Raw genomic sequence first — 72,089 nt, forward strand, 5'->3', positions numbered from 1 at the left:
GGTGAAAGTAAGCCAGTCTAGTCCGGCATACTGGCAAGAACCGGTATGCTGTGCCAGACTGGACTGGCTTCTCCAGTGGCGATTTAAAGGGCCCAGGGCTCCAGCCGCTGTGGGGAGCCCCGAGCCCCTTAAATCACAGCCGGAGCTCTGGCAACTGGGCTTGGGCGGGCATTTAAAGGACCCAGAGCTCCGCAGCAGCCGGCGCCCCAGGCCCTTTAATTTACCCCTGAGCCCCAGGGCTCTCAGATGCCTCTGCAGCTGGTAGCTCCAGGGGGATTTAAAGGCCCTGGGGCTCCCAGCTATAGCCAAAGCCCCAGGACCTTTCAATCTTGAAAGGCCCCGCCTCTTCTGGTTGAGGCCCCGCCCCCACTCAGGACTCCAACATAGGGGTAAGTCCTTTCAGTAACTTTCACCCCGGTATGAACACAGATCTCTGTTGATATTCACCCCTTTTTGTCAGCTGTTGGGAATGGGCCACATTGTTTATTTCCCCTTTGTCACTAACAACAGATGCAGCACCCTGAACCCGGCACCCCCAAGCTCTGCACCACAGGCAGTCACGTGCCTCACAGTCCCTAAATCCAGCCCTGCTCTTATGAATGGGTTCAGCTGGCACAGAGTCAGAGCTGGCTCTTCCTGACGCTGCCACCACGCCACAACCCTGCCCGAAACCATTCCACGTGGCGTGACGTGAGGCGAATTCTGTTCTATTTAATGCCATTAGATGCTCCCCCTAAGGCCACTGGCGCGGGACTCGCTTCCCCCACCCCCGCCGCCTCGGCGATGCACAGCGGGTCTCGGCGGGGTCCGGGTTACTATGGTAATGGGAGGCCTCCGGCCGCTAGGGGGCGCTGTGAGCCGCCACCGAGTGTGGGATGAAACTGAAAGTGAAGGGCTCAGGCTGCAGCAGCTGCCGTGAGGGAGGGAAGCGGCCCGCGGGAGCTGCCTCGGGCCCGGCTTCTCGCTCCCTCCCCTCTCTCCCATGAGCGCTTGAGCGACCCGGCTCGAGCATGTCGGATTGTTTCGACCGGGCTCCCGGTGCCGGCCGAGGCCAGGGCCGGGGCCGAGATGGCGGCGCCCTGCTGAGCGGATCCGGCGCCGCGGAGAGCGGGAGCGGCGGGGCCCGTCTCGGAGGCAGCGGCTTCCCCGGCTCGGGGCCCGCCGAACCGCAGCACAAGCCGGGCCTCCTGCAGCAGCAGGAGCCGCTTCGGCCGCCCAAGACAGCGCCGCCGGGCACCGGAAACGCAGGTACTGCCAGCCACCGGCAACGGAGCCCGGGGAAACCCTCCCCCCCCTCAGTTACTGGGCGCCGGGGCTCCCCTCCCGCAACTACAGGGCGCCACAGCCCCGGGGAATCCCCAGCTACCAGGCACCGGAGCCCCAGGGAACCCCGACCGGGCACCGGAGCCCGCTCCTTCGCCTACTGCCTACTTGCTGGGACACCGTCCTGCCTACCGCGCGATCTGCTCTTCTAGGGCCAGCACAGCAGAGGCCGCGAGACCTATGTCTCGTCCCACTGACGAGCTGCCCTGCGCCCCTCGCCCAGGGGCCCTGAGTGAGCAGCGACCTAACAGCCCATGATTCAACCTAGTCCCCGCACCCTCAACTGAAACAAGCAGAGCCAGGGCAGGCACCTGCCCAATCTCCCCAGGACGCTATAACCTCCTCGCTGACGCCTGTATCCAGGTTGTTAGATGTGATGTTGCGTTATATAGCGCCATAGGCTTCCCCTGACTATCCTCTTCTGTGTTTTCTATCTATCCACACGTCTCTTTTATTTGGCAGCAGATTGTGAGATTTGTATCTCAACCTTTCATAAATGGTTCCCTCCTCAGCTCTTTTCTAAAGCAATTTTTTTTTCTTTAAAAATAGTTTACTGAAGCAGATTCATAGACTCTAGGACTGGAAGGGACCTCGAGAGGTCATCGAGTCCAGTTCCCTGCCCTCATGGCAGGACCAAATACCGTCTAGACCATCCCTGATGGACATTTATCTAACCTATTCTTAAGAATCTCCAGAGATGGAGATTCCACAACCTCCCTAGGCAATTTATTCCAGTGTTTAACTACCCTGACAGTTATTAGGAAAAAGCTCCTATCCAACCTAAATCTCCCTTGCTGCAGTTTAAGCCAATTGCTTCCTGCTCTATCCTTAGAGGCTAAGGTGAACAAGTTTTCTCCCTCCTCCTGATGACACCCTTTTAGATACCTGAAAACTGCTATCATGTCCCCTCTCAGTCTTCTCTTTTCCAAACTAAATAAACCCAATTGTTTCAGCCTTCCTTCATGGGTCATGTTCTCAAGACCTTTAATCATTCTTGTTGCTTTTCTCTGGACCCTCTCCAATTTCTCCACATCTTTCTTGAAATGCGGTGCCCCCAGAACTGGACACAATACTCCAGTTGAGGCCTAACCAGCACAGAGTAGAGCGGAAGAATGACTTCTCGTGTCTTGTTTACAACACACCTGTTAATGCATCTCAGAATCACGTTTGCTTTTTTTTGCAACAGTATCACACTGTTGACTCCTATTTAGCTTGTGGTCCACTCTGACCCCTAGATCTCTTTCTGCCATACTCCTTCCTAGACAGTCTCTTCCCATTCTGTATGGGATAACAAAGAAACAATAAGTATTAAAATTTTTACTTCCACAGTTCAGCTAACTAAAGAGAACAAAGGTATAAAAATACATGTGAAAATGCAGATAACTTTTGAAAACAAGAAATATAACTTGATCAGTTTCTCATGCAATGACTTACAACAGGGTGCGTGGTCTGGTAAAATATACATTCAGCAATTTTCATAGTACTTGTCAATAAATGACAGTCTTAGACTTATTTTTAAAAAAGTTGAGAAATCCACAAGATTAGCCAAATGTTTCTTCAGACATCTGTGATTTAGAAATGATGATTTTTGTAGTTTCAGATTTTTTGTATAATTATCTTAAAGGGGACCTGCAAAAAACAGTGGGGGAATAAGCTTTTGCTTCTTTCCAATGTAGAAAAGGCCTGAAATGTGTTTTGTTAAAAACAGTCATGTATGTGGTATTGTGGTGTTTGGTTTTTACGGTTAGAAATTCAGATCCTGTCTACTCTGGAAATTTTTGTGCTGATTAGAGAACTGTTTAAGGCTCGGATCCTACAAACACTTACTGGATATGCTTTACTACCATGAGTAGGCCTGTTGTTGTAAATTAGCTTACTTATGGTAGTAAACTTAAGCAGGAGCGTAAGTGTTTTTATCAAAGCCTAAATTATGATATTATAAGAAACTAGAAATCTCTTCTCCTTTCAATCGCTCAATTTTCAGTCAGATTGTGTAGAAGTGTCTTGTTAAAATATTTGGGAGAAAATGTTTGCTAAAGATTCAGAGCCTTCTCCTGTTTTAGTTAAGGTACATGAACTCACAAAAATCTGAGATCCTTACAAGTTTTCTATCAAAACCAGTGCAGACCAGACTAAGGTGTAAATAGGCCTAAAATGTTTTTGAAGACTACAATACTAATTTTAAAAAGTTCTCTGCAGGTTGCTTTATGTGTGATTCCTGAAGTGATTTTGCTTTCTCTTCCATCCCCCAAGAATATGAATTCCATTGTATGGTTGTTTACATGCGTGAAATTGCAGATGTTAGATAAATTCTAGGATTGAGGTGTTAACGTAACATGATGGCTTTTAAAATCTTTACAGAACATATGCCGCAGACAAAAGTCCCCCCTGTATCCCAAGATAAAATTGCAGCTCACGATTGTGGATCAGCAATGGCTAAACCTCAGTTGGTTGTGGCGCCAGTGGCAACGTCAAAATTGTCAGTGAATGCACCTGAGTTTTATCCGTCGGGATATAATCCTAGTTTTACAGTAAGTGTTTAATATTCTGTCTTTGGTGTCTAGCTGGGTTCAAATTGTCAGCTTGTTTCTCATAATTTTTTGGTGTGAGATGTCAGAGGATTGAAAGCACTAGATTACCCCCACCAACTTCAGCCATTACAGAGGTCCACTTTCTGCAGCAATAAATTTGAATGTTAAGGGATCTGAATGAATACCACAGAATACATGCAAGTCTTTGTCGTGTGCTGATTTTCTGTCCCAGATAACTGCATTCCTTCCTGATTTCACCACACATTGATTTGACCAATATCCCAGCAGGCAGTCTCTTCCTGAGTCTGCAATGCTTCTTCATGACCATCTTATAAGTATAATGCAAGGTGGACCTATCTGACCATCTGTGCTATTGTCTTGAGTGTTACCTTTGTAATAATTCCAATCCTGGGGAGGCAGCTGAGAATTCCTGCAGTCTCCCTTTCCATTTATTCCATGATAATCACTCAGATCATTTAGCATTCCAATTATATTGTCTGAACAACCAACCCTCAAACTCTAATGCTGTTGTTTTATAAATGGTGGGACAACCACTTTTTATATAAAAACTGTGTTTTGAGAAACATAGATGGAGAAATAAAAGCTAACATGCTTTTGAACTGGCTAACAGTGTAAACACTTTTTGTACATGGATGTATCTAGATTTGAGTGACATCTGTGATTGGTAACTTCCAGTTTCTAATTTATATTGCCAATTTTAACATCAGCTTTATTAAAACATGGGGAAAGAGAACCTATTGGTAATTGGATTTAGAGTCTGCCACTTCTAAATCAGAAGCTTGTATTTGGACCAACTATTGCTGTCAGCTATTCCATCACCTAATAACCAGTAAGCTGAATACAAGGGGTAGCAAATGGTACCATTTGTCAGTTTCTGAAGACAAAGGAGTAGAGATGAGATTGAGCTAAACTTTCCCTGAAAGAAGTGGTCCCTCCAGAGCATGATGCAGGCACATAAACATTTCCGCCTTTGCTACAGTTTGTCATGTCGTACATATTGGTTAATATTTTTTGACTTGATGCTCCTGTTTAAAATGCTGGTACGCATTTTGCATGACTTAAGGACCAGGACAGAAGAATACATTGCTTTCTAAAGATATGTTAATTTGAAATATGTAAATGAAAAGATGCAGTACTTTAAAGCAGACAGCATAATTGGTGTAGGATAGAAAACTGCATATATCCTATTTTAATATGTGTGTGTTTCTCATAAATGAGAATCATGAAATGTCTTAAAATTATTATTTGATCAGATGACACTTACAACCAAAAGATTATTGATTTCAGTTCATTAAAGATCCCCTTAGTATTTTTTGCAAAAGTAAGCAGTTGAACTCTCTTATTAAGATCAAATTCAAATTGTGTAATTACTTTGTGCCTAAGAGTCTCCCAGTGCTTTTATTTACAGTATTAGTTCTGTAGTCTTATCTGCAGCATAGTGTTGCTGTGCACTGTTAAATAACTGCTGTAATTCAGAGACAACTGAAGTGATTCTGGCAGGGAAAGAGCAAGTCCTGTCCTTCCTCAGCCCAGCCCTATCCACACAGGTACCACCGGCCAGGGCATCCCCAGATCCTTCCCTTCGCCCCCGCTCACAGTGGTGATTTACCTCTCCACTGCCTGCTCCGGGAACCCAAAATCAGGTACCCACATTGCTGGGGAGGGGCACGTGACCCTGCTCTTGCATATTCCCTTTACTTCCCCATCAGGGAGTCACTTTTCTGCAGGGAAGCAGAGAAATATGCAGTGGACATGAATTCTGTGCATACGCAGCGGCTCAGAATTCCCCAGGAGTAGAACATGCAACAATAACATTACTGTAACTCCAGCAGAAGGCTAGAGTGTTTTCACCTCAGTAACTTTCAGAGTCAGGTAAACTTCTTTCCTTGCCTACCACAATTCATTGGCAGAGGGGATTGAGTTCAGTAGATGTTTCATAAGATTTACTCAAGTATAAAGCTACACACTGTTTCTACAGATGATTATGGAGAGGCACCAACCTCTCTCTGCTTAAGATTGCAATGAGGTTGCATTGTAAAGTCCTATAAGATTCAGCTGGTCCGTATATAATCTAAAGGCAGAGGAGTATGTTTCTAGAAAATCTAAAGAAAACTTAAAAAAAAAAAGATAAATTATAGGTAATTAAAACAATTATCTACAAATCTAGCCCAACATTTCAAGCTAGGGTATGTTGGGACAGTGCTTACTATTTTACTATACCACTTACTAGGGGTGGGACAGGCTTGCAGCCAAGGATTTGACACACAGCCTTTCAATCTGTTTCTCTGTCTCTCTCTAAAACAAACATTTGTTACTACCTCTTCAGTCTTTCTATATCATAACATCTTTAATATTCTGTGACAGACTCAGACCAGTGGGGTACAGGAGTCTCGTAGAGGGCAAATATACTGGCCACTGGATGAGTAGTTTTCTGTTCCCTGAGTGACCAGAGCAGGGGCTGCACTAAAGTAATCAGGAACCTGCTAGAACCAATTAAGACAGACAGACTGATTAGATCACCTGCAGCCAATCAAGGCAGGCTAATCAGGGCACCTGGGTTTAAAAAGGAGCTCACTCCAGTCAGGCTGGGTGGAGGAGCCAGAGGAGAGGAAGTGAGTGTGAGGAGCAAGAGGCACAAGGAGCTGAGAGTGAGAGGGTGTGCTGCTGGAGGATTAAGGAGTACAAGCGTTATCAGACACCAGGAGGAAGGTCCTGTGGTGAGGATAAAGAAGGCGTTTGGAGGAGGCCATGGGGAAGTAGCCCAGGGAGTTGCAGCTGTTACAAGAAGCACTATAGACAGCTGCAATCCACAGGGCCATGGGCTGGAACCCAGAGTAGAGGGTGGGCCCGGGTTCCCCCCAAACTTCCCAACTCTGATCAGACACAGGAGGAGTTGATCCAGACTGTGGGGAAGATCACTAAGGTGAGCAAAATCTGCCAATAAGTGCAGGACCCACCAAGGTAGAGGAGGAACTTTGTCACAATTCATACAATGGCTATGTTTGGGGAAAAGTAGATTTTTTTGCTATGGATCATTCAGATTCCAGTCTTGTCCTGCTGCTATTGACTTTATCTGAAGGATTGCATACTATGGGCCTAATACAGAGCTCTTTGAAATTAATGGGAATCTTCCAACAGATCTTAATGGCTTTGGATCAGACCCTAAATAAATTTGTGAGCATATTGTCTTTTTTATTAGCTGATTGCCACTTAGAAATAACCAGGATCACTCTGGAGTTCCTGGCTATAACAGAGACCTTCTTTTAGTTGAGATACTAGTGAAGACAGTGATACTTACCTCCTTTGTAAAGTGCTTTGAGATCCAATGAAAAGTGCTATATAAGAGCTAGGTATTATTTATTATTATTTTATTATTAGTGGCCTGAGGGTTTTTTAAGATTTAGTGCTAGATTTAAATTGGTCCTTTTGTGTATCAGGTGACACCAAGCTGGTCCTATATTGGTGGCAGTAGTAATATGTATAATGCATTTTTCCCTCCCATTTGGTACACAGTGTCCTCAAACATAATTCCTTCAAAACTATAGTACACTAGAGCTGTATATGATGGATGTGGTACAGAAGTTATCCATTAAACTACAGAGGGGGTGTGTTAATGCAGGGACATGTCTAAGCTAACTGAAGCTTGAGTCCACTCTCAAAAAATGAATTCAGTTTTATCCTCCTACTATTATCATCTTCCTCCCATCTCCAAGTCCTTCATCTTTTTGCCAAATGAGGGTGTCCAGTACATCCCAATAGCTGTTGCTTCTGACTATCAGCTGTTTCTTTTACTTGTTGCTGTGTCTGCACTCCACTCTGGCTGTAGAAGCAGATTTCAAGGATGCTGTTTGAACCTGCACCTGTTCTTCTGTACCTTGTAATGTGAATTGCGGTTGCTATGCAGTAACTCGGCAGTTATGGGAAAGAATAATTTTACTTTATTTTACAATGCTTAATTTTTTTCACATATTCACATGATAGTTTACTGAATTATTATAAAGACTACAATACTACTTAATGTAGAAATACAATATCTGGCAAGCTGAGAGGATTTGTTAATTAAGCATTGCATATAATAAAAATATGGATGTAAAATCATTGTCAAGTTTAGTGTTTCCCAGATATTATTTAAAGTTGACAATTATGTTTCAGTAATTTTTTGTTAACTCACTGTGGAAGGGATTTGTCATCTTATGGTCTGAAGAAGTCTTTACAAAGTCACAGTTCCCCAAAAGTACTCTTGGTTCAGTTTGTTCCCTTCAGTAGGGTCTATAACTTATCAAATATTTATCGGCTTAATTTAGATAATGTATAGTCCTGTTAAATTAAACCAGATAAATGTTTTAATTAAATTTTAAAACAAGTTAAGGGGAAAACATAAAATGTTGTGAAAATGTTTTTGGGAGACTGTTAAAAAATGTTGTTTGGAACTCATTGCTACAGGAAATCATTGAGGCCAAGAGCTTAGCAAGATTCAGAAAAGGACTGGAAATTTATATGGATAACAAGAATATCCAGAGTTATATATAATACTTAGTGCTAACAATTTTTGGAGGGGATATTAACCTTCATGCTTTGTGGTTTAAACCAATGTCTAACTATTAGAGATTAGGATGAGATTTCATGTTGCTGGGGGTGGGGGGAGGGAAATCATCCCACATCAGGATTCTTACACTTTCCTTGGACATATCTGGTGCTGGCCACTGTTAGTATGTTAGATTGCTTTTTAAGTAGCCTCTAACCATAGGTATATTTCTTCATTGCTCTAGGATTCCTCTTTTGAAGATGGATGTGATAGCTATCCAACTCTGACAGAATACGTACAGGATTTCTTAAATCACCTCACTGAACAACCAGGCTGTTTTGAAACTGAAATAGAGCATTTTGCAGAGACACTGAATGGGTGGGTCACTACAGATGAAGCATTACAAGAGCTTGTTGAACTCATCTATCGACAGGTAGCCTGTGTATTGTTCTGTTTATAACATTTTTCTGTTGCAGGATTTTGCTACAGAGCATGAATTTATTAAAATCACCAGGAATCCTAATTTTCCCTGATTTAAAAAAAAAAAAACCCAAAATTCTCAGATGGAAAAAAACATAATAATCAGTTTTTCTCCAAAATTGAAATGAAATCGGGTAGCAGGAGCCCCGCTGCCCAGGGCTGACAGCATCAATTTCCCATATTCCTTTGCATCTGCTGGTGGTACCGGGTTCTATTGTGGATGTTTTTATTTATTTTTGCTTTTGCCCTGGAAATTGAAAATAGTGACTGGAAGTGGGTTACTCTTCATAGCTGCAAGGAGGAGGATAAATATCACTTGTTTGTTTGCACTACCATTTCCAGCTGTATTCATTTCTCTCTTGCTCTCTGACAGTGCCTTGCAACTTAGGTGTAGATGTTATGTCTACACTCCCCCTCCCCACCCCCACTCCCAGAAAAAAGACAGTGGTGAGTCTCAGAGTCTGGGTCAATGGACTCAGGGTTGTGCTACAAGGCTAAAAATAGCAGTGTAAGAGCCCGGGTTCTGAAACCCTGCAAAAGGAGAGAGTCTTCAGGTTCTGACCTGTACCCAAATATCTCCGCTGTTTGTTTTTAGCGTCATAGGGCAAGTGCAGTGACCTGGGATCTGAGACTCATTGCTGCGGGTCTTCCCCCAGCGCAGATATATCCTTAGTATGAGATTCACTTATGTGGGACTGAAAAGGATACTTCTTGTCCTACTTCTGAGGCTCACTTTTTTAGTTTGTTTACCTGCCGTGTCCGCAGGTTCGGCTGATCGCGGCTCACAGTTCACTGCTCCGGGACAATGGGAGCGGCGGCTAGCACATCCCTCTCCCCGTGCTGTTTCCCGCTGCCCCCATTGGCCTCGGATGGCAAACCACGGCCAGTGGGAGTCACGATGGACCAAACCTGCGGATGCAGCAGGTAAACAAACTGGCCCGGCCTGCCAGGGTGTTTACCGTGGTGAGCCGCATGCCAAAGGCTGCCAATCCCTGATCTAGACCATCCTGACAGGTGTTTGTCCAACCTGCTCTTAAAAATCCCCAATGATGGAGATACCACAACCTCCTTAGGCAATTTATTCCAGTGCTTAACCACCTTGACAGTTAGGAAGCTTTTCCTAATGTCCAACCTAAACCACCCTTGCTGCAATTTAAACCCATTCCTTCTTGTCCTATCCTTAGAGGTTAAGAACAATTTTTCTTTGTGCTAATGAGCTAATATCAATTGTTCTTCCAGGGCTTTTGGCTTAATTTCATGCAACTTTTGTAATTACTGCTTGTTACAGAAAGTGAAAAATAACAAACGTTGTTTGAAATAGAATTTGAGAATGATCTTAAAATATTTCAGGAGAGTGTAAGTTTGTACATTGGTTTTGGTGTCTGATGTCTGACATAATTTGAAGAATATTGAGCTGAATGTGTGGTTGATCAGTCATATGGGAGCCTAGCCTGTATAAAGTTTCTCCTATTTTTCCAAAAAGACTGATTTCAGTTAAGCAAACAGTTCATCCAACTCTTCTTTCCTTCCTTTATCGGTGCTTCAATTGGCAGCATCACTGTTATTTCTCCAATTTTAATTCTCCATGGAGCACCATGAATAGAGAATCTAGTGTATGCAATTCAAGTTTATTGGGGCGGGAGGAAATAAGTAAAACTTATATAAAAATATGGAAGTAGCAAGGAGATTTCATCTAGAGTAAAATTGTCTGACAACTGTAATTTTTTTAACAATTAACCATCTTTTGCATTAGCCTGTTTTTTGAGTTGCTGTGATTTCTTCAAATGCGGAGAGGAACCAGTGGAAGTGGACCACCCAAAGTGGTACAATGTATAATGTATACAATATCACTCCATCTTAAACATAAGGCACTTATAGTATCCAAACTAAAAAGTTTGAAGTTCTGTATGTTAAACACAAGAATATAATATTTGAGTTCCCAATCTACTAATTAAGCATACAATTATTTTAGTATCTCCTAGATATTACAATTTTACAAGCTTAATTATTTTTTTCAGCATCTAACCTATTACAAAAATTTTAAACAAATCAATTCCAGTGTGTTATAAGCATTTGCTCAATTTGATGGTGTCCTAACTAGACAGAAATACAGATTTATTTTATTTTTTTTAAAACAGTCCGTTCTGAATTCAGCTGTTTTCTTTCATGATTTGACATCTACAACTTTTTACCAGTTTGATGCAACATTGTTGTCACACTATCCTTTGGAAACATGGAATTTGGGCTAGAAACCTGAATATTCAATTTTTAAACATTAGAGAAGGACAAAATGTAGGATTACACTGCATCAGCTACATTTTGGGTGTGAGGGTGGGAAGAGGCGGTTTTGTTTTGGATTCCACTTCTGACCTTGATTGGTTCAGTCATGTTGGCATTTTTATTCTTGTGTGATTCTAGATCTTCACTTATTTCAAATGAGATTCCAGCGAAACTGCAGCACTTTTCTTCAGCCTGTAATCTTTCAAATCCCTCTGAAACCTCTTTCAGTTATGTTTGTAATTTTAGTACCCTCTTCTATCAAATGGGTGCTGTTTTGATGGCCTACATAGTGCAAAATTATTTATATTATCACAGTTGGATAGACACACACTTTTCCTAAAATATCTAGAGTGTCTTAGGGAAGCTGAGGCATGATTTCTCCTTTTTCAACCAAGCATTAAGCCAGGTAGTGGGTTTTTTTTTTTGTAATTTCCAGTGTTGTTACTTTGTCAATGGCTTTTAAATAGTGTGCTGAATGCCCATACATCAGATGTTTTGGATGACCTTATTTTATTTTCATTAAGCAAATGGTAAAGGCCTCCATGGCAGTATTTTTTTCTCATCCTTCTTGAATGGCATCATTTGCATTTTGGATATAAAGCTGTGTGGTTTTAATTTCAGATGTAGAATTAATAATTAAGTAGGAAAGCATTTTTCCTCTCTGGAGTGTAGCCATTGTTTGATTATCCCGTTTGACAAACCAATTTACATTGTCGGTGTTGGTTCTTCATTTTTTCCTATCTTTCTCCATTTGCTGTCTCTAGCAGTGGAGTCACAAGTGTAAGTTTGTCTGGTGGAGTATATATATTGAGAGAAGTGCTTTAGTTACTTATTCTAATTTATTCATTTTGTGCTACATTGAAGGTGATTACCATAAAGTAATTTTGTATCTTACCTATCAAGTTCAAGTCTGACATAATCGCAGAATTTGCCATTTTTTGGATGTTGCAGACAAGCAGGCTTCTTCTGAAAGAAACTGAAATTGAAGAGTTATTAGAAGTCTTGACTATGATGCCTGTATTGAGAATGTATTGCTTCCAGCAGTATCAAACTAATCAATTTTCTGCTATTTCATTTCAATAGAAAAAATTTCAATGACATGTTTTCTTTTGAAGAGTCAGAAGAAAATGGTTTCCTAGAAGAGCATGAATCCATTATCCATGCCTGAAGAACTCTTGATGACTGGACTATAATAATTAAAACAAATGTTATTTGTTTTGTACCACTTCCTTCCTTCAGTTTTAGGCATGTTGTCAGGAATTCATATGCTAATGTTTGCTAATCAGTGAACAGTCAGTTTGTTTTATTGAACAATAGCTTTTCCATTTAGCTTTGCCTTTTAGAAAGAGAAACAACCATCTATGTGAATTCATCACTGAAGGCTTAAAAGTAAAATGAACTAGCTACCTTTGTAGAGAACAATGTTATCAAATGCCCAGCACAGCACCTTTCTGGATTCTAGCAAACCAAGCCCTCCTAACAGTTCACAGTTGTACCCAGTCCCATCTCTTCAGCCTCTGACTGTTGATTGTAACTTCTAGCCATAATCCTCTTTCTGATCACCAGTGTCGTTTATCCATTACCCTTTTTCACAGGCTTCTAGAGGGTTCTCTAAATTTTCATATTGCTTCCTAATAGAATAACAGAAATCTTGATGTCCTTCCCTTTTCAATTTTTAGAATAGACTTTCATTTACAGATAAAATGTTTCTACTATTAAACACATCTTTTCAAATATTTTGCTCATTTAATTAGTGATATAAAAGTTCAAAAAATAGACCTCCCTTCGTCCCAAAATTAACTACTGGTTTTTTTTAGGAGAATGGGGAGAAAACAAAGGTTTTGCAACCTTGACTAGTTTTATAATGGTTATGATTCTGTGTTTCCTAGGTGTTAAGTGCTTTGCCTATTGAGTGATACACAAGCATTTTTAGTTGAGTGTTGGTTTGGCTATTTTTATGTTGAGAGCATTCTTATGTGTTTCTGAACTTTTCATCTAAGTATTGATGTTGAGATACACTCCATTTGTAATTTATTGTTTAACTTTCAAATACAGTGGGCATTGGGATGTGAAGGGAAGGAGGAATTAGAGACATAGAATCATAGGGTTAGAAGGGACCGCAAGAGTCATCTAATCTAACCCCCAGCCAAGATGCAGGATTTGTTGTATCTAATCCATCCAGGACAGGTGGCTATCCAGCCTCCTTTTGAAAACCTCCAGTGAAAGGGCTTCCACAACCTCCCTAGGTAGTCTATTCCATTGTCCTACTATTCTTACAGTGCCATCATGCTGGAGGCTGTTGGCATTTTTACAAAGTCAGGACTTCAGGGTGTGGGAAAGCTTGTTTAATATTGAATTGCCATTAGACTCTGAGCAATCCCTTGCTGAAGTTAAGCATGTTACAAATAACAGTTCTCTTTTTTTTTGCTTAGTCTGCTACTCAATGATATAGCCAGCTTTTTAGAAATCCATTGGTGTTGATCAAGTGCTTTTACTGAAAGATATCTTGATTTCCTAATGAGCTAATTTTCATTTATTGTGAATAATAATTTATTTTCTGAATTTATTTTGGAAGGCCACATCTGTCCCCAATTTTTCCTACATGGGAGCACGGCTGTGTAATTATCTATCTCATCATCTAACCATTAATCCACAAAGTGGAAACTTCCGGCAATTGTTACTTCAGAGGTCAGTATCTACCTATATTTTTATGACGAGGAAAAACTAGTATGCTTAAAAATGACTTGTTTTCCTCTTTTTGTCTTTACCCCTGAACTTAGTTCAAAGGAGTCAAAATACATATTTAATATAAAGCAGAGTTTAGACTGAGATTTTAAATGAAAGCTACGTATTCAAGACCAAGACTCTCATTTTTGATGAATTTGTGAATTAATAAATTACTAATAAAGCTGCCTGCAAACTAGTTCCTCCAAAAATCAGTGTGGTATCCCTCAGTCTTTTTCCAATTTTTCATAACTTCTAAAGTGTCCTGTATTTGTCTCTTGTTTGAAAAGGAAAATGTACTTCCTCAGTGTAGTAACTTGCACCTTCCCCTTGAAATTCAAGAGTGACATATCTCTGCAGTGTGTCTATCATATTGCTCCTGAATTTCTCTTGCATGTCAATATGCTCTGCTTCTGCCACCAACAGTTCTTAAATTCCCTGAATCGTTTGTGTTTAAAACCATTTTTAGGATTTTGATATTTTACTTTTTTTGTTCTCAAGTTTGTCTTCTGATTAGAAATACACACATGAGACTGAGAGATTAGAAGTGCGGTATAAAAGAATAGGATTCTCTCTTCAGAGTTCTTTTGGCATGGCGTTTTATTTTGAATCAAGAGTCCTGTTGAGGTAATCCTATTTTGAAAGGGGGGTATTCTGGGCCTCTAATTACTGGGAGCACTTTTTATTAGTCTGTGTGGCAAAAGGCTTGACAGATTAGTGCTCTTGAAAGGTATACTTAAATTTACAGTTTTTCTTCGTAAGATTTAGTCTTTAAAAGAAATTATTCTTCCTTTTCCCAAGGGTCCTTTCGGTCATTGACAGAGCTGTAAAGATTTGTTCTTTCCTCTTAAATCTTTCTTATACTCTCCTGAAATCAGTAGATTTCTAGCCTCAATGCTGATTATCATGTATTTAGCTATCATCACATCAGTGAATCAGGAGAAATCTGCTGCTGGGCAATAAGAGGCACTAATTCTTTTCCCCTCTTAAGAGTCTGAATTTCTAACCCTTTGATCTCCCAGGAAAGATACTAGACATTGAATAGATGTTTTTTCTTTTAAATAACTTTTGACTACTGTGGATTTCTAGGAACTCTCCAAAGGATCTACTCTATTTCATGATTAATAAAATATTTTATTGGAGCAGGGTCTTACCATGTTGTTGAATATTCATTTCCTCCTTTCCCTGAATATGTGAGCATCATAATTCTAGATTATTAATATTATCTGAGTATAATATTTAAGTATAAAACTTGTATTTACAAATCAGTATTGTCAATCATGGAAAGTCCTCTGTGACCTCTGGTAAATTGTCCCAATAGTTAATTACCTTCACTGTTAAAAACTTACACCTTACATTTTTACTTTTTGTTTTGCTAGTTGTCAATAACTTCTTGTCAGACAAAATACTGATTAGAATAAAGTTATTTCCCTGCTGGAAAGGCAAGGTTGACCACAACTCTGTGAAACTAAGTATATTGCACAAATTATTTGAAATAGAGATGGAAAGTTCAGTTGCTATTTAAAGCAAATTATTTTCTCAGAGAACAAATTAAGGGCTTGTTCAACCTCCTTCTAGTTCTTCTGTTCATTTGTTTGCTTGTTTTATTTTGTAACAAATGAAATTGGGGATAACTCTTGGTTACACTCATATGAGTTAATGGTTTTCAAAATGCTACACAATATTTATTTAATATATTTATTACAGTTACAGGGCTAGCTCTGTCCCCTTTCGGGGTTGGGTCTCTTGTGCTTTCTTGTCTCAGGGTGCAATCTCATGATTCTTCTACTCTTAGTCCAAATTTTCAAGTTGTTGTTAGAACTCAAATTCCATGGCTTTGTGTGTGGAATACAGTTTTTGAAATGATGGTGTCAAGTTGTCTGAAGATGCTCACAGACATGAGTGCCAACCTTAGGGCAGATTGCCACAAACCAGGGCACAAGCCTCAAATTGGTTGTATGTTTTGTAAGGCTGTCAAGCGATTTTTAAAAAAAATAATTGTAATTAATTGCATTGTTAAACAATAATAGAATATAATTTATTTAAATATTTTCAGATGTTCTACATTTTCAAATATATTTAAATTACAACACAAATATAAAGTGTACAGTGCTCGCTTTATATTTCTATTACAAATATTTTCACTGTAACAACATTAAAAGAAATAGTATTTTTCAGTTCACCTCATACAAGTACTGTAGTGCAATCTCTTTATTGTGAAAGTGTAACTTACTAAGGTAGATTTTTTTTTTTTTAATTACATAACTGCAGTCAAAGCAAAACAATAGAGCCTACAAGTACACTCAGTCCTACTTATTATTCAGCCAATTGCTCGGAAAAATTTGTTTACAATTTGCAAGACATAATGCTGCCTGCTTTTTGTTTTCAATCTCACGTGAAATTGAGAACAGGTGTTCACATGGCACTGTTGTAGCCAGTGTCACAAGATATTTATGTACCAGATATACTAAAGATTCATATGTCCCTTCATGCTTCAACCACCATTCCAGAGGACATGCGTCCATGCTGATGATGGGTTCTGCTTGATGACAGTCCAAAGGAGAGCGGACCGACACATGTTCATTTTCTCTCATCTGAGTCAGATGCCACCAGCAGAAGGTTGATTATCTTTTTTGGTGGTTTGGATTCTGTATTTCCTCATCAGAGTGTTGCTCTTTTTAAAGACATCTGAAAGCATGCTCCATACCTCATCCCTCTCAGATTTTGGTTAGCACTAAAGATTCTTAAAGCTTGGGACGAGTGCCGTAGCTGTTTTTAGAAATCTCGCATACATACCTTCTTTGCATTTTGTCAAATCTGCTGTGAAAGTGTTCTTAAAACAAACGTGCTGGGTCATCATCTGAGATTGCTATAACATGAAATATATGCAGAATGCAGGTAAAACAGAACAGGAAACATACAGTTCTCCCCCCAAGGAGTTGAGTCACAAATTTAATTTACACATTTAATTTTTTTAATGAGCATTAGCAGCATGGAAGCATGTCCTCTGGAATGGTGGCTGAAGCATGAAAGGGCATACGTGCCATATATGCTAAACATTTGTAAAAATCTTGCAACTCCAGCTACAAAAGTGCCATGTGAATGCCTCTTCTCACTTTTTGGTGCCATTGTAAATAAGAAGCAGGTAACAGTATCTCCCATAAATGTAAACAAACTTGTTGATTCTAGCAATTGGCTTAACAAGAAGTAGGACTAAGTAGACTTGTAGACTCTAAAGTTTTACTTTGTTTTGTTTGTTTTTTTTGAGTGCAGTTATGTATCAAAAAATCTACATTTGTAAGTTACACTTTCACGATAGAGATTGCACTACAGTACTTGTATGAAGTGAATTGAAAAATACTATTTAATCATTTTACAGTGAGAATATTTGTAATAAGAATAATTTAAAGTACTGTACACTTTGTTTTGTAATTTAAATCCAATATATTTGAAAATTTCAATGTGTATTCTATTGTTTAACAGTGCAATTAATCACGATTAATTTTTTTGTTAATTGCATAAGTTAGCTGCAATTAATCTGCAGCCATAACGTTTTTGTATTAGAGTTCTCCAATCAAGTAACAAATGTGAACTTGACAAGCACTATAACAGACAGTCCCCTGGGGCACTCCAGTTTATCTTGTCTCCCATGCAAGCCTGCCTTTGTAATAAACGATCCCTTCCACCAAAGTCACGATGATGTTCTGGTTACTCCAAATCCCAAAGGGCCGGTCACTTTCCAGAGGTCAGTTATGCTTTAGATCTCTCGCCAAAGACAATGCTTGTAGCCAATTCTGTAATAAACTAACTAAAGATCTATTAATTAGGAAAAAGAAATGTTGTTTACAAGGTTAAAGCAGATAACCATAAACACACACAAATTACAGTCTTAAGTTCCAAAAACGTGATAGTAGCTGCTATATATGCAAGCACTAGAAGCCTTTTAGGGCTAACCAAACTAAGCGACTTGGGAATCCCTGGCTTATGCTTAGAACTGTTGCCCTCTTCCAATTCAAAGCAGCATAGTGATGAGATTTCTCCTTAACGTGGATTTGTATTCCCATTCAGTCTTCTGTGGGATGAGGGCTTGTGCACCTACAATCATAAAATCATAGGACTGGAAGGGACCTCAAGAGGTCATCCAGTCCAGTCCCCTGCTGTCCTAATAGGTGTGAGGGAAGCAATCAACAAAATATTTTGTCCGCTTATGTTCCATAATGGTTTGTCTGGTGTCTATGGGCCTTCTTTTGTTGGGGGAGGAGATGTGTCTCTTGCGGTAAACTAGTATATCGCACTTGATAATGCTTCTCTCCTGGCTGTGGGGTTTACAATCTTAGCAAACTTTATAGTTGCAGAGCAAACACTTACATATCACCTGATAATGCGGATAATATTAGTAAGATTAATACATGCAGCATCATACAAGCATTTCATAAAGTCTAAATACATTCTTAAAACTCTAATATCTAGTTTAACAATAGTAACACATGGGTGAGCCAGATTGGTTTCCAGCAATGCACTTGTCTGTGTTCAGTGAGGCTTAGGGGCCTTGGCATGAGCTGGCACCTCATCTGCCAGCATCACAGATAGCACTTTGGAAGAAAAGTTATAGAAGCTTACGCTGGAAAGAAGCAGGGAGAATAAGACTTGCCCAAGACCAATATAGCAAATCCGCTTCAGTATTTCAGATTAAAAGTTTATGGTTCCCAGTCCCCAAATCAATCAATTAAACCACAATCATGCTCAGCTCTCCAGAACTGTGCTTAGAGACACAAATGTGTTTCAGGAAGATTTGCCTTGTCAGTCCATCTAGAAAACTCTAGTTAAGGTTGCTCATGTGGTTTTCTTATCAATGTTGACACTGAAAATCCAGGAAATAACATTAATATTTATGCCAACCTTAACTTGCATGTTCTTCTATCCAAACATAATCCTAAATCAGCCATACTCCTCAGCTTCACAGCCAAGTCCCTTTTCTGTTCCATCAAATTATCACTGACAATGTTTGATAATGGAAAGGATTGGTCCATGAGATTCTCTGTTGCTGTGTACGGGTATGCACGTTTCCAAAGACCTTGTTTGGTACGGGTACTTAGAGTTCTATACAAAACTGCCCCTATTCCCTTTCATCTTTTGTTCTCTATTTCCATTCAACTTTAGTTCGCCATCACATTTTGATTTACAATTAAACTATACATATCAATCATTTTATAACTGATGGGCTAAGGTTATATGTGTGATACACGTTTATAAGTGGTGTAAAATAGCCTGTGGTGTTGCACACGAAGCCACTAACAGGAGGATATGAGAAACTATGATTTAAAGTATCCCTACTCAACTTCTTACTGTGTGTAAGTTGCATCTTCTTGGACCAACTTAACAATATTTAACTTGTATAGAGACAATGTAGGGAAATAATATATAAAAGGCAAAGTGTTTTCTAGTCCTGAAAGAATGGAAGCAGACAGCAGAATGGAACAGAATACATTAATTTTTTAAAATTATATCACTGAGATATCAGAGGGGTAGCCGTGTTTGTTGCTCATTACAGATCCAGACTAAGAGAGTCCTGTGGCACCTTATAGACAACAGACATATTGGAGCATAAGCTTCTATGGGTGAATACCCACTTCATCATGTATCTGACAAAGTGGGTATTCACCCACAAAAGCTTATGTTCCAGTACTTCTGTTGTCTATAAGGTGCTACAGGACTCTCTTAGTCTGGATCTGTAACGAGCAACAAACACGGCTACCCCTCTGATATCTCAGTGATATAATTTTAAAAAATTAATGTATTCTGTTCCATTCTGCTGTCTGCTTCCATTCTTTCAGGACTAGAAAACACTTTGCCTTTTTTTTTTTTTAATCATACAATTTTAGTTAATATAAAAGAAAAAAATTCATTTTGTCTGTATGAAGTTTATACATTCCTTCATGAATTAGTCCCTTTTTTATTGATGTCCTGTATTCAATGTCCTTGAGAGATTTTCTATCCAGTTTAGTAGTTCACAGCATTTTAACTGTTTAACATGCTATCTCTTATGAACACTAGAATTTCTAGCAGTAACAATAGTTTGATTCTGAAGATGTTTTTGTAGGTGTCGAACGGAGTATGAAAACAGAGATCAAGCAGCAAAAGGTGATGAGGCTACTCGAAAAAGATTTCATGCTTTTGTGCTGTTCTTAGCTGAACTTTATCTTAACCTGGAGGTAAGAAAAGTTCTGTATCATGGCCCTTTTTTGTTACTCATTAAAAATTTCTTTTTTTAAAAACACATTAAAATAGAAGATCAAATCATATTAATCTTTTATGTCATTGAACCTTTAACCATCTAGGAACTTCAAAACTGATTCATTATCATCAGAGTCTCAGAAGACAACACAAGAACAAGCCATTTAGACACTAAAAATGCTTCTACTAAATTATAAGAGCAGCTTTCTTAAAGTCAGTATTTGATGTGGATGCTGTCTGTCTTAAGCTAGGGCAGACCAGTCAACATGAGGTGTCTCCTCTCTTTGTTTTGAAATGAGAGTTTTGCCTGGTGAAACCACCACAATATATATTACTGTACTCAAATCCAAGAACCAGCTGATAGGGGAAGTTCCTTCCTAGCTCTTATCAGTTAGAACTTGGCTTATGCCTTGAAGCATGCCAGTTCATTTTCCATATATAAAATCTTACCATGGTGAATTTCACAGGTAAATGTGTGATGAGATTTTTAGAAAGTATATATTTCCTTTCACTGGCTTTTAAATTTGGTGCATGTTTCAATTTAATTGAATGTTCCAATAAGTTAAGTATGTGCTTTGCCGTTTTGGGGAACCTAATCACAAAAGAAATGTATGTATTGCACATTAATTTGTTTATAACTAGACCTCAAACAAGCCATTTGCTGATGGCAGTTTGACTTTTCCCAGGTGACAGCCATCAGCTCTTGCAGAATCTAACCTTTTATTTTAAAAAACAGTTTCTAGAACTTCTGATTACAAAGAGAACTTTCCAAATGTGAGCTGGAGGGGAGACAGGGCACACAATGATATAGTAGAAAGGGTTTTTATTCTCAAGAGCTTGGGATGACCTTTGTCACTCAAGAATGGGGAAGTCACACAAGCATTTGTGTAGGTCCTCCCAAACAAGTGCTAATACAGTCATTATGCAATACTATCCAGTAAGTATGCTGTATGTCAAATTTTATAGAAAAGCTACTTTAGATTTTATTTATTTTTATTCGGAGTTTAATAAAAACTTTTTCATATTCCTCCACCAGTCAAGTCCAACTATCATATCGACCTGTACAGAATTGAAGAGGGGAAACCTTTATAGCAAACTTCAGAAATAATTTGAATCTATATTTTAAGTGTTCAGACATGGTTTTTGGTCATTTGTAGATTAAGGGAATGAAAGGACAAGTAATGCGAGCAGAGATTCTGCAGACTGGCCTTCGGGAATTACTGAACGCGCTTTTTTCTAATCCTGTGGACAACAATTTGATTTGTGCAGTAAAGTTACTGAAGGTAGGAAGAGTTCAGTATTCAGTGTTTTCTTACAATATACTTTTAAAAGAAACTGCTACTTTTTGTAAATGTAAATGTTCATGAAATGTTGCAGGTTTTGTCATAATATAACCAGATTGCCCTGCTGTATGAAAGTAAGTACTTGACCAACACTGCCTTCTTGTGTGAAAATATAAGTTCTCTGAGATTAACACCAAGTTATATTAAAGAAAATTGCTAGTTCATTATTATTGCTTTCATATTTTCATGTTAAAATAGCTCCTTAAAGTGATAGTTCTCTCTGAGATAACGAGAGAAAACATTGACTGCAAGGAATGCAATATGGCAGTTGCTATAGTTTCTGCTGGTAAACTGCAGATTATTATAATACAATTTTTTATGTGTAGCCATAACAAATGCAAATATGTTGGTGTTTCAAAACATTTGAAAAGCATTTGCTCCTTTTGCACACAGAACTCTTCTTGGGGTCTGGAAAACTTACTCAGGGCTTGTTTACATGAACAGCGCTGCTGCAGCACAGCTGCACCACTTAGTGAAGACATTGCTTACTCCTTTCTCCCATCCATGTGGGTATCCCGAGAGGCAGTAGCTATGTCGAAAGGAGAAGCCCTCCTGTCAGTATAGTGCTGTCTGCAGTGAGGGTTAGGTTGGTATAACTTCATTGCTTAGGGGGGTGGATTTTTTCTGAGTGATGTAGCTATACTGACATAAGTTGATAGTGTAGACCAGGTTTTTAACCCATGGATCGGGACCCAACATTGGGTCTCCAGAATATTTCAAAAGATTGCATGGCAGCTCCTGTCCCAAGGGGATGGCTGGGCTTGTCTACCTATTACAGGCACTGCAACCTCTGGGGTCCCAGAACACCTCAGGTTTGGCCTAGTTATCATGAAGACGGAAGTCTGGGTATGCCAAATTTGAGTGGCACTGCAACCCAATGAGCCTGGTCACAACTCCTCACACAAATTTGGTCCAGTCAAGGAGGCAGGGCCAAACTGGAGTGGTGCTGCAACCCCGGAAGTTGCAATGCCTGGAGCAGAGTGCCAAGCCCAGCCAGCAGCACAGCACAAGAGCTGCGGGAGTAATCGCTGTTGGGTGAGTGCAGAGCAGGATTAAGCTGAAACCACCCCAGGGCCTCCACCACCACATTGCGTTTCTGAAATTTTATTGAGGGCTGGTTAGGGGAGGCTGTGCCTCCCCAAACAGCCAGGCTTGGGCCAGCTCCTGCCCCCATCCCAACCCTCCTGCTTCTCGCCCCCTGATGGTGCCCCTGGGACTCCTGCCCCATCCAGCCTCCCCCTGTTCCCTGACAGCCCCAACAGAACCCCTGCCTCATCCACACACACCCCCACTCCCTGTCCCCTGACAACCCCCAGAACCCCATCCCCTGACTGCCCCTCACCACCCAATCACTTTCCTGACTGCCCCCAGGATCCTGCTACCATTCAACCCCCCTGCTGCCTGGCCTCTGACTGCCCTGACCCCTAGCCACACCCCCGCCCCTGACACCACCCCCTCCCAAACTCCGCTGCCCTCTATCCAACCCCCCCCGCTCTGTGCCCCCTTAGCATGCTGCCTGAAGCACCGGTGGCTGTTGGCTCCACAGCCTCTCTGCCCAGAGCACCAGGACAGGCAGCTGTGCTGCCCGGTTGGAGTCAGCCCCTCCACCGCGCAGCACAGAGCACTGGGTCAGGCCACGGCTCTGCAACTGCACTGCCTGGTAGGAGCTCACAGCCCTGCCACCCAGAGCATTGCACTGGTGGCACAGTGAGCTGAGGCTGCAGGGGAGGGGGAACAGCACGGAGGGGCCGGGGCTAGCCTCCCAGGCCAAAAGTTCAGGGGCCGGGTAGCAGGGTCCCGCAGGCTGGATGTGGCCCTTGGACCGTAGTTTGCCAACCTCTGATTTAGTGCTTCATGACAGGACATAAACATTTACAAATGAGTCCTGAGCCCAAAAAGGTTGAGAACTGCTGGTGTAGACCAAGTCTCAAAGTTAGCCTCACAGTTAAATACAAGATTAAACAGATTGTTTAGCATAAGTAGTTAACATTTGAAGGGAATATTCAAGGCAGAATGGCCCATTCGTACCCCCTTCAGTCCTGGGGAGGAAGAAAGCAGCTGGGTGGTTGGTAATGGGTTATCGATTGTTGTAATAAGCCATAAATCCAGTGTCTCTATTCAGTCCATGATTTTTGGTGTCTAGCAAAGTTATGAATTTAAGCTCCTACCTATCATCCACTTCAAAGGAGACCTACAACCCACAACACTTTCAAAAGATGAGACTAGGAGCTTACATTCAAAACTTTGCTATACACTAAAATCATGAACTAAATAGAAACACTGGATTTATGGCTTATTACAACAATCTATAGCCTGCTAACACTCTCTCCCCCTGCCCAGTTGCTGCTTCTCCCTCCTGCTTCCCTTCCTACCCTATGTCTGGAGGGGTGTTAGCAGGCCACTTCGCCTTGTATGGTCCTTTTTAAAAATGTCTTAACTACTTATGCTAAATCTGTTCCATCTTGTATTTGGCTATGACTATTGATCTATACTACAGAGTTAATTGGATGTAAGGCAGCTTATTTTGACCTAACTCTGTAAGCGCCTATACTGAAATGCAGCTCCCTCCCATGTAACTTGCCCACTACACCAACTTAACTCCACCTTTACGAGAGGCATAGTGCTTATGTCAATGTAGTTAGGTCGATGCAGCGTCAGTGTAGACACTCTAAGCAGACAGAAGAGAGCTCTCCCATTGGCTTAATAACACCACCTCCATGAGAAGCCCTCTCCTGCCAAGATAGCACTGGATTTTTCCCACCCCTGGGCAACATAGTTATGCCAAAATAAGGTGTGTAGTATAGACCTTGCGTAAGTTTCCCAAACATGAAGAGCTCTTTGTAAGCTCAAAAGCTTGTCTCTCTAATCAACAGAAGTTGGTCCAATAAAATATATTCTCACCCACCTGTCTCCCTCTCATATCCTGAGACTGACATGGCTACAACAACACTGCACAGAACAGTTGGAAATTTTGGCAGATAAGTAAAGGAGCAATTAGTTGGGGAGTGGTTGGTTGTTTTTTTTTGGTTGGTTGGTTGATTGGTTGTTTTAAAATGTAAAATTCATTTGCATTGTTTGAGTCTGCATATAACTTTTGCAATTCATTGAGAATCTAAGTAGTTCATCTTTAACTATTGCAATTTAAGAAAAATTCACTTTTCTCTTGGGATGATGTCTAGTTACAGCAATGGTTGTAACATCACAAGTATAATTGGTGTTGGAGAACAGGACATCATGATGTTGTTCTGAGAACTGCTTCTATGATATCATCTAGGGTTTTTACAGCTAGAAATAAGCCAAAAACAGCCTCTACTTCAAATAAATAAAATTCAAATTTGGATATGTAAGTTTAGGTTTCTGAAATCATATTTAGGCATTTAATTAAGCAGCCTGATATTCACAAGTGCTGGGCTCCCTATGGCTTACTTATGAGCTGACTGGGTGCTGCAGATGCTCAGCGCTCTGAAAAGTCACTTTCTTTAGGTACTAAATCTAGGCTTTTATATCTTCATTTAAATGTCCAAGCTTGGAATTTCTTAAAATATCTACATTAGAACTAATATAAATTAAAAATGTGGAGCTCTTTTAGGAAGGTTTGTTTATGTCTGCAGCATCAAGATTTGGGGGTGGAGTTGAGCTTATTTTCAAAAAGTAAGTGAGGGGGTTTAGGCAAGTCTTATATAGGCAAGCTACATAAGACTTATATAGCTTCTTTTTGCATTTTACACTTCATTGTGTCTTTCAAACAGCATTTAATCTGTTTTACATAGATTTGTGGTTGAATATTTACTACACCTGATGAAAGATCCTGAGTAGTTCATGAAGTCTGTGTAGAAATATATGAATGGCCTTTTCCATTAAGGTAATACAAATAACTCTCTGGCTTCCAGTGACCATGGATATCTGCCCTCAGTTACAAGTTAAAACTACTAATCAAATATTTGATTGTAGTTGGCTTAACAAAATACAGTAGACTTGATATTTTTTTTGTTTGTTTGTTGAAGTCATCAGGACAAACATGCATTTCAAAATTATTCATCTAAAACGGTGGTACCAGCAGAATCGTTCTATATTAAAAGAAGTTTTGCTATCTTTTGTTAATTGGGTATTATATGGGATTTAACTTGGCAACAATTAAGTGGCATTTTCTAACTACAGAAAATATAGCACTGTAACTTAAAAAATATTTTACTTTGTATATAGTAACTATAATCTCAAAGGATCCCAAAACAGTTTAACATATATAAAATATGAGAGAGCACCAGTGAAATATAGCAACTCTGAGACTGTAGGTCATCAACCAGCTAGTGTGCAGTACACAGTATTGGAGGCAGGGGAAATTTTGACAAGGACCACAGGCAAATCCTGGCTCTTCTGAGGCCTTGGCTACACTGGCTCTTTACAGTGCTGCAACTTTCTTGCTCAGGGGTGTGAGAAAAACACCCCCCCCCCGAGCGCTGCAAGATACAGTGATGTAAAGCGCCAGTGTAAACAGTGCCGCAGCGCTGGGAGTGCGGCTCCCAGTGCTGCAAGCTAATCCCCATGAGGAGGTGGAGTACCTGCAGCGCCGAGAGAGCTCTCTGCCAGCACTGGCACTGCAACCACACTCACACTTCAAAGTGCTGCTGCGGCAGCTCTCCCGCGGCAGCGCTTTGAAGTTTCGAGTGTAGCCATACCTTGAGAGTGCCAAGATATTGTTAATCCCTGCACAGAGCAGTCAAGATGGCCTTGATTTTTTTTTTTTTTTTTTTTATGCTGTCAACAGTAAGGTGCATTGTACTCAATTTAGATTCCTGAGAGTGAAGAAGGGCCAGATTAATCTGGTTGGAATTGAAGTCTGTTTGTTTAGTCTAGCTTTATACATGATAGACCAACATTAGTAATTGCCATAAAATGCATCAATCAGAAGTTCTATAGGAAAAAATAGATGTATTACGTTTTAGTAATAAGGGTTGAAATCTTTCAGGTATAGAATTTCAAATGAGTCAAAAGTAAAAATTTCAGGTAAGGGCTAATCATACTGCTTTCTTCTGTCATATCTGTAGCCATATTGGTCTTTTGTGATTCATGGAAGTTCTAACCTTGCATACAAACTGTGTTCTTTTTCTCTTTAATTTCAGATATTGTGAAAAAGCCTTTTGTTTTTTAAATATGGAATTTGGGAATTTAGTACCAGTTTGTTTAGCTTTTTGTTATAAATCTAAATATTACATTTATTGCAGAATTTAATTTTGAGATAACATTGAAGTTTATCTTTCTCATGGTATTTTGGCCTAATTGCAAGACCTATGAGGTAATGCCTACACTAAGTACTTTACTTTAGGAAGAGCTCCTTATTTCCCAATGATATGTGGGCTTTTGGGCAAACCCAGTGATATATCCCTCTTTTGAAGGGAAATAATTATCATAAAAATAGTAAAATAGAAAAGTCCTTGTTACTTGAAAAATACCTTCAGGTTGTGTGCACACGTTTAAAGAGTGAACCTTATGTGAATGCTTTAAAGCCTTGTGAGGTTATTGAAGAGTTATTTTCAAATTGTGGTTAGTTGTAAAGTCCTGAAGATAACATAAATGGCAATAGGGCTGTTCATTCAACTTCTAAGTAGCATTAACGAGTGGAAACTTCCAGAAACCAAAGGCCAGCTGTTTTGATGAACTGCCAACTCAATTTAATGAGAATTCATCAACTTATACAGTCTGTAATGTTATGAAATCAAAGACCTCTAGAAAATCAAGGTTAGCTTTTCCTTTAGGGTAGTCAAAGAATGCGTCTACGCTTGTCACAGAATTCCATGAACTGTAACTTTGCTTTTTAAGATTTTATGTAGTGTACTTACATGCTTTTTGTATTAATAAAATATGCTTTTTTTCTGTTCTTTTCTTTAGTTGACCGGGTCAGTTTTGGAAGATGCATGGAAAGAAAAAGGAAAGACTGATATGGATGAAATGGTTCAGAGAATTGAAAATGTTGTCCTGGATGCAAACTGCAGCAGGTGCGGAAAAAAAATTAGTTGATCATTAATTCTTCACTGCTTTTCCTTACTCATGTGTGGGGTGTTCCTACTTCTTCTTCAGAGCTGTATGTGAATTTGAATACAGTAGAAATAGTAAGTGTGTCAATGTGCAGAATGCATTCTTTTCAGAGTTATAGTAACCTTAATGGTCTTTGTTCTTATGGGGCATGAGGTAATATACTTTATGCTAGAACATTCCCATACAAAAAATCCTGTTTCTAAAGAATTAGGAAATTTTGTACATGTATAAATCAGATATTTTAAGCAATTAATAAAGATTTTAAGCTTAGGTGTTAAAATACCTTCTCAGTGCTATACTTCTATAGTGGACATTATAATTATTGCATTTGTTGAAGAAACTTTGTCAGTTAAGGTATTTCTTGATTTTGTTCACAATTTACCACCTTGCAGACTTATATAATCCATACACAATGGTTGGTTACTATAGAATACCATGAATATTATATATTTTACTGCTAATTTATCTCTTCATTATATTCATTAATTTGAACCAACAACACTTTCAAAATGAAGTACTGTGCAGAAGAGTTAAGATTAGATTTCTAAGATGACATGTTGGATGCTATAACTATAAGTGGCAAAACTGTTCCTGCTAGAGTATCTTGCATAGAACATGTTGATTAAAGACATTGTGAGGGAGATTGACTTCACTAATATGAGGGTTTATTGACTTTATTCAGTGTCACTGATCATCCCCAATGATTATTGTGCCTCCACAGTACATCCTCTGTCTCTTATGGATCTGATTAGAGGTTGGAGAAACAATGGAGGAGTGGCTAGGTAAATGGCACTCTACTACTTTCAGCTTCTGGACTCCTACATAGAAATCTAGGCAGGAGTTTATTCCATCCCTCTGAGTCCTTCCATGGCTGCTGTTACACAGCCATATTGGGATCCAGACAATTACAGCAGGTCTCCTGTCAGAGGGAGGAAGGCCAGTGGATCAGTAGTTGTCCCTGCAGGAGCCTTGTTGCTCCTCAGTAGCACCTGTGGCAGGTATTACACCTGAGAGCTTCTGGCTTTGCATGGAAGGAGATTGATTTTTATGGATCCCCAAGATCTTTGGGAATAGGAGGACCTACAGCCTCCAAAAGCCATGGTAACCAAAGCCTCTCTCACCAGAGGAAAAAGTCAAAGATAAATTCAGATAAGTGAATATTGTTGAGTTTTCATCCCTCCCCCCCCCCCAGCTTTTTTATGCAGGCTTTTCAGTGGGAGGGGTAATAATTAGTGAAATTGTCATCTTGATATAAAATCAGAGATGGCAATGCTGACATGAAAAAGAATGTTACAGACTCTGCTTGATTCAATCTTGCTGCAGGTTTGATATTTTACTGGACATGGAAGCACTGTCTATTGCATATCATCTTTTCAATTATCTTTTTAACTATGAGAGGAAAAATCAAATCCCTGAGCCTTGTGCCTTCTGTAGATCTAGTTGAGAGAAAGTATTATAAAATCATCTCCCTGCATCCAGACCCTGATGGGGAAAGAGAATTTATCCAAAATAAATCCTGGAACAAAACAAATCTGAAAGATTTATTGTCTTCAAAGTGTAACTTTTTATAAAGAAAACCATGTCCTCCAATTACCCAGTACTGTGACCTCCTGAACATAATTGGATTGTTTTGTTCTGTTGCACCAACTTTAGCCACTTTACAGAAATCAAAAGCCTTTGTAGTATCTTGGATTTTGCTTACTGTTAACACTCAACTTTAAATAATTTGTGAGTTGTTACTTTTCATGATTTTATCATGCTATATGCTTATCAATAATTTTATTTTTTTTAGAACAAGTGAGCTTGGAAATCTGACATTTTTAATTTTTTTCTGTCTTTGCACACATTTCATTGCCATTGATTAAACTACAATATCTTCCTTCACAAAAATAGGTAAGGGAAAAAATGGACTATAAGCAATACTTTCAGCTATAAGTCCAAGATGATGATGATTGAGTTAAACAACTAAAGTTTTTTTTGGGAAAGATTCCTCAAACCTAGACAGTCATACAGTAGACATCTGGGAAATCTTCATCTTACTTATAAGAGGTGTAATGGGAACATGATGATGATGATGATGATGACTGTTCTTGTATTGCGTTATCATATATTTCTATAACGCCTCTGGTGTCTAGGGCGGTGACAAAGCTCCTCTACTCCTGTGTGTTTCTGGCAAGTCTTTAAATGGTTCCCTAGCTGTGCCCCAGGTTTTCCAGGTTGGCTTCCACAGCTCTTCACCATGTTGTTTTCAGGCGGCCTCGTTTTCGCTTGCCTTCAGGTGTCCATCTTATTGCTACTCTGGTGATGGAATCAGTTTCCATTCGAAGCACATGACCATTCAGTCTCCAGTGCCTCCTGGCAGTGATTGGTGCTCAGATCCTCTTGGCTGCACTATGTCAATAGATCTTGATTTTGAGATTATTCTGAGCCAAAAGATACGGAGGATTTTTATGAGGCAGATTGTATGGAATGAGGACAGTTTGGACATGTCATACTTTCCCATTCCCCAAGCACACTACCGCCTCTAATTTTATAAATAGTTGCTTATAAATGTAATAGTTTTTTGTTGTTTGTTTTGTATTGCACTGATTCTAAGTGGATGTGTTAGCTAAAATAGGGCGAGAACTTGCCATTTGTAATTGTATTGTGCAACACATAAGTGAGTAAAGATGTAAAACATCATTTGAATGTATTAATATTATGTATACTGTTTAGTCATACATAAGTGGAAGATGTAATATCCTGGGGGGCTATATTTAACATTTCAATATGATTCTCTTGCATATGTGTTTCCCGTAATTGATTACGTTATACAATCAGAATTACTTCACTACATCCATGGTAAGAAACTAGCTCACATATGTGTTCATTCAAAATCAATTGTGGTGGCAACATAGCTGGATTTCCTAAAACCATTTTACTGTAGATTTGTTTAGTAACTACTAGGGTTTTGATATCTTACTGGTTTAACAACTGTTTCTCTTCCTCCTACCTTTATCTATAAATATGTGTGAAGCATGCTCTTTAAATTATTTTAAGGGGCTTTGACTTAAATAGTAGCATATGCAGTGTTAGAGGCGTTGGATTGTAAAGAATCTTGGGTTTTTTTGTTTTTTGTTTCTTTTTTTACATTTTAATACAAAGTACTTAACCAATCGTTGGTGCTTTTTGTCTATTTACAGAGATGTAAAACAGATGCTACTGAAACTAGTAGAACTACGCTCAAGTAACTGGGGTAGAGTTCATGTAACCTCAACATATAGGGAAGCAACACCTGAAAATGACCCCAACTATTTTATGGTATGAATATACTCAGAAACTTCAAATGTTCAAGTTGATGTATATTCATAAAGAAATGCATAGAAATTTTGTTAACCTTGATAGATGTTCTGGAAGTAGTAAAGGCAAAGAATGATTATCCTGTTTATATTAAATATGTGTATAATTTACTGTGACATTTCAATTTTAGAATGAACCAACATTTTACACCTCTGAGGGTGTTCCTTTCACTGCAGCAGACCCAGGTATGTCTCCAGCTTAGTATAGCTATATTTTTCTTAGGAAAATGACTGTTTAGGAGGCCCTATCCAAATAGGCACGAAGTATAAACGATTTTTAAATAATGGAAATTAATGCAGATTCAATGACAAATAGTGTGAAGACGGTAACACAAACAAGTGATTGAATCCTTCCAGTGTGCCCACAGACGGGGACCAGAGAAAAAGCAAAGCGCTTCTTACATCACTCCCTCTCTAAGGGGGGATAGCTGGCTCATCCTGCTTTGTTGTTTTCCTGTTTTCTAGCTAATGGAGAAGGAATAAAAACATCTTGTATTTTATGTGCACTCCTTATTCTTCTCTCCTGTGACATGATCTGTTATCATTTGGGAGAATTTTACCCTGAAAAGAGCTGAACTAGGTCAAAAGAGCCCATTAGGCTTGGGCAGATATGACTTAGTCTCTGAAAGAGATATGAGCCAATTTGGGGGTGGGAGAGGGTGTTATAGATTGTAGTGATAAGCCATAAATCCACTGTCTGTTTAATCCATGGTTTTTAGAGTCTGGTGCTACAAACCAGGACACACCAACTCAAAGCAGCACCAGACCCTGCCAGAACAATAGATGCAAAACCTGCAGACATATCACTACTGCTGCAATGATTAACACCCTCCATAACACCCCTTTCTTGATCCATGAGACACACATGCCTATCACATGTGGTCTACTGCACTAAATGCCCTAATAGCCACTATTTGGGTGAAACCAGACAGTCGTTATGCTCTTGAATGAACTCTCACAAGAAAATGAAAAGACGAAAAACACCCTATCACCTGTGCGTGAACACTTCTTCTTTTTTTTTTTCTTTTTTTCTTTTTTCAACAAAGGGATCACTATTTCAATCCTCCTCATCAAAGGAAACTTGCAGAACACTTACAAAAATTAGCTTAAATTCATAATTTTTCTAGACATTTTAAAAATCATGGACAGTATAGAGACTGAATTTATGGCTTATTGCAACAATCTATAACCCACTAACAACCCCTCAGTTGCTTCCCCCCTCCCTTCCTTTCCTCCCTATGACTAGAGGGGTGCTAATGGGCCACTTCATCTTGAATGGTCCCTTGAAATATGTGTCAGCTATGCTAAACAGTCTGTTCCATCTTGTATTTAGCTATGGCATTCTGAGTATATTTCCCGGGCCTGAAGAAGAGCTCTGTGTAAGCTCGAAAACATATCCATCTCATCAAGAGAAGTAGGTCCAGTGAAAGATACTACCTCATCCACCTTGCTATAGCAGTGAAGGTCCCAGGATATTAATGACAACACTGCATGCAACATTGAAATTAGACAGGAAGATCACTTCCCTGTGTTATACATATCTCGTTGTTTATAGAGTCTAATAAAAAGGCCATCTTCATACTGCATCATTGGGTGCTGGACAGTGGCATAGCCAGAAGGGAAGAAGGGGAACGGGGGAAAAAAAAAGGAGCCACTTGCTGCGGTGCTTTTACTGAAGGGGCAGTGCTCTGGGTCTTTGGTGGCACCTCAGCGGCGTGACCTTCACTCGCTCCGCAGGTCTTCGGTGGCATTTCGGCAATGACGCTTCAGTGCCACCGAAGACACCTGAAGCGAGTGAAGGTCCCGTTGCCGAAGACCCGGAACGCCGCCCCATCAGTAAAAGTGCCACAGCGAGTGGCACCTTTTTTATTTTTTCCCCATTCCTGAGTGAGTAAAATTAAAGCACCGCTTGTGCTTGGTGGGGGAGCAGCTGCTCCTCCATTCCCCCCCCCCCCACCTATGCTTCTGGTTCTGGACTAATCTTACTCTATTTTAAATTATTTTCTAATTTTGCAAGACCTCTGAGAAACAATCGTATGTTAAAAGTAGACTATGTATAAACTTAAAATTTTTTTTCTTTTCTAGATTATCAAGAGAAATATCAAGAGTTGCTTGACAGAGAGGATTTCTTTCCAGATTATGAGGAAAACGGAACAGACTTATCAGGGGCTGGAGATCCGTATGTTTTGTTTTAGTCTACTTTTGCTCAAAAATATCTATACGTTGCATTTCAGTTTTTTTGTTTAAATTTTTATTAATTTTTTTCATAAAGAAGCGCAATGAAAAGTTCAAAAAGGTACATGCCTCACAGCTTGGATATGTTTCCAAATATCACATGCTTCGTGGGATCTCTAAAAGATATTTATGTAATTTGTCAAAGCCGCAAGACCAGACAATACTACGTAGACATAACATGTTTGGGTTGGGGTAACAGTAATAAAATAGGAGAAGACATGCATGAATAGAGAGGAGAGAGAAGGATGAGGTGAGGAGGGGTAGGTGGAATGGAGGTCTGGCATTGTTTGAGCCATCCAAGAACTAATTTTACAAAAAAATAGAGTATAGTCTTATGCCCAGAATAGAGCGTTGCAGTTTTGAGAGCACAGGTGCTACACAAAATACAAAGCATTGTATTGAGGGTTATGGTGGTAAACAGTGGAGAGTGCTAAACATCTAAGTTGGGAAATCAGTATTTATTTCCACAGCAGTGTAACCTTGGCTGCATTGTGTGAACTACATATAATTAATTAAACACTAAAAACTATAGAACATTAATGTTCCAAAGTGAACCACTCAAAAGTTATGAAATGCCATAATTAGTTTCCTGTGCAACCTTAATTTGGTCTCCTTCTATGTCTGCATTATGATCGTCTTTAATTACATCACCCTATTTTATTTTTTCCTCACAGAACCACTGCCTCATTCAGTGCACAGGCTGAACAACATGAACTAAATTAGCTACCATTCAGTATTTCATTTTATCCTCATAGCCGCATGCCTTATTAACTGCATACTGTTCAAATTATGCTCTACATACAGAATTACCAACTTCCTCATTGGCTTTTGTACAGTGCTTATGACTATAATATCTGAATGCTTCACAAAGATATGTCTTCACATCACTCCTGTGAGTTGTTGTATTGGTATTATCCCTATTTTAGAGATGGAGAACTGAGGCATAGAAAGACTAAGATCAGAAGTGTCCACTAACTTTTGGGTGCCTAGTATGAGATGCCTAGGCCTGATTTCTCCCTCTTTCTCCCCCCTTTTCTCTCCCCCCCACCCCGCAGCCTGAGTATTTAGCATGATATAGTACTTCACTTGTTCAGAGCACAGCTCCCATTGACGTCAGTTTCAGCTTTGAGTTCTTGGCACTTCTACAAAACAAACCCCACAGTCTCAGGTCAGAAACCCAGAAAATGAGGAACACACAGTTAGTGGCCATTTGTGAAAAATCTGGTTTAAGTGACTTGTCCAGCTTCACATAGGAACTCTGTAGTAGGGGCAGAGAGAGAATCTAATTCTCCAAGGCAGCATTCAAATGCCTTAATAGGGAGACAGACTATCCTTTGTCTTCCTGCAGTCCGTTGCCTCAGTCAGTACACACCTTTAAGCTTCTGCAATGAATGAGGTGAGAGACACCTTAGAGGCGCAGTAGCCCCCATCAGTAGACAGCCTTGATTCAGTCCCAGAGCACAATCTAGCCTGTACACTGAAAGAGACAAGGGTCATGTGGAAAAAAGAGTATGTGATCATGTAATTGTTAGACTATCATAATAGAGACAAATAAGGCAACTGAATTAAGGTTGCAATCTTTCATATGTCAGCAAATTGGAGACCAGTTTGAGATGGACAAACTTCTATACATTTTTTTTTTCTGAATACGGTTGTTTAATTAGTATTTGTTTGGGGAAATGGTGGGTGTTTGAGAAAGATAATGTCAATGGATAATGGTCAAACTCCTCTTGTACTGTACTACAAGTTGGGCTGCAGTTCTGTATCACAGCTGGCTTTGGTTTCTGTAACACTTGGACACTAAATTCTGTGGTAAACTTCAGGTAAATTTTAAAAATAGAAGCTTTTTATTGAATTTAACCTGAAAAGGAATAATCAGTGCAATATCCCTTGAATTTATTTTAACCCTGAATTTCACGGTATCACTACACTTTCAGTTTTCTACAAATGTTAATGACAGTGCGTAACTACACTGTTGCTGGGGGCTTTTTCCACTCATGAGATAACAGTTGAGGCTTTTGGGAACACAGGGATGTGTGGGAGTAGGGTTTGGTTGTTAGTCTCGGTGCTTCCTTTCTAGAAAAAAGGGATACATCCCAGTACTTAACAGCAACCAGCCACTCCACTGCCCTCACAGCAGTAACCACTACTGAATGAAACTGATAGACATGGACACTTGCTGGAAGTTTTTATTACAATGAGAAGCAGTGAAATAATCAAGTCTTGACTCTGTCATCAGGTTTCAGGGCTTCACCCACTGATTTCAATGATTTTCACCTGTCTCAAATACATTGTTGCAGACTCTGCATTGGGGAGACATTGCATTCCTTTCAATTCAGTTTGCATTTTAAAGGATTTTTCACAACCCAAAAGGCTAGAAGTGACAGCTTAAACCAAGGATCGGCAACCTCTGGCATGCAGCTCTCCAGGGTAAGCACCCTGGCGGGCCAGGCCAGTTTATCTGCCAAGTCAGCAGGTTCGGCTGACCACTGCTCCTGCTGGCCGTGGTTCGCTGTCCCAGCCCAATGGGGCCGGGAAGTGGCACGGGTGAGGGATGTGCTGGCCGCGGCTTCCCGCCGCCCCCGTTGGCCTGGGACAGCGAACTGTGGCCAGTGGGAGCCGTGGTCGGCTGAACCTGCTGATGCGGCAAGTAAACTGGGCCAGCCCACCAGGGTGCTTACCCTGGCAAGACGCATGCCAGAGGTTGCCGACCCCTGGCTTAAACCCTGATTCTGCATTGAGAACTGCAGTGGCAAATTGCTGGTGCTTCACTGAGGCCCGCTGACCTCAGTGGGGCTCTAAAGGTATGTTTACATAGCAAAGAAAAACCTATGCCTGGCCTGTGCCACCCGATTCAGGCTCATGGGGCTCGGGCTGCGAGCTGTTCATTTCTGTATAGGCTTCCGGGCTCAGGCTGGAGCTTGGTCTCTAGGACCTGAAGGGTGGGAGAAACCTAGAGCTTGGTCTCCACCCCGAGCCCAGAAGTCTGCATAGCAATGAAATAGCCTTGTGAGCCCGTGTCGGCGGGCAGCAACCAGGCACAGGTTTTTCTTTGCTGTGTAGATATACCCTTAATGGGTGCATAGCTCCACCTGCATGGTTTGCGTTGCAGGACCAGGGTCTTAAATTATACTGAACAATTTTGCATTAGTAGTTGATTTAAGTAGCAAATTTTTGAAGCTGTGGAATCTGAGTACACAGGACCTAATAATCCACTTTCTAGACTCCTAATGGGACAAATTAATTTGTCATGGTATATGAATAAAAATTGGATACAGTATTTGAGCTGGGAAGTTGACAGAATGTGTCATTTTCTTATGCATATAGATCAGCAAGTATGCATTACTGAATTCGTGCAGGAAAGTTGTTTTGGGTCATGAATGTAGTAATAATCATTCTGTAATTCAAAGGTTTTTGTCAAGCTTATTTATAAGAAAGCTATAAAACAAATAAAAATGGCTTATTGGGTGGTTACTTGTAAAATAAATACTAGTGTTGGAGTTGCACTGTTTAAATACTCAAAGGTCCTGAAATGACAAATATAAAGTTGTAATCATAGTATTTGGTCCAATGCAAAGGCCATTGGAGAATGCAGGCTTTTTTTTTTTTCCCAAGAGGCTTTATGCCAGAGCCTGTAACCATATGACTTTATGATGTGTCACCACTGAATCTCATAAACTGAACAGACATGTCAAATCTCCAAGGATATCCTAGATATGGCAGGAAATAGTTTTGGTTATACAGTATGTGTCACTATCCACTTTGTTACCAAACATTGTCCCAACATGGCAGTGTATTGTCTGTGACCTTGACTTTTTTACCCTTAGAGTTGTGGTATATTGACGATTATTTATGAAAAGATGTTTTTCTCCAAAGAATACCTTGCAATTTAATCTGTTTTCTGTTTCTCTGTATACTTTTTTTCTTAAAAGAAAACTGTACAAATATAGTGTACCAGTATGATTGTGGGTTTTTTTGTTTTTTTAATTTTTGTTGCAGGTACTTTGATGACATCGATGATGAGATGGATCCAGAAATTGAAGAAGCATATGAAAAATTCTGCTTAGAATCGGAACGTAAGAGAAAACAGTGAGATGTTATGCACAATATTAGCTTAATAAAGCAGTTTAGGTATGATTAGTAAACGGAAAACCAAGAGAACTTGTCACATGTATACCAAATTAAGGTTGTTGAGTTTCTCTGAGTATTAAAGTTATGCAATTTCCATTTTGTTAAACTGAATCTGCCAAAAATTGTAAACTTATGCCCTGTAACTTAAAATGTTGTGTATATATCATAGTTTATTTTATGTACAGTTAAATGAACAATGTTTTGGCTGCAATAAAATTGTTATGAAAAGTATCACATGGAAATAAAATTTTACTAACTCGGAACTGTCCCATTAAATGCTAAATTTCTCTTGGAAGAAATGAAAACCTTGAGTTAAAAATAAATTGCTCACTTATTTTAGTATACACTAGGATTGCCTCACCCTTTTTATGATACAGGAGTTTTCTGGTATTACATATTTTTAGGTTAGGAAACTCAACTACAGATGGGTAGATTTTTTTTTTTTTTTAAATGTGTATCACAATCATGAAAAAAGCTAGTTGTTGTTTTCCCAACGTGTGTGGTGGTATTTGGGGTTCTTTTCTGGAATAAACATTTTTAATATGCGACATCATTAATACGCAAGCACTGCTTTGGAAGCCAGGTGCTTTAAGAACACTTGTCTATTTACAAGCAGAAGCTTCTGCTAAATATTTTGCATTCTTCTACAAGAAAACATTAATCTAACTAGGTTTTAGCCCAGGCTTTACAACGTGTGCAGCTTTGAATCTATGTATTCTTGAATGTGATAACATGATTAACATGTCTACCCTTCTGAGAGAGCCCCAGGACACTCCTTAGTCCTCTAATTTATGCAATTGATTGTGTTGATTCCATAGTTTGGTTTGTGTCAATTTTTACATTTCAGATGTATTAACAAATTCTGAAGTCAACTGCTGCTTGTCTCATCTAATTTTTGTAGTTTTTCTGAAATACCCAAAGACAATTCTTCTTATTGCCTATAATTCAGTTGTAGTGGTTCATGCTATTTGGTATTGGATAGATGAAGTAGAACCCATTACCAAACTCAAAATGCATATGTTTCCAACTTCCCAAGAAGTAAGTAAAATAGCTGATGTGAAGAAAACACATGTTGTAAATATGCATGTAAATAGTTCTGTTAATATTGCACTGTAATACATTTGGTACAATAATTTGTGCGTCAGCTAATACCATTAGCATTGACTACATTTTCTTGCTGTTTATTTGTTTAGCATATTAGTTCAGAGTAAGTTTTGAAAAATAAAACTGAGCTAGCTTTGTTTCCTTTGGAATATTTTCATTATGCTTTTCTTTTCCTAGTTTCAAAAAAAAAAATTGATTAGAATTTTTTGTTTCCCCAGTTTATTTTAAGTGTCAGTGTACTCAGTGCCTAATACTGAATCAACTTAATATCTCGTATTCAAGCATTTAACAAATTATACTTGCAAGAAGGCAGCAAATTAACATTTTTTTATTACACAACTGCATTGAGAATTTTTTTCTGTAGTACAGATTTGAAAAGCAAATTCATAAAAGGACAATACATATATACAGATACAATGTTTGCATTTAAAAATGTACATACACAATCTGGAATTTGCAGGTAAGAATAAATTAATTAAATTTCCCTTATACATCTATTCTGGCCATTTTCAGGTAGAAGTACATCACCATAGAAATAATATAACTAGATCCATCAAAGCAGTTTTCTTGAAAAGAACATTTCATCCAAACCCAACTTGTTTTAACACCTCTTCCCCAATTATTTTTTTTTAAATCAGGCCTTTATCATGGTCTCTGTTTGGGTCAAATTGCACCTGTATTTTTCCCCTTAATGGTTCAGCAAGAGTATCTGCTCTCAGGCTTCCTGTTTCCCAGGCTGTTGCCTCTCTTGGATGGAGACCTCTCTCTCTCTCTCACTCCTGACCAGGGTATTTCCAGGCTGAACAGTTCCCTGCCTTCACTGTGTTATTCCCAACTAAGCAGGCTTCTCTGTTCCCCCCCCCGCCCCCCCAAAAAAGTTTTTAGTCCATTCTTTATACAGTTCAGGGGTCTTTGATCTGGAGTTTTCCAGGAAAAGGTAATCAATAGACAATGGGTTTTTCTCAAGTCACAGTTTCAAAAGGATGGACTCAGAGGTAGATCATTGCATTCCAAACCCCAAGTATTTCCTAGGAAATCCACTTCAACACACATTGTCCTAAAAAGTCCTTTGACATTCCTGATCCTTTCCAGAGATTGCATTGGTCAGTCTTCGAGTGACGTTTAATACAATTCCACAGCAATGCGTACACAATTACATTTTTAATACAGGGAACCCCAAACTTAATTCAGGTGTTTCTTATTTGTTATATCAATAAGTCTCTCACAAGAGGGTTTTAAAGTAGGTTTTAAACTGATTTTTGCTGTTTTCTCTTGCCTCTGTCCCCACTTCTGGATGTAAGCGGGAGGCTTCCAAGCTGAAGACTTCACTGGTAGAAACCAGCAGGCAGCTGAGCAGTGTTCCAGTTGCTAGCCTAACTCCTAACAAGTCAGTCAAAATTCCTGTCTGCTTTTTTTTTTTTTAATAGGCCAGCTGGGGAGTGAGAACAAGGGGTAGCAGAGCCCCATCAACTAATTTTGGTGGAGAATTCAAAACCTACCTGTTTTCTTCAGGGGTTGGAGGAAGCTATGCAATAGTGTTGCTTGGAAGACTGTGGTCCTAAAGAAACAATGAGTGGTGAAGGAAGGACTTTTATCTTGAGCTACCTTCACTATGCTGCTGTTTTATCCAGAAACAGCAATGTTTTCTTGGTCCCTGGCTGCTTTTCCAGCATGTGACTATACAGTAGGAGAAGAATCTGTTGCTGCCACTGCTACTAAAGAGTTGGCTCGAGAAAGCCACCCCATCCACAGTCACTGTTTCCCAAGAACTGCTGGTCAAGAGTCTTGAGCACCTGACATTGGCTCTGTTTTCTGGCTCTCCTCCCCACTCCTCAAGCTCTGTATATGTGCATGGCTTTTTCTCTTTCTCTAGCTTACACAATCAAATGCCTATTCTCCTGGTTTGGCTCTTCTATGGGTATGTCTACACTACGGGATTATACCAATTTTACAGAAACCGTTTTTTAAAACAGATTGTATAAAGTCGAGTGCACGCGGCCACACTAAGCACATTAATTCGGCAGTGTGCGTCCATGTACCAAGGCTGGCGTCGATTTCCAGAGCATTGCACTGTGGTTAGCTATCCCATAGTTCCCGCAGTCTCCCCCGCCCATTGGAATGCTGGGTTGAGATCCCAGTGCCTGATGGGGCAAAAACCATTTTGTCGCGGGTGGTTCTGGGTACAGCATCACCCCTCCCTCAATGAAAGCAAGCAGACAACCGTTTCGTGCCTTTTTTCCTGGGTGAACTGTGCAAAGGCCGTAGCACAGCAATCATGGACCCTGCTGAGCTCAAGACAGCAATCATGGACTTTGTAAACACCTCGCGCATTCTTGTGCAGTCCGTGCTGAACTAGGACCTGCAAAACCAGGCGAGGAGGTGGCGGCTACGGTGGAGCGGCGACAAGAGTGGTGAGGACGTAGACACAGAATTCTCTCAAACCTCAGGCCCCTGCACTTTGGAGATCCTGCTGGTAATGGGGCAGGTTCTAGCCATTGAACGTCGATTTTGGGCCCGGGAAACAAGCAAAGGCTGGTGGGACCGCATAGTTTTGCAGGTTTGGGACAATTCCAAGTGGCTGTGAAACTTTCGCATGCGTAAGGGCACTTCCATGGAACTTTGTGACTTGCTTTCCTCTACCCTGAAACGCCAGAATACCAAGATGAGAGCAGCCCTCACAGTTGAGAAGCGAGAGGCAATAGCCCTCTTGAAGCTTGCAATGCCAGACAGCTACCAGTCAGTTGGGAATCAATTTGGAGTGGAAAAATCTACTGTGGGGGCTGCTGTGATGCAACTAGCCAAAGCAATCATTAAGCTGCTGCTACGAAAGGTTGTGACTCTGGGAAACATGCAGGTCATAGTGGATGGCTTTGCTGCAGTGGGATTCCCTAACTGCGTGGTGGGGCAATAGATAGGGATATGGGTTCTATCTTGGCACCAGGGTACCCAGTACATAAACCACAAGGGGTACTTTTCAGTGGTGCTGCAAGCACTGGTGGATCACAAGGGACGTTTCACCAGCATCCACATGGGATGGCCAGAAGGGTTCATGACGCTCATGTCTTCAGGAACACTATTCTGTTTAAACAGCTGCAGCAAGAGAATTACTTCCCAGACCAGAAAATAACAGTTGGAGATGTTGAAATGCCTGGGGAACCCAGCCTACCCCTTGATGCCATGGCTCATGAAGCCATATACAGGCAGCCTGGACAGTAGGCAGGAGCTGTTCAACTACAGGCTGAGCAAGTGCAGGATGGTGGTAGAATGTGCATTTGGCCATTTAAAGGTGCACTGGCGCACATTAGTGACTCACTCAGACCTCAGCCAAACCAATGTCCCCATTGTGCAGCACACAGCAAGCAGCAATAACAATCTCTGTGAGAGTAAGGGGAGACCTTTATGGCGGGATGGGAGGCTGAGGCAAATCACCTGGCCGCTGATTATGCGCAGCCAGACACCAGGGCGATTAGAAGAGCACACCAGGAAGTGGTGTGCATCAGAGAAGCTTTGAAAACGAGTTTCATCATGGGCCAGGATATGGTGTGACTGCTGTTTGTTTCCCCTTGATGAACCTCCCCCACCTTTGATTGACTCATCCCCTGTAAGCAACCCACCCTGCCCCTTAGATTACAGCTTGCTTAAGGAAATAAAGTCACTATCGTTTAAAAATCATGTATTCTTTATTAATTCATTATAAAACGAGGCAGAGAACTGACAAGGTAGCCCAGGTGTGCTTTGGGAGGAGGATAGGAGAGAAGGAAAAGACCACTAAAAAAATGTCATAATAATGAGAGCCTTTTGGTTGGGCTGTCCACGGGGGTGAGTGGGCGGGTGCACGGAGCCTCCCTCCATGTGTTCTTACACATCTGGATGAGGAGGATGTGGAAGATGGTGAGGGTGGTTATACAGGAGCTGCAGCGGCACTCTGATCGTGCTGCTGTCCTGGAGCTCCACCAGATGCTGGAGCATGTCAGTTTGATCACGCAGCAGCCCCAGAGTTGCATCCCGCCACCGCTGATCTTCCTGCCTACACTTCTCATCTCGAGTGTCCCTCCTGTCCTCATGTTCACTGGCATCTTTCCTGTAATTTGATACCATGTCCTTCCACTCGTTCAGATGAGCTCTTTTATTGCAGGTCACTTCCATGATTTCTGAGAACATTTTGTCTCATGTCTTTTTTTCCCACCACCTTATCTGAGAGAGCCTTTGGGATGGAGTAGGGAGGCTTGAAAAATTTGCAGCTGCATGAGGGAGGGAAAAAAGGGAGAGGAGTATTTAAAAAGATACATTTTACAGAACAATGCTTATACTCTTTCACAGTGAACAATACTATTCACTTTACATAGCACATGTGATTTGACTACAAGGTCGCATTTTGCATCTTAATATTGAGTGCCTGCGGCTCTGGTGTTAGAGATTTCACAGACGCAGGTCCGGGCAGCAGAATTCGGCTTGCATGCGGCTATGGTAAGCCATTGTCTTCTGCAGCCTTCATATATCCAGCGCCCTCCTTTACCAAACAGCAAGCAAAGCCTGTTCAGTGCTGCTTCTTTTCTGTTAACCTGCAGCAGCAGAAACCACCTCCCCATCCAATTCTCTGGGATGATCGCTTTACCCCTCCTCCCACCACGTGCCTAGTATCATGGAAGATCGCTGCTAGCCACCCTCCCCGCACCCTCCCACCACGTGCCTAGTATGGAAGATCCCTGCTACCCAAACACTAAAAAGCTCAGCGCCAATCACCCGCTCCCCCCTGCTTGGCTACCTGCAAGGAAGGATTTCTTTTAAGCAACAGGCAAACAGCCCAGTAGGAATGGCCATCTCTGTCCCCTTAATTTAATTGTGGAATTTCAATCAGGTTACTATGAACGATATCACTCTCCTGAGAATAACACAGCGAGATAAAGAACGGATGATGCTTCAATGCTAGCAAACACTGGGACCATACGCAGCTAGGCTTTGTCATGCAGTGATACCAGATTACTTGCTACATGCATGGCGTGGTCAAGTGTCCTACCATGGAGGATGGAATAAGGCTGCCCTGCCCAGAAACCTTCTGCAAAGGCTTTTGGAGTACCTCTAGGAGAGCTTCATGGAGATGTCTCTGGAGGATTTCCACTCTATCTCCAGACATGTTAACAGACTTTTCCAGTAACTGTACTGGCCGTGAATGCATCCCAAGTCCTCAGGGCAAATTAATCATTAAAAACACTTGCTTTTAAACCATGTTTTATATTTACACAGGTACACTCACCAGAGGTCCCTTCCATGGCTTCATTGTGTGGGATAGTGGCTTGGGAGGGCTGGGAGGGTAATTCCGTCAGGGTGAGAAAAAACTCCTGGCTGTTGGGGAGAACGGAGTGCTGTGTGCTCTCTGCAAGCTCATCCTCCTCTTCCTCCATCTCATCTTCCCTGTCCGCAGAATCCTCAACTATGGCTGAGATTACCACCCCCACCTCGGAATCCACGGACAGGGGTGGGGTAGTGTTGGTGGACCCCCCTAGAATTGCATGCAGCTCAGCGTAGAAGCGGCATGTTTTCGGCCCTGCCTCAGACTTTCCGTTTGCTTTTTTGGTAGGCTTGTCTGAGCTGCTTAACTTTCATACGGCACTGTACTGAGTCCCTCGTGTGGCCTCTCTGCAGCATGGCCTTGGAAATTTTTTCAAATGTTTTTTCATTTCGTCTTTTGGAACGGAGTTCTGTTAGCACGGAATCCTCTCCCCATACAGCGATCAGATCCAGTACCTCCTGTGCGGTCCATGCTGGAGCTCTTTTTCGGTTCTCAGAAGACTTCGTTGTTACCTGTGCTGATGAGCTCTGTGTGGTCACCTGTGCTGGTGAGCTCTCCACGCTGGCCAAACGGGAAATGAAATTCAAAAATTCGCAGGGCTTTTCCTGTTTACCTGGCCAGTGCATCCGAGTTCAGATGGCTTTCCAGAGCGGTCACAATGGTGCACTGTGGGATACCACCCAGAGGCCAATACCGTCGATTTGCGGCCACACTAACCCTAATCCGACATGGCAGTACCGATTTCCGTGCTACTCCTCTCGCCAGGGAGGAGTACAGAAACCAGTTTAAAGAGCCCTTTATATCGATATAAAGGGCCTCATTGTGTGGACGGGTGCAGGGTTAAATCGGTTTAACGCTGCTAAATTCGGTTTAAACGCGTAGTGTAGACCAGGCCTATGTCACATTTCCTTCATGTGTGGTAGCTGCAGCAGCTTGGTGGCTGTGATCTAGACACCTACTGGTAGAGCCTTCCTATGTTGGTATTTATATGGCTAATCCTCCAGTGCTTTATCAATAGAGACCTTACCTGGAAGAAGCCAATTATAGAGAGACTGCCTAATGTGCCTTTCCTTGAGGTCCGCAGATTTTGTAATTGAAAGAATGAAGCAGCTGCTCAGGAGTCCAACAGATGGTGCCAAAAATCAAGAGACACTCAGTCAAATTGGGAGACTTGACTTAGATCTGTAAAGGGTATTTTACAGGGTGGTGCCCTGTCCTGTTCACTGGGACACTGCCTGCACTCTTCTGCTGATAAGATCACTAAGCCTCCCTCTCCCCCTTTCCCCTCCCCCCACTGCTTACACAAGCAGGAAGTGGAAATTGGTAAATAATCAATTTTATTTAAAAGTATTTGGGAAAAAAATGGTTTCATTACTAAATGCCAGATCTAAGTTTTAAAAGCATATTTTAAAAGTTTATATGAATGATATTTTGTGTGTGAGGGAGACATGTCCAGAATTATGGATTTGATACTGTAAACGATGTGATTATTTACATTACAAATAAATAGTCCCTATCAGGGATTGAGGCTTCAGTGCCTGTAGAAACAAAGTAAAAAGACACTTCTTACCCCTCAGAGAGCTAACACTCTTGCCTCTTTATTTTACAAATTTCAATAGGTAGACAAAACAGGTGTGTCAGTGGAGGAAGGGGGCATGTGGTAACAAGGAAAATGAGCATATTTTGTATAGAATGCAGTAGTTATAAATGATCACTTGTCTAGCTCCTATCAGCTGGGGCAGTGCTTTTGTAGGTATCGTGTCTCTTGGAAAACGAAAGATGGTGAGGAAGCAGATAAGGGCATTCAAGGAGTGGTGGGGAACTTGAGGAAATATATTCATTCATTTTCAAGTGCAAATGCTGAAAATACCAACCTGGGGGTAGATTACTTGATTACACCAATTCAAACAGCTGCTATTTCAAACTTCACATATAAATAGAAATGAATGGTATTTGCTAAATTTCTCAGAAATCTTTGCATACTTACCAAAGGTATGCAAAGGGATTTTAAAATTACATATGCAGAATGCACGGTTGGAACACACAAAATCCAGCTGATACTGCTAATGTGCTGCTCCGAAGTGTGTGTTTTTTCAGTCTGGAATGTTTGTCTTTTACGAAAGAAACGATCCTTTTTTCAGAAATTACATTCTTCCAATTGCCTTTTTAAAAATGCTTCTGCTTAACACTTCCCACTCCTGGACTCATCTTTCTTTGTGGACATAGGTCAAAATCTATGTGTGCTAAATTATTGAATGTTTATTTTAAACAATGGTCCATTGATGCTAGTTACAGAAAGAAACAAAAAATGGTTCAGCTGTGTCAGGTTTCACCAATATGTGTAACTTTAACTTGTTTAAAAAAAAATTATGGGAGCAGCTTTTCAATGCCAGTTGTCTGAGTTTTTCTTTTGTTGATTTTACTGGATTCTTGTAAATATTTTGTTTTAGCTAGTATGATCTATCTTTCTTTTTCACTGTGTATCCTCCTTGTGATGGTTCAACTTTCCAGCATTTCTTCTCTCTGAGCCAAATGCAGTCCCACACATTAAGTTTATCTTTTTGGCTCTTACCATTATATAAGGGGTAGAAAGCTTTCCTTCGCACCCAAGACCATACTGCAGCTTTGGCTGCAATAATCCTTGCTATTGCAGTATTTACACTTAACATATTGTTGGATTTGTTCCTTCCTCCCACCTATAATATAAAACTGGAGCTATACCAATCTCCTAGAACTGGAAGGGACCTTGAAAGGTCATTGAGTCCAGCCCCCTGCCTTCACTAGCAGGACCAAGTACTGATTTTTGCCCCAGATCCCTAAGTGGCCCCCTCAAGGGCTGAACTCACAACCTTGGGTTTAGCAGGCCAATGCTCAAACCACTGAGCTATCCCTCCCCCATTTCATCTCAAACATATTATAAAATTCTTCACCAAGTTGACCACAGAATGTCACAATTGCTCCATAGCCACCAACTCAGCAACAGATAGTTCTTACAGTAAATTCAATCAGTAGAGCACTATTTATCTGTAAAGTGGGGATAATGATAAAGTGACACCGTTTACAGCACACTCAGGATAAGAAGTCTGTTTCTGAGTCCTAGTCCTATGCCATAAGCACAGAACCATTCTTCCTTTAAAACAAATATTCCTGGTATTTTAGAGAAAACAAAAATCCTAAAAAGATTAATAATCCAATTTTGTGTCCACACATAGACTGCTGCAAAATAGTACCTGGTGTGAAATAAAATTAATTTATAGAACAGGCTTAAATTCAGGTATTCCAATTTGCAAGTGCTTGGCAGTGTCCTTTTCAGTCTTCGCAGGGTCTGCAGAACCCACGGCGAGCACTTCCTCATCAGTCTGCAGTGCTTCGGTAGCCGAGCAAGGACTTGACTCCCAGCACCGCCAGGGCTCTGCACATAAGAAACCCCCTTTGGTGCGCACCATTCTCAATCCCCAGTGCCACAAAAGAAGAAAAGGATGGATAGGAGTCACTCTTCCCCCTTTGAAGAGACCTGTGGCATCGAACCACATCTCAAGCCAGCCACCTCATCTCTCCAGCCTTCTAGGGCCTTGTTGTTTCCTGCCTAGGGTTCAGTCGAGTCTGAACTCTCAACAGTCTCAACCAGTGTGCCAAGGTGATCACGTCCAGTTCCCCTCAATGATGGAGGCATTCAAGGAAGCCAGGGACATTATACTCCTCATATCGCCGTCCTCCCCGCAAAGGAGAGACAAGTCACCGGTGCCTGTGTGGCCCCAGTTCCAAACAAATCAGCAATCATGGCACGCAGATCACCATCTCCGGCGCATCTCGCCCTGGCACGGCCTACCCATGCAGGGGAGTCGCACCGGTCCCCGACCACTCAGCACTGCTCTCTGGCAGCCCAGAGTATTGCTCCTCCATGGTCCTACTTGGAGACCTCAGAGTCAGAGGCAGAATCCTATCATTCAGATAGGAGCAGGAGGTCCAGATCCAGCTGCAACACCAGCCCTACTCAGCACTATGGCCTCCTCAGTTGCAACCTTCCACGCAGTGGCCCTGTCATGATATAATTCCCCCCTCTGAACCTTAGTGTCCAAAAGATGGGGTACCAGCATGAATTCCTCTAAGCTCAATTACCAGCTTAGTACCTGTAGCGCTGCCACCAACCAGGAATTCCAGTGCCTGGTACACTCTGGTCCCCACAAAACCTTGCCCGGGGACCCCCAAGACCCAGACCCTCTGGCTCTTAACACAAGGAAAGAAAACCCTTTCCCCCACGGTTGCCTCTCCCAGGCTTCCCCTCCCTGGGTTACCCTGGAAGATTACTGTGATTCAAACTCCTTGAATCTTTAAACAGAGAGGAAAATTCACCTCCCCCCCTCCTTCTCTCTCCCCCTCCCAGACTCTCCCTGAGAGAGAAAGTAATCCTAACACAGAGAGAAATTAACTTTTCTCTCCCCCTTCTCTCCTCTCTCCCCACCAAGTCCCTGGTGAATCCAGACCCCGTCCCCTGGGGTCTCACCAGAGTAAACAATAAAAGCTTTTAATTAAAGAAAGAAAAAACAGTAAAAATTGTCTTTGTAAATTTAAGATGGAATATGTTACAGGGTCTTTCAGCTATAGACACTGGGAATACCCTCCCAACCTAAGTATACAAGTACTAATTAAAATCCCTTTAGCAAAATACAAAATTGAACTCCTTCCAGCCAAATCACATTTGAACTCCTTCCAGCCAAATACATATTTGCAAATAAAGAAAACAAACATAAGCTTAACTCGCCTTATCACCTAGTACTTACTATTTTGAATCTATAAGAACCTGTATCAGGGAGATTGGAGAGAAACCTGGTTGCACCTCTGGTCACTCTCAGAACCCTAAGAGAACAACCAAACACTAACAGCACACACAAAAACTTCCCTCCCTCAAGATTTGAAAGTATCCTGTCCCCTGATTGGTCCTCTGGTCAGGTGACAGCCAGGCTCACTGATTTTGTTAACCCTTTACAGGCAAAAGAGATATAAAGTACTTCTGTTCTATTAACTCTGTTGCAGACACAGCAGTGCCAGAGGCAAGCAACAGTGGTTCGTTGCCTAGAGTGCTTAAGCGCCAATAAACACACCAGGGTGGAGAAGCAAACAACCAAATTTATTTGAGCTCAAATAAGATGCCAGGGAGAAATAACAATCTCAGATCCTGCACACCTAAAACAAGCAGTTTCTTCCTTTTATATCCCAGTTGTTTACTACAAAACTTTCTTGCTGACTAGCTGATTTCTTACTCCCCTGTACTTTCCCATCCAGCTGCAGTATCCTTTTTCAGTCAATCTTTTGACTTCCCCCTCTCTGCTGCTGAGACATGTATACAGTATCTTAAAACGAACTTGAATGTGCTCTAGCCTAGCTTCAATGTGTTACAGCAGAGAACTGGCTATTACAATCAAAAGCTAACTGCTAATACTACATTTTTGCAGCTATTAGTACATTAGGTTACACTAGGTTACACAAAGTGTTTAACATGGAGGAACATTGGTTCATTAAGACCTACAGCAGAAGGGCTTCATTGACACTTGTGGTCTATCACCTTTTCGAGTTACCTAGGGTTATGCCAGAGTGACACCAACAACTCCTACTATCTGTTTATGACAGGCCCTTTTGGACACCTTGGGTGTGTCACCAGGGACAGGTCCAGGGCCCAAGGTCCAGGTCTGCATCAGTGTCCTTCATCCCCCACAGGCACCGCCAGCTCCACCAGCAGCGGCATGGCCAACAGAAGCACGGCCGACACCATTGTTGTCTCCTACAGCTCCGGCACCAACCCGCCCATCAGCAGTACTGCTGGTGGCTGCAGCATTGGTACTACCGGCGTTGACGATATCAGCACTGCTGGAACCAACAACTTCGGCACTGCCTGCCTCGGCACCAATATTTCCACCTCCAGTGGCCCTGGCACCACAAGCTTCAGAATAACACGTGCGGCAAGACCCACGGGGCACTGAAGGGAGTGAGTAGGCCTCTCCTCCTCATCCTCCCCAGATGAAGCAGTGGCAGGGACATCGACGGCCCCAGGTCTGGATGACAACAGGGTCCTCCAGCAGCTCGTATGTCGTGCTGCCCAGAACCTGAGCAAACAGGTGGAGAAGGTTGTGGAGGAATCTGACCCTGTCGTCGACATCCTCACACCTTCCGGTCCCTCTCGTATCTCTTTTGTCCTTAATAATAAAATGATTTCTGAGAGAACAAAGACCCTATCATGTTTTCAAGCTTTCCTATGCAAGCATGAGGGACAGAAGATGACTACTTTATAAAAAATGAAAGCATATAGTCACATGCCTCCTGGAGCTGGGGCTGTAAGAAATACACTGAATATTGGAATAATCCAGTGATGTCACATTCATTACTGAAAAGCTGATTTGCAAACTTGGTTTCAGTTCTTGTATCCCCAGTAATTTCTTTCATTTCAGAAATGGAGAGTTAGCACAATTGTGGAGAATATACTTTGCATAGGTGAGGCAGTGGTTGAAAGCCTATCATTTCGGTTCTTTCTCTTTTGACATTTCTGCAGTAACAGCTTCTACTATTCTGCATGCTTTACAACTATTTTGATTATTTCACAGTAACCTATCAGCAGACCTGCCATATCCATCCCATATATGTAAAACAGCCAGACCCTGAAAACTAGCTTTAGGAATGATATAATTTCTATCAATAGGTGGACTAGGTCCAGTATCATTATATATAGACATGTCACATGCTGATGTCTTCAAGATCAGTGTTTTCTTGCATGATTAAAGTACCTCATGGGTTGTCTACTGTTGACCAGCAGTGTGATAGCATAAGAGAGGTGTAGGAACATAGAATGGGTGCATTTTCCCTGCAACCATGTTCCATTCCCTGTTTCCGTTGTGCTCCCTCACACATTCAGCTGCAGGAACAGCTCCTGCAGGAGGCTGCAGGGCCAGGCCTCAGCCTCATGCACAGCAGCCCTCTTCTCTCGCAGTGCTCAGCCCAGAGCATATCCAACCCTGCTTTGCAGAGCTATCCCCAGTGTGCTGGAACAATTTTGAGTGGAGATGGTGAGAGCCATTGAATCAAACTGTAACCCTGTATTAGGATGACCAGATTTTCTGATTTTATAGGGCCAGTCCTGATTTTTCTTATATAGTCTCCTATTACTCCCCACCCCGGTCCTGATTTTTCACACTTGCTATCTGGTCACCCTACCCTGTAAATAATTGAAATCACTTCAAGTCACATGGTGCAGCATTACCCTCCGCATCCCTATTTCAAGCAGCGATGGCCACCCTTGCAGCAGCACCTCAGAAGAAGACAAGGGCAGCGACCAGTGGTAAACACTGGAAAGTGCAAAATGAAATGACCCCGAGGAGAAGCAATGGGTAACGGCTCAGCCGCTGAATAGGTCACACCGGCAGGCCGGTCCGCCGCGGCTGGCTTCCTGCGCACGCGCCCAGCTACAGAGCGGGCAGTGCAGCGCTTCCGCGAGAGCCTGCGACACCACGCGCCAGGCCCCCGCCGTGCCAGCGGGGTCTGCAAGCCCCGCCCGCTACACGAAGCCCCGCCCTGCTCCTCTTCTCATTGGGCCCCGACTCCAGCCCGCTAGAGCTGCCGCCGCTCAAGCGGGAGCGGCCGAATCAGGCTCGCTGGCCCCTCGGCGCTTCCCGGTCTGATTCGGCTGCACAGTCTGAGGCGCTGCTGGCGGCACCGCGCCCTCCGCGCTGCTCGGCGCCCTGATACGGAGCGGCCTGCGCCAGGGCCGGCGGGGCAGGGTTGTGGCTGGCCTGGGCCGTGCTTGTGGGGATCTGCCATTGACTCTGTAAGCGGTCCTGGGAACAATACAGCCGAACTCCCCTGAGTGCTGAGGCTGAAACGACTCCTGTAGAAAAGTCTGTTATTGTTGTTCCTCTCCCCCTCCCCGCGGAAAAGGCACAACGTAGCTCAGGAGCATCGTCCGCGCTCCCCTGATGATGTTGTGTACCACCAAGTACCGTTAATAAGCAAATGCTACGTGTGGTTAAGCAAAAGGCACCTTAACTAAGCCTACACTGAGCGTTTCAGCCTTGGCAGCAGAATTAATTGAAGTTTCGATACTTACTTTCTTCCAGGACTGTTGATATTTGTCCTAGGACACACTGAAGCTGTAAACGATACTTTAATAAGGGGTGGGTATATATGTATTTATACATATAAAATGGAGCTTATGCTGTTTGTTTTGTCTATGCATCCTATGTAAAAACTTACACCAGCACCCCATGACATGATATATTTGTTAACTGTGGATCTAGGAATTTAATCCTTTTTTATAGATCTGCTCCTGTTTCATTAGTTGTACATGTGTATTGGGAAGACTATCCTTATAGCCTAAGTCTGTTGTCCCTTAATGCAGGCTCTTTTCGACAAACATTCGCCTTTTACTGCAATGAATCCTGAAAGTCTCATGATTCTTTATGAGGATGACTCTGTAGAGGCGCACTATATAGATGGATCCAGACTGCTGCTTTCTCCATGTGGCTCTGAATTCCTGTTTGAAAAGGCACTTCCTGTCTCTGCCCATCCTCTGCAGCCAGCTGAAAGGATTCGCCAAAGGACTCAGTTTGTTATTAGTACCTACAGAGTACGTGAGTTAAATTTCTTTTTCTATGCTATCTCCACATAGAGCAAAAATAAAGGAGAAGAGCAGGTGGGATAAGAAGGTAGTACCATGGCATATTATTATTCCTTCCATTACAGCACCAAACAACATAAAAATGTTCTTAAAAAAAAGGTAGTTGAAACATTGAATGAACCTCCAGCGTTAGCAATCCAGGTAAACATTGTCAGTCAGCTAACATGTTCTTCTCAAATATATTGTTCATCCACAATGGGCTTTTCTATACATCTGGCCCTTAATATTCCAAAAGGCTATGTAGATCTCTTAATGTTGATTGGTAGTTCATACAGTGCCTCTGCCTTGTAGAGAAATTGTGATGGCATTGTTGGTTATCACTGTACAAATAATGCTGAATTCTAAATCACTATTTTCCTCCCAAAAAGAGGAGATAAAGCAACTAGTGAAATGTTCCCACTGCTTAGCCAGTTCCATGATCATGTGTCTCATACCCTTTCCTCAGGAGGAACTCCTACGAGCAATAGGTTTCCGGAACCAGTTTTGTACTTCCTTGTATTTACCTTCAAGTATCATACCTTCTGAAAGGAAAAATGTAAGTTCTTTTGCATACCTAATAATACTTTTGCAAAATAAACTTCGGTGAGAGTCTGATTCAGTGATTTTTTTTTCTAGTTTGTTTTACTTTGGTAGTATGTGTTTTGTTTTGTTTTTTAAGTTCTGTAAAATGCAGTTTGGTTGATAAATTAGATTTAGAAAATTTTGATTTTTAAGTTGCATAAGAACATAGGAGTGGCCATATTGGGTCAGACCAATGGTCCATCTAGCGCAATTTCCTGTCGTCTGACAGTGGCCAGTGCCAGGAGCTTCAGAGGAATGAATAGAACAAGTAATCATCAAGTAATTCATCCTGGAAATAAGGATGGAAACTATTTTATTTAATGTATTTAGTTTGGTAAAAGCACCCAATATTAAAATGATGGGCACAGTGGAAAAAGTTATGCAAGAATGTAAGTTGAAGCAAGTTGAAGAATGTAAGTTGTACTTGTATGTAGCTAGGTAGTTGAGGTGTAACTGATCTAACATCAAATTTTGACACCTTTTTTGCAAATAGGTTTAATAGGTATGGTTTCAGGTACCTCTGAAATGTGATAGCACAAAGGTCTAGATCAGGGGTCCCCAATGTGGTACCCCTGTCCTGGCCGACGGTTGAGCATCCGCCAAAATGCTGCCTAAATTCGGCGGCATTTCGACGGCAACGCCTCTCGATGATGCCGCTTGCTGACAAGCGACATCATCGAGAGGCATTGCCTCCGGAATTTCGGCAACATTTCAGCTTATGCTCGACCGCCGCCATGGTCCTTCAGCTTGGGGACCACTGGTCTAAATTCATCATTATTATATTTTAAAATTTCCTTCGGGAATATATTCTAGATACTTTCCAAAAGAGATCCACATCACTAAATCACCAAAGCCACTGCTCTGTTGGTAAGATTGGAAGGATTAATTTTTTTTAAAAAATGTTTATTTCACTGTACACAAACTGAAATAAACATATTTCTATCGATCATAATTGAAATTTATAGACAGGAAAAGTTTAAAAAAAGCCACTTGAGAACTTTGATTAAAGGATAATTACTTTGTATATTTTGACATGTGATATTGAAAAATTGTGTTTTTAATGGTTAAAAAGCTTTAATTTTTTGAGTCCCAGCATCTACTGATATTAAAGAACTACTGTCTGACCTCCCTTCCCATAATTTTGCACAACTGTGAAAATTTAAATGGATTAAAAACAATGCTAAAAATTAACTCACTCTAGCCATTGAAATCATTTTTTAAAAAAATTATCAAAGTCTGCCAAGCCTACTTGTTGGCAGTCTCAACAGAGAGGACAAGGATTAAATGAGCATAGTAACTAAATTACTCCTTTTAGCACTGAGTATGGTTCTGCTTGAACAGGTAGAAACACACTTGAGAAGTGAAGTGAGATGTCTTATTTTATAGATAAATAGGAACCTTCACTCTTCATCACTGTCACCTTTCAGAAGAACTAAGATCACTTAAAATAAATTCTACTACCTTCTGTTCATTTTCCTCTTTTTAGAGTCTTCTCTCTGATATCTCCGAAATCAATTGGCCTAGCCCCAATGCTACTGATGCAGTAGAATGTATGGATAATGGCAGTGTAAAAATCTCATCCTTAGATGGTCGTGCTTATCTCTGCATGTCAGAACTGCAGCAAGAGTTTTCAGTGGAGTTTTTATGCAAAGTAAGCCAAAAGTGTACTGCGTCTTCATCTTTCTCTGAAAAAAACAGCAATAATCAAAACAAAGGTCAGCATGGAAAATCAAGCAGAAGTGTTATCTCAGAAATGTTTCCTAAACAAATGAGAATGGAGAATAAGAAAGAGGAAAATTGCTGGGCTATAAACAAATGCAGGGAACTGGACAAATCAAAGGACTATTTAAACCAACTAAAAGGACAAGATGAGGCCCCATTGTCTCTTACACGCTGTTCATCTGAATACGTGTGGGTTATGCAGCGCTGGTCTGTTTTCTCATATCCAGAAGAATGGAAATACCCTTTATCCTTGGCATTAATGTTCTATCAATCGCACACTGATAACATATGTAAAACATATGTGGAGAATAAATGCACTAGAAATGGAACTGCAGGATCTGATGTTTTAAAGGAAACTGAAAAAACAAAGGTAGTTTCTCATTTGCCTAGAGCTTTGCCACTCAGCTGTAGTGCACCACACCTACACAGGTAACAGGAAATTTGTTTGCTTTTTAGTTTTGTGCAATATATTTTGCAGTTCCGAAGATCTGAATGTCAGCGCTTCAACAGCCTGATTGAATATTAACCATCATAAATGTCTATTTAAAATAAAACATGTAACGAACACACCTTTTCTTAGGCACCTCATGAAATGTGGTATTCATAAGACCGACAATACATAGACTGGGGTGAGAAATTGTAATAGTAATCTGAAGAAAAATGATAAACTTTTAATATTTGGTATATTGTTGAGAGAGAACCTCTAATTTGACAAATATGCAAGTGACAGTAATGGGGATATTGAAAAAAATACATTAAAACTACTTTGGGTTTTGGGAAAATAATGCTTGGGAAGTTTGCCAGTGGCATGGACTACTCTTTTTAAAAACTGTATTTTCAGAAAAAGGAAGAGGATAAGGTGTGTGTGTGTGTGTGTGTTTATGTTCGTTTGTACACATCCATTCTTGTTGGCTGTTCACAAAAACATGATTCATATTTGATTATAAGTCACTTGTTCCATATTAAGTATGAGAGGGAAAGTACAGCTATAACTTAGAAAGTCAGGTTAAATGGTAATAATTGAGCAGACTGAGTTTCCTTGAAACACATTTTTTAAGGGTCACAAAGTTTGAACACTATCTCTCACACCAATTTACTCTGAGATCTTTCATTGACTGAAGAATAACTTCTTGAGTAGTTGGCTAGTTCTCAGTTCATCCATTTGCAGTTCCTGAACATGTGCTGCTTCTTTAAATGAGTTGAGTATTGCATTTTTAAAAATATTTTTTGAAAAATTAAGCAAGTTATACGAAGATTTCCCTGGCTTCTTTGAACAGTGCAAAATATTAATAATAATACTGATGAACTGGGAACTTACTACAGCTTTTCTGTCTTTGACTTTTGCCCAGGTGGAGTTTCTGTGACCTCTTTCTACAGAGGAAGCAAGACACTGAACATAATTCACACCCTCTGCTAATAAAAATTGTTTGGTGCCAGGGTATTATTTACAGGTAAGAAACAAATAACTTGTTCACTTTTGGAAGCTTATGCACTTCTGTGGTAATTAAGCTTTTAAAAAATGAAATTTCCAGATTCAAATCTCTATTTTACTTCCTTAGGAGTTACAATTTAATATTCTGAACATGTTTTTGCTGTATTTATCGGGGTTCATTACTCTGAAATAAAACTTCATAGACTGTGACTTGGCCATTGTGGTATTAGCTTGGGAGTAAACGTATGTCACTGAATTGAAAAATGTTTTATTCAATCATTCTTTAATTATATGAACTTTTTAAAAAGGTGCTTCAGAATTTCTTGTCTTTGAAAATTCTGGGCTGGGTATGTATTGTACAAATAAAGTTAGGATTTTCAGGCCACATTTAAAACTCTTAAATAAGAGGACTGTTTTTTTTGGAGCCGTGGAGGGAGAGAGTATTTAGCTCCTATGGACAGCTGCCAGAGTTAAGGAGTTTGGCTCCTCTGAAAATTATGCTGCTTGTTTAGGGCTAATTTCAGGCAACCAAATTTTAATATGTTGGTCCCAGTTTCTAAATAAATCCAGATTTAGCAATCAGCCAAACTCTACTGTGAACTAATTGTATAGATTTATATGCAAATAATTTAAAATAGGGCTGTCCATTAATCGCATCAGTTAACTGATGCAATTAACTCAAGAAAAATAATCAATTAAAAAATTGTTTGTTAAACAATAGAATACCAATTGAAATTTATTAAATATTTTGGATGTTTTTCTACATTTTCATATACATTATATTGTATTGTGTTATAATTGAAATCAAAGTGTATATTTGATTATAAATATTTGCACTGTAAAATGATAAACAAAAGAAATATTTTTCAATTCACCTCATACAAGTGCTGTAGAGCAACCTTTGCTATGAAAGTGCAACTTACAAATGTAGGTTGGGTTTGATTTTTTTGTTGTTGTTGTTGTTGTTGTTTTTTTTGTTTTTTTTTGGTTACATAACTGCACTCAAAAACAAAACAGTATAAAACTTGAGAGCCTACAAGTCCACTCAGTCCTACTTCTTGTTCAGGCAATTGCTAACACAAACAAGTTTATTTATATTTACAGTAGATAATGCTGTACTCTTATTTACAATGTCACCAGAAAGCAAGAACAGGCATTTGCATGGCAATTTTGTAGCCTGCATTGCAAGGTATTTATGTGCAACATATGCTAAACATTCATATGTCCCCTTCATGCTTTGGTCACCATCCCAGACGAGATGTATCCATGCTGATGACGCTCATTAAAAAAATAATGCATTAATTAAATTTGTGATTGAACTCCTTGGGGGAGAATTGTATGTCCCCAGCTCTGTTTTATCTACATTCTGCCTGTTTTATACACCTCTACCTCAATATAACACTGTCCTCGGGAGCAAAAAAAATCTTACCGCATTATAGGTGAAACCGTGTTATATCGAACTTGCTTTGATCTGCCAGAGTGCACAAACCTCCCCCCCCCGCCCTCATCTCCGTGCCCCGGAGCACTGCTTTACCACATATCTGAATTCTTGTTCTATCGGGTCACGTTATATCGGGGTAGAGATGTATTTCATGTTATAGCAGCACATGTTGTTCATTTTAAGAACACTTTCACTACAGATTTGACAAAAATGCAAAGAAGGTATCAGTGTGAGATTTTTAAAGAAAGCTACAGCACTCAACCCAAGGTTTAAGAATCTGAAATGCCTTCCAAAATCTGAGAGGGACGAGGTGTGGAGCATGCTTTCAGAAGTCTTAAAAGCGCAACATTCCAATGCGGAAACTACAGAATCCAAACCATCAAAAAAGAGAATCAACCTTCTGCTGGTGACATCTGACTCAGATAATGAAAATAAATGTGTGTCAGTCTGCACTGGTTTGAATTGTTATCAGGCAGAACACGTCATCAGCATGGACGCACGTCCCCTGCGATGGTGGTTGAAGCATGAAGGGACATATGAATCTTTAGCGCCTCTGGCATGTAAATATCTTGTGACACTGGCTACAACAGTGCCATGAGAACTCCTGTTCTCACTTTCAGGTGACGTAAACAAAAAGCGGGCAGTATTATCTCTTGCAAATGTAAACAAACTTGTTTGTCTGAGTGACTGGCTGAACAAGTAGGAATGAGTGGACTTGGAGATTCTAAAATTTTACATTGATTTATTTTAGAACCCAGGTTTTTTGTAGATAATTCTACATTTGTAAGTTCAACTTTCATGATAAAGAGATTGCACTATAGGTAAATTGAAAATTACTTTTTTTTTTTTTACAGTGCAAATACTTGTAATCAAAAATAAATATAAAGTGAGCACTGTACAATTTTTATTCTGTTATAATTGAAATCAATATGTTTGAAAATGTAGAAAAATCCAAATATATTTAAATAAATGGTATCCTATTATTATTTATCAGTGTGATTAATTGCTTGACAAGCCCTTACTTTAAAATTAGGGCTGTCTACACTGGCAAGTTTTGTGACCACAACCTGCCTTTTGGTGACAAAACAGCAAGAGCGTACACACAACAATGGGACTTTTGTCGCCAAAACCACTTGGTTTTGGCGACAAACAACTTCCACCCCTACAAGACTTTTGTCTTTCCCCCTCCCTTTATTGTTGACCAAGAGCCAGTGTAGACACTGCTGATTTTGTCAACAGATCTGGCTTCCACCAGTATCCCACAATGCCTGCCCTGATTGCTCTGCTCAGTGTTTTGATCTCTGCAACCTTCCAGGCATGTGCCCCTTCCCTTTCAAAGCTCCGGGAAATATCTGTATGCTGCTCCCTTTGGGGAACAAACATAGAGCAAATCACTAGAATGCTCCTGTTCTGCCCTGCACTAGGAACACAGCATAGGCAGACTGCTGTTGCAGGGGGAGAGGGACAGACTGCTGTGCTGCTTTGCCATTTCTCAGCACCAAGAGCTCACAGAGATTAGCCCACGAAAGCTTATGTTCAAATAAATTTGTTAGTCTCTAAGGTAGTGGTCCAACGCGGTGCCTGCGGGCACAACGGGGCCTGCTGGGGCATCTGTGCACCTTCACACTAGCCAGTGGACAAGCATCAGCCAAAATGCCACCGAAAAGCGGTGTCATCAATAGGCGTCATCACCTAAATGCCACTGATTTTCGGCAGCATTTCAGCAGCAATGCCTCTTGATGTTGCTGCTTCTCGACATTTTGGCGGATGCTTGTCCACCAGCCACGGTCCTTGGTGGCTCATCATCTAGAGCCAACTTTTTCCAGGTGGCAGGCGCCGAAGTGCCACAAATACTCCTGTTCTTTTTACGGATACAGAATAACACGGCTGCTACTCTGAAACCTGTCAAATAAATTTGTTAGTCTCCAAGGTGCCACAAGTACTCGTTCTTTTTGCTGATACAGACTAACATGGCTACTGCTCTGGAACTTGTTTGAAAATCTTATTTCAGTGTCTTGACAACTGAAACAGAATTTGGTATTATGTCCTTCACAGTAGTATAGTGGGAAAGCAAATACTTTAAAGCTTCATTCTTTCTCTAGAATATCTATTTGCCAAGTAACAGTGAGTGTGAAATATTTCTGAACTTTCCAATGTTTAACCCACATGAGCAGACTGACTATTGAGGCCCCAGTTCTGCAATTCATTCCACCTGTACCCATGTAAAGCCGTGTACCCATGTAAAGCCATTTAGACTTCAGTGGGGCTTTCTGTGGACAGAGTGCACTGCCACCTGGATTAAGTTGCAGGATTGGGCCCTGGTCTAGTCATAGATCACATAATATTATGTGATCATGTAATGAAAAATCCTGTATCATATCAAAATATATACAAGGAAGAGGTGGTAAGGTTGCTAAGGTAGCATTAAATCTGAGGGCTTGTCTAAATGTGGATAAATGTAAAGTAATGCACATTGGGGAAAAAATAACCCCAATTATACATACAATATGATGAGGGCTACTTTAGCTACAACTAATCGGGAAAGCGATCTTGGGGTCATTGTGGATAGTTCTCTGAAGACGTGCACGCAGTGTGCAGTGGCAGTCAAAAAAGCAAACAGGATGTTAGGAATCATTAAAAAAGGGATAGAGAATAAGACGGAGAGTATCTTATTGCCCTTATATAAATCCATGGTAAGTCCATATCTTGAATACTGTGTACAGATGTGGTCTCCTCATCTCAAAAAAGATATACTGGCATTAGAAAAGGTTCAGAGAAGGGCAACTAAAATTATTAGGGGTTTGGAACGGGTTCCATATGAGGAGAGATTAAAAAGGCTAGGACTTGGAAAAGAGGAGACTTGGGGGGATGATGATAGAGGTATATAAAATCGTGAGTGGTGTGGAGAAAGTGAATAAGGAAAAGTTATTTACTTGTTCCCATAATATAAGAACCACCAAATGCAATTAATGGGCAGCAGGTTTAAAACAAATAAAAGGAAGTTCTTCTTCACACAGTGCACAGTCAACCTTGCCTGAGGAGGTTGTGAAGGCTAGGACTATAACAGGATTTCAAAGGGAACTAGATAAATTCATGGTGGTTAAGTTCATAAATGGCTATTAGTCAGGATGGGTAAGGAATGGTGTCCCTAGCCTCTGTTTGTCAGAGGGTGGAAATGGTTGGCAGGAGAGAGATCACTTGATCGTTACCTGTTAGGTTCACTCCCTCTGGGGCACCTGGCATTGGCCACTGTCGGTAGATAGGATACTAAGCTGGATGGACCTTTAGTCTGACCCAGTATAGCCGTTCTTATGTTCGCTACGCAGTTTTTAGTGACAAGGTTGGGTCGACACAGCCTTGTTGCTAAAAGTCAGCAAGTGTGAACCCTCTTTTGTGGTATTTTGTCGGCATTTTTGCTGAAAAAATACTTCCAGCCCCACGAGCGCTCCTGCCAACAAAGCCACATTCACACTGCCGCTTGCTTTGGCAATACTTTTGTCTTTTGCTGGGGGGGGGGGAGGATTAAGTACCCACGAAAGACAAAAGTTTTAGGTACAACTTGCAGTATAGACACATCCTGAATTTCCTGCCTCTTGCGGGGGTTAATCAGAACTTCCCCCCTAATGTGGACATACACCTCACTCTTCTATCATTGCTATATTCCATTTCCAATACCTGTGGGTGAATTATGTTTTTATGGGATATCTACTTATATTTAAGAAACTAAAAAAAGCTCTTTTTTTTTTTTAAATTGGATAGTGCTAAGCTTCCTTTTTAAAGGGGAAAATAAAAAGTAAGCAGTGAGACTACTGATGGGGAAACAAGGAAATAACTTTTTATGTGGAGGCTTTGATGAAAGGATGTGTATTCACATCGAGTAAATTACCATTTTTACCCCCCTTTAACTGGCAATACTGATAGTTAACTCCTTTTGTGTCCTGTCTTCTGATCTTAGGTTTATCCATGAGATTGAAAACTTTATAGAAATTTATCCTGGAGATGGATCAGTTTTCAAGTCAGAAGGAGCATTTTTGGGAAACTATTTTACACATTATTCAGTTCACAAAGAAACAAGACAGGTGGGAATTGCCCTTCTTAAAAAACCCAAACTGTTTTACTACTTGAATACTACTCTACTTTTCCATTCGAGATTATCTGCATATTTCACGTGAAGAAACTGCTTTAACAGAACAGTTTGTACTAAGACATTGTTCTAGTTTGTCACATTTTAGTATTTTGCTTGACAGCTTCTCTGAAGATTTTTCAATAATATATTTTTATCACTTGTAAATTAGAGAAAAATCTAGTTAGAACATTTATCTCAAAAACTCAAGAAAGTAGGTATTGTGGTCCTATATTTCCTATTTTTCTCTCTGTTAGGATTTTTCCCATTTAAAAACTTGATTCTTGAAAGTTTTTTTTTTTTTTTTTTAATAGCATCAAAGGTCCAGAGAGTCCATTTTAAGTGGACTCTCTATTCTTAAGCTGTTTTACTACATTCTGATCTCCTTTAATAAACAAGACAAATAAAGAGGCAGTGTGGTGCAGTGGATAGGACCCAGCAGACCTGGTTTCTATTCCTTGCTCTGCGACTGACCTAGTGAACTTTGGACAAGTCACTTCACCTCTCTCTCTCGCTCTGTTTTCCCTCTCATCCTTCCTTATGTATTTATTTCATGTTCTTTGGGGCAGAGCCTGTCTCAAGTATTAGCACAATGGGTTTGGAGAGATCCTGATTTTTAGCTGGTGCTGCCATACTATAAATAATAAAGGGGTGGATGGGAAAAGAACAGAAAATATAGGAAAATGCAGCTTGTGTGTCTAAGATGGAATTCAGTTGCTAAATGATCACAGGTGGCACAGCAAATGACTTGAGTTGGCAACTGCAGACTCAGTAAAAACTCCACAGTGAATCAGTTTCTAAGATGGTCACAGCAGAGTGTTACAAAGTGTAACTTGTTCTGGTTGTCTAAATCAGACTCTTAAAATGAGAACTTGAAGTGTGGGGGGATGGAAATTGACTCACGGGGTTGTGTGGCTAACATGAACCTTATGTTCACATCTTAGCAGTTGCTAAGAACACAGAACCAAACAAAACTATTTCTAGGGCTATCTCCTTACTTGGTCTGGTCAGAATACCTTTCAAAATCAGATAATAGGAACTTAGCATCACAGTTGGGCCTTGGTGAAAGGCCTTGGTCCAAGGAGATGACAATGACATCATGTTTGTTTGATGTGGTGGTGGTTGTGGTGATGCCTCCTCCCATGCTGAATAAGATGTCTGGTGTGCCTCAAAAGAACCATTCAAAACAGGGGTGGCAACCTTCAAAATCTTTTTATTCACTGGGCGAAGGACTGCCCAAAACTTAATATCTTGCTAGTTCTTAAATACCACAATATCTATAAATAACTCTTCTATTTTCTGTTATGTTCTAGAGAGAAAAAAAAATGTATTCAGCAAACAGTCTGCCTCCTGATACACCAGAAAGTCCATACTCTATCTGTTCCATTATTACCCAGGCAACCAGGTGAATTATTTCTTTTGTTTTTTTTTTTTTGTTATATTAATTGCTTTAGCCTTTGGAAGGGCATTCAGTAACAAAGATGACAAATAATGATTACCATATTGTTCTAGTTAGACTTCAACTTTAGCTCTGAACATAAGAAATAAATCAAAGTAATTTATATCAACAGTACCAGAAAAATATATAAACATAATGAAATAGGTTCCAAAATAGATCCTTAACAATAACTGTGTAAATGAAGCTACAGCAAGTATTTGTGCAGTGCAGCATGTTTTCTGCATATGAGATATGTATTTTTTCCTTCTCAGAATTCTCCAATACTGTCACAAGACTAAACTTTCATTAACCCATAATTACAGTATCTGCTGCTGGAGAATGGTATGTAACTGAAGCTTTGTAAGTATGTTAACACTTGAACTGTTAGCCTGTGTTTAGTAGGGTCTATAGACAACAGCTTCTGGGAAAAAGAGAGGTGGTGTTGGAATTAGTAATATTTGAAATTCATAATATTGATTATGGGAAACCACCAAACACTAATTTAGCCATAAATTCCTTTATTATATCCAAAGGCCAAATGGTATTGGTACCGTTGCTCTAAACATGCCTAAAAAGCCTGACTAATAAGCAACTTACTATGTCTAAACAGTACAAAACATTTATAAGCATTTGATCAAGATATTTACAAATGAGTTAAACCTGTGGGTGCTTAGATTCATATTGGTCAGCTTCAGCGTGGTCAGGCAGGTATTAGCAATGAAGTAAGAGTTTACTTTTTATACTCTTTTTAACAAACAGGTAATGTCGTTGTCAATTACTGAGTTCAGCTAAAAACCAATTTGAGACAATTCACCCTTATTTCCAGTTTTAGTCCAAATAAGATTTACAGCTTCCTTTCTTCCTTCGGCCTTCCCCTTCGTACCTTCTCCCTCCTACCCCTAAGCAGAACAGTGGGAAGATTTGGACTTGTTTCTTTTAAGACAGTTTTCCTTTGTCTTATTACTACAGCTCTTTATTTTATTAATTACTTTTGAAGCCATACATCGGGATGGGCAAACTTTTTGGTCCAAAGGCCACATCTGTGTATAGAAATTGTATGGTGGGCCATGAATGCTCATGATATTTGGGTTGGGGTGCGGGAGGGGTTGCAGGCTCAGGAACAGGGCTGGGAATGAGAGGTTTGGGGTGCAGGAGGGTATTCTAGGCTGGGACAGAGGGGTTCAGAGGGCAGGAGGGGGTTCAGGGCTGGGGCAGCGGGTTGGGACACGGGGGTGGGGGTGGCTCAGGAGTGCAGAATCTGGGCAGCGCTTATCTCAAGCAGCTCCTGGAGGCAGATTCATGTCCTCCCTCCGGCTCCTACGTGGAGGCATGGCCAGGCAGCTCTGCTGCGTGCTGCCCCGTCCGCAGGTGCTGCCCCTGCTGCTCCCATTAGCCGCAGTTCCTGGCCAATGGGAGCTGCAGTGGCGGCGCTTGGGGCAGAGCAGCATGCAGAGTGGAGCCTCTTGTCTGCCGCTATGTGTAGGAGCCGAAGGGGGGACATGTCGCTGCTTCCAGGAGCCGCATGGAGTGGCCCCTGGCCCTGCTCCCCGGCTGGAGCACCAGAGCAGAACAAGCCCCAGACCCACTCTCCAGCAGGAGCTTGAGGGCTGGATTAAAACAGCTGGTGGGCCGTAGTTTGTCCACCCCGTCATACATCCTTCCCACACTACAATACTAATTATTATTCTCATGGTCTTCTTTTACTTGATGACTGGGGGCTTCTTTATAAGACAAACACACATATATATAGTGCTGAAGTCAGGATCATAATCTTTTACTCTCCAGATTGCTAATTTGTGAAGTGGTGCTCTGCTTCTCTATCCTTTTGGTTAAGTCACACCCTTAACTAAACTTAAGATAACTTTAATTCTTCAATGTTACATGTATCCTACAGGTGGGTATAAGCTAAGAACAAAGACCTAGGATTAGCTGATGGGGCTTGAACCCATTGAGTGTAAGGGGATGTCAGCAAGTCAGAGAGCAGCCAGGCAGGGAAGCAGGTTGCTGGTGTCTCAGTAAAAAAGCTGCACTGTGAATCTGGGTACAAGTTAAATATTAGTAATGACATAACTTTAAATATAGTAAATTTTATTTTTTCTGAACACTTGGTTTACATTAGATACCAGGGACAGATGGAAGAGAAATGCTGCCAGTTCCATTGCATGAAACAGTTATTCCCAATGTGGGGAGACTTGTTGCATATTCAGATAATAAAGTCCATGCTCTGTTTTGCGATGGGATGACCTTGAATATGGTTTGGGATTTCAACTCTTGCTATGGAAGAACACAGGTAATTCTCAGGAACAGGGAAATATCTGTTTTTAAAATCTTTCTATCTGAAGGTGGTGTTTAATTAATAAATGTGAAGTCTAGGGAAAGTTTTATACTTGGTTCTGATGTGCATAAAAAGCAAATTGTGCAGTGGGGAGCCTCCATCTGCCCTGAGTTTGTAAGTCACATTGATTATACACTATGGCTCACTGTCACAACTCACTCTTCTGTAGCTCTCTGTTGCGTTAGAATGTTGACTGAAGTAAAAAGTACTGCGGGGGGGGAAGGGAAGCATCAGCAGATGTGACTCAGTACATGCAGAGTAAGATTTGTTAAGAAATTATGTTTCATTTGTATGAAGTTGCTACTCCAACAATAACAGAACTTGAGAATGAAGACAAATCTATAACCTCATTCTCCAGATGAAAGTAGAAGGAATTAAATATTCTGAAAGACTGGACATTTCTTCACATGGGGTCAGACAGGAAGTGAAGGGGTTGAATTTTCCATTATTCTCAGACAGCACATTGAAATCAGTGTTTGGGCAATGCTTGGCACCAGGAATTCCCAGTTCTTGTGTCTGTGATCATGCTGCCAGACCATACCTTACATCTATAGCCAGATACAAATGTTTTAAGTGAAGCATTTACAGATATTTCATTTTGAACTAGCATATGTTGTTGATATTTAAAGTAGGTCTACCTCTTTGATTCCACTGCAGAACAATGATGCTCTTTCGTCCTTCTCTTCCAAGATAAATCAAGGTGGTACCACAGGATGGTGTAAAGTAATTTCTCCTGATGGGGCACAGCAGCTAATCCAGATAAAAGATCCTGGAATCTATGAAAGGTATAGCTGATGCATGGAACAAATTTAACAAAATCAGGAATTCAGTAAAAGTTGAATGTGTTACTGTAAAATAGACTCTGAAAAAGGTTGTACCTGACTGGCTAGCAAAGATCCAGATTGCACAGCTCGGGGCTTCAGACAACTAATTTGATGGGATATTCACTTATTAATTTAATCATTTTTCCATCATTCTGAATAATAGCTATTAGGAATTGAAGGAAGCAGAGCCTGTCACCTGAGGAATGCACTCGAGGGACTGCCAAGGGGTCTTAATTGTGACACTACTTTTCGTTGCGTGCCCTCCCCCCGTTACACTAATAAAATAATACCAACAGGATCTTATAAGAGGGATAAGACACAATGCCAGATTTATTGTAAATACAGAGAGAGAGTGAGAAGTCAGGATATGCAATTCAATATTATTTCACTATCATTCCTTATTCATTCACACACTCATTCATACAAGTTCTGCAGAGTTGTTATAGTTACAAACCTAGAGGTTGCTCACAGCAGAGTACTGGCCAGGTAGCCTGCACACGAGGGTGGAGCAGAGTCTTTGTCAGATGCGCATCCGATGCTCCTGGAGGGTGGTTGCAGAACCAAACTCAAAGTCCCTGTGTTTTTGGTTCTGTTCTTAAAGGATTTTGTCCTTGTACAGGTTTATGGGAATCGCTTCATCATGCTGATGTTTGTTTGAAATGATTATCAATCAGCAGGTGGCACATCCCTGACAGCTGAGTGTTATCTTGTTCTTCAAGTCTTCAGCCCTCCATTCGGGGAGAGGAGGGCACTTGGGTGGATTCTGACTTGCCCTGCGGGGTCATCCAGTTATCTCCGTGCTACGCATTCTTCGGCCAATCGAGACTGAAGTTGTAATTCTTAGGCGGGCACCTCCCTGACCATTCATCCTTTATCTAAATCAAGCATCCATCCACATACATCCTCTATTTTAACGTACATTTATCACTTATTACTTCACTGTCTCTTTTTTAACTTCTGACAACTCTCAGGATGTTGCAAATCTACTTAAACTTTAACATACATAGCAAACAAGTTAAAAGCAAGGAAGAGTGGGTAGCTGTGTTCTGTTTTGAAGAACAATTACAGTTGTTTTTGCAAAGCCTTATCAGTCTTTGAGAACAGACTTTCTGTCTTAGGATGTGTTAACACAATTAGCAGTTTGGCCTTGCATATTTCTCAGAGAGGGAGAGATACAAAAATGAAAAATCAAGAGGCCTGTTCTGTTACCAATATCTTTGAATTCCCCACAGTTTAAACTCCATCTTACCCTTTTTCTTTCTTGGCCTCGAACTTGTTATACACATACATTTTATGGTGCTAATACAGAAAGTCCCTGATACTGTCCACTTCCCCCCCTCCTTTTTTTTTTGAGGGGGGGGTAGGGGCTCAAATAATGTATCCTAAGCAAAAGGGCTAGGGAGAGCACTTGTTCTTTGCTTAGGTATACTCAATATCCACAGCTACTTAAATGGTTCAAAAAGGTTGCTTAACTAATTCTCTAAGAATTATTTTTGTACAAATATTAAAGCAAATTTGATCACATAGCCATTCTTGAATTATTTTAATGTTAACTTTCTTGCATCATTTCCATAAATTTCTTAAGGCTAATTCTACTCACCATGATGACACAAGTAGTCTAATTCAGTGGTTCTCAAACTGTGGTCCACGAGCTCTATTCAGGTAGTCCGCAGAGAGGTCCCTCTAAGGTGTGTGCCTGCGTGGCTGCACAGAAGAGGATGAAGGACCACTCACCTAATTAGTGGAGCTGCACAGGCATGGCTCCACTAATTAGGTGCCTGGACCCTGGAGAAGATGCACATGTAAGGTAAGGTGGTGGCCTTGGGGGGGAATATGGGGTAGGTAGGAAGGGGAAGTAGGGTGGCTGGAATTTGGGATGTGCAGGGGTATGGCAGCCAGAGAAAGAGGCGACTTTCTGCAGTTCCAGGGCTACAGCTGCTGGGGAGAGAGGGCCCTTCTCAGCCGCAGCTCTGTGGCAGGGGAAAGATACCCCTCCTTCCCAGCCCGAGCTCATGGGCTGCTGCAGTGGGGGAGAGAGGGAGAGACCCCACCTCCTTCCCAGCCCCAGCTCGGGCTGCTGTGGCGGGGGAGAGAGGGCACATCCATCGCATCAGAAAGGTAAGACTACTGATATTAAAATATGAGTTGTGTGCTGTTATTTGTAGAACAAATATATGGTAATTATTAAGATTTTTTTAATATAGCACTTTTATCCAAAGCACTTTTAGAACAGTTAGTTAATGGTACAAACAATATTTGGAAATATCAAGTGGTCTGCCAAGACACTCAGCAGCCCCAGAGCACCCATAGAGTCAGCGCCTATGCCTGTGGCAACTGTATTCTTACAAAAATTCCTGTGGACTCAATATCCATGCAGAGCAGACAATTCCTCGGTTCTTCTTCGAGTGATTGCTCATATCCATTCCAGTTAGGTGTATGCGCCACGCGTGCACATTCGTCGGAAAACTTTTACCCTAGCAACTCAGTGGGCCGGCAGGTCGCCCCCTAGAGTGGCGCCACCATGGCGCTTGATATATACTCCTGCCGGCCCACCCGCTCCTCAGTTCCTTCTTACCGCCCGTGTCGGTCGTTGGAACAGTGGAGCGCGGCTTAGCTGACCTCCACTTCCCTAGCTACTCGTTTTTTCGTATATAGTTATGCAGTTATAACCCTTTTATATATATATCTGTATAGTTATACGTGTTTTCTTTGCTAACATGGTTAGTTTAGTTAGCGGGGTTCAGGAAGTAGCCCCTTCCATGAGCCCAGTGCCGGAGCCATGCATGGCTCACCGGGTTTTAAAATGGGCCCGGCCTGCCAGAAGCCACGGCCGAAGGGAGATCTACATGACTCCTGTTTGAAGTGCCTCAGGGAATCACACTTGACAGCTAAGTGCCCCATTTGCAAGGCTTTTAAGCCGAGAACAAAAAGGTGCGGGACTTTCACTTACCCCTCCACCTTGGGCGCCGAGCGATGTTCAAGCGGCGGGCAGAAGCGCCTCCTCGGCACCGGACCCCGCCGGTACTACCAAGGCCTTTCGGCACCGGCCGTCGCCGGCACCGATGTCGACTCGGCACCGCTCCCTTCTTCCGAGGTCGAGAAAGCCTACGATTCCTGCTGGTGCCTGGCGGCTCCCCGGCACGCGCCGTGGTTGAGCCCCCTGCTCCCGCTGCTTCCGTGCCACCTGCATCGCAGCCAGAGAGCTCGCCTAAGTTGCATTACCCGGCACCGATGACATCGGCACCGTCGATTCCAGTCCCCCAGGGCCACTGAATCCGGTGCCTGGCAGCTCCCCGGCTCGCGCCGTGGTAGAGCTTACTGCTCCTGCTGCTTCTGTGCCAACTGCACCGCAGCTAGAGAGCTCGTCTAAGATGGTTCGTCGGCACCGTCGATCCCGGTCCCACGAGGGCCGTAGAATCCGGTGCCTGACGGCTCCCCGGCACGTGCCGTGGTTGAGCTACTGCTCCTGCTGCTTCCGTGCCAGCGGCACCGCAGCCAGAGAGCTCGTCTAAGTTGGATCGCCCGGCGCCGACACCTGCTACGGCACCGATGACGTCGACACCGTCGATCCCGGTCCCACAAGGGCCGTAGAATCCGGTGCCTGACGGCTCCCCGGTACGCGCCGTGGTTGAGCTACTGCTCCTGCTGCTTCCGTGCCAACAGCACCGCAGCCAGAGAGCTCGTCTAAGTCGGATCGCCCGGCACCGACACCTGCTACGGCACCGACGACGTCGGCACCGTCGATCCCGGTCCCACAAGGGCCGTAGAATCCGGTGCCTGACGGCTCCCCAGCACGCGCCGTGGTTGAGCTACTGCTCCGGCTGCTTCCGTGCCAACGGCACCGCAGCCAGAGGGCTAGTCTAAGTCGGATTGCCCGGCACCGACGCCTCTGAGGCACCGACAACGTCGGCACCGTCGATTCCAGTCCCACAAGGGCTATCGAATCCGGTGCCCGACGGCTCCCCGGCACGCGCCGTGGTTGAGCGTATTGCTCCCGCTGCTTCCGTGCTGACGGCACCGCAGCCAGACAGCTTATCTAACTCGGATCGCCCGGCACCGACACCTACCGAAGCTCTGATGACCTCGGTACTGTTGATCCCGGTCCCACGAGGGCCGTCGAATCCGGTGCCTGACAGCTCCCCAGTATGCACTGTGGTTGAGCCTGCTGTTCCCTTCACGCCGGAGACGTTACCAACGGCGAGGGCTCTCAGTGCCATGACAGAGTCAATGCTGCCTGACCCCGGCACCGCCGGTGCGGGTAATACAGTCTCTTCAGGTGACTGTCCTCTGTCAGCACAGCAGAGCGGCACCGTTCATGATCACGGTCCCGCAGACACTCCAAGTCCTGTCGGCACGACGGACACCACTGGCAGTCCCGGTGCTGTTTTCCTCGGTACTGGTCGCACTCGCTGCACCGGTCGGTATCCCGTTCGCCGACCCGCTCGGCACCGTTCCGACTCCTGGCACCGTGGCAGGTACCTTGACTCCTGTAGCCTTTCCCCGAGCCTCGAGATCTCGGTCGACCTCCCGACACCGTTCTGGTTGCGGGTCGGGATCTCGTTCCAGGTACCGATACGCCTCCCGGTGCCGGTCCCCGGTGCCGAGTTGGGCAAGGTCCGAATGAGTCACTCTGCCTGTGCCTTCTTTTAGTACCTCCATGGCTGTCCGGACACGCATCCGGGTCATCCCATATGCGCAGATTTTATGCTCAGGACCACGATCCTGATATGATGGCCAGCGGGCGCCAGCCCCGAAGCAGAAAGAGGCTTGGCGAATGAACCTGCTTGGCCGCCAGGTGTACTCTGCAGGGGCCCTACAGCTCTGGGTAGCAAAGCAACAAGCCTGGCTTAGCTGCGATAATTATAGCACCTGGGTGAAGGAGTTTCTCCCTCAAAACTCCCACCAGGAGTTCGCTGCCGTCTTGGAGGACGGGGGAAAGAAGGTTCCCAGAGCGTCCCTCCAGGCCTCGTTGGACGCAGCAGACTCTGCGGCCAGCACTCTGGCCTTGGGTGTCGCCATGAGGTGCATTTCATGGCTTCAGGTTTTAAACCTCCGGCTGGAGCTGCAGTATGCCATTCAGGATTTACCCTTTGTTGGTAAAGGCATCTTCGCGGCAGAGACAGCCCCAGACTGCGAAGTCTGATGGACAATAGGGTCCTAATGCGTCTCAGCATGTATATGCCAGCGACCAAACGCAGGCCTTTCTGGCCCCAGCCGCCATACTCTGTGCCTAGCCAGAGGCAGAACTCTGGCAAACGGCAAGGCCAAGGTGGTCGCAGACGAACGTCAGGACCCCTAAAGAGCCAAAGTCAAGGTCCCTCGCAATTACCACTGGGACCAAAGACGGACCTTCCAAGGTTCGCCTGAGGGCGGTGTACCACTCGCAGGACGGGATCCCGATCCCGCTTTCTCCTGGCATGGCCCCAGTTACTTTCAGATCGCTGGGTCCTGCGCACGATGGAGCATAGGTACCACCTTTAATTTGCTCCAGCCCTGTCCCCCTTCAGCGGACGAAAAGGGCAAGGGGTTTTACTCCCGTTATGCCCTAGTCCCCCACTCGAACACAGGTCTCAGACCTTCCTGGTCCTGCACGGACTCAACCGGTTTAGGATAAGGTTGAAGTTCTGCATGGTATCCCTGGGAACCATTATTCCACCCTTGCCTTTGGGGGCTACTATGCCGCCCTGGATATGAAGGACGCGTACTTTCGCAATGCCATCTTCCCTCCGCACGGGAGATGCCTCCGCTTTATAGCCAACGGTCAATACTCCCGGTTTACGGCCATAGTCGCCGCCTACCGTCGCTGATGTCGGATATGCGTTTTTCCGTATCTGGGCGATTCGCTTATCCGAGGAGACTCTGAGACACAAACCACTCAGCGCGTGGGCATCGTCCCGGTCTTATTCACAGGTCAAGGCCTGCTGTTTACTATGGAGCAATCCACTCTGGTTCCCACGCA

General features: G+C 41.8%; 2 protein-coding genes across 7 annotated transcripts in view; both read left to right on the plus strand.

Annotated features, from left to right (window-relative positions):
* Positions 1-895: 895 nt before the first annotated feature.
* Positions 896-38,451, plus strand: PAIP1 (poly(A) binding protein interacting protein 1). The gene is made up of 11 exons (XM_030566372.1): positions 896-1,248; positions 3,685-3,854; positions 8,645-8,833; positions 13,736-13,848; positions 19,985-20,096; positions 21,276-21,401; positions 27,348-27,454; positions 30,677-30,794; positions 30,964-31,018; positions 32,918-33,011; positions 37,067-38,451. The coding sequence occupies exons 1-11, from the start codon at positions 1,011-1,013 to the stop codon at positions 37,158-37,160; spliced, it is 1,416 nt and encodes a 471-aa protein (XP_030422232.1). The 5' UTR covers positions 896-1,010; the 3' UTR covers positions 37,161-38,451.
* A 12,775-nt stretch (positions 38,452-51,226) lies between these two features.
* C6H5orf34 (chromosome 6 C5orf34 homolog) overlaps positions 51,227-72,089 on the plus strand; it is a 27,197-nt gene continuing 6,334 nt past the window's right edge. For 2 of the 6 annotated variants that reach the window (XR_004000979.1, XM_030567229.1), the window contains exons 1-10: positions 51,308-51,751; positions 51,976-52,203; positions 52,700-52,789; positions 54,302-54,966; positions 55,887-55,988; positions 61,366-61,489; positions 62,847-62,938; positions 63,244-63,313; positions 65,091-65,261; positions 65,964-66,091. Coding sequence is in view for 5 of the 6 variants with exons in the window: in XM_030567229.1 (XP_030423089.1) it covers positions 52,009-52,203; positions 52,700-52,789; positions 54,302-54,966; positions 55,887-55,988; positions 61,366-61,489; positions 62,847-62,938; positions 63,244-63,313; positions 65,091-65,261; positions 65,964-66,091 (1,637 nt within the window). In the remaining variant the exon portion in view is untranslated. Of the gene's footprint in view, positions 51,752-51,975; positions 52,204-52,699; positions 52,790-54,301; positions 54,967-55,886; positions 55,989-61,365; positions 61,490-62,846; positions 62,939-63,243; positions 63,314-65,090; positions 65,262-65,963; positions 66,092-72,089 lie in introns of all 6 variants that reach the window. The other 4 variants (XM_030567230.1, XM_030567234.1, XM_030567231.1 and 1 more) reach the window with 4 other exon arrangements.

This window comes from Gopherus evgoodei, chromosome 6 (genome assembly GCF_007399415.2).
Source record: "Gopherus evgoodei ecotype Sinaloan lineage chromosome 6, rGopEvg1_v1.p, whole genome shotgun sequence".
Taxonomy (NCBI): domain Eukaryota; kingdom Metazoa; phylum Chordata; order Testudines; family Testudinidae; genus Gopherus; species Gopherus evgoodei.

Coding starts and splice junctions, on each gene's coding strand:
- PAIP1 (XM_030566372.1), top strand. CDS start 1,011: ATGTCGGATTGTTTCGACCGGGCTCCCGGTGCCGGCCGAGGCCAGGGC. Junction 1,249..3,684: donor GCCGGGCACCGGAAACGCAG/GTACTGCCAGCC, acceptor AAATCTTTACAG/AACATATGCCGCAGACAAAA. Junction 27,455..30,676: donor CTGGATGCAAACTGCAGCAG/GTGCGGAAAAAA, acceptor GTCTATTTACAG/AGATGTAAAACAGATGCTAC.